The 72,089-nt window shown below is 35.0% G+C and overlaps 3 protein-coding genes across 3 annotated transcripts in view; 2 read left to right on the forward strand and 1 right to left on the reverse strand.

The window, feature by feature from the left end:
* pole (polymerase (DNA directed), epsilon) overlaps nucleotides 1-1,626 on the forward strand; it is a 63,381-nt gene extending 61,755 nt beyond the window's left edge. The window contains 1 exon segment of the mRNA NM_001128523.2: nucleotides 1,371-1,626. Coding sequence (NP_001121995.2) covers nucleotides 1,371-1,472 — 102 coding nt within the window. The 3' untranslated portion in view covers nucleotides 1,473-1,626.
* Nucleotides 1,627-6,096: 4,470 nt separating this feature from the next.
* On the reverse strand, nucleotides 6,097-26,494 carry p2rx2 (purinergic receptor P2X, ligand-gated ion channel, 2). Its single transcript, NM_198983.1, is given in 12 exon segments — nucleotides 6,097-6,281; nucleotides 8,008-8,085; nucleotides 8,361-8,426; nucleotides 8,509-8,599; nucleotides 11,620-11,750; nucleotides 13,501-13,639; nucleotides 13,745-13,825; nucleotides 13,902-13,998; nucleotides 22,519-22,594; nucleotides 22,676-22,747; nucleotides 23,429-23,564; nucleotides 26,355-26,494. Coding segments are annotated over 12 exon segments (1,203 nt in total). The 3' UTR covers nucleotides 6,097-6,185.
* Nucleotides 26,495-29,080: 2,586 nt separating this feature from the next.
* Nucleotides 29,081-55,107, forward strand: pes1 (pescadillo ribosomal biogenesis factor 1). Its single transcript, NM_131030.4, is given in 15 exon segments — nucleotides 29,081-29,236; nucleotides 29,543-29,622; nucleotides 30,342-30,495; nucleotides 31,864-31,973; nucleotides 34,631-34,802; nucleotides 36,992-37,081; nucleotides 37,627-37,743; nucleotides 40,754-40,831; nucleotides 40,913-41,002; nucleotides 43,739-43,869; nucleotides 46,607-46,732; nucleotides 47,118-47,302; nucleotides 48,891-49,036; nucleotides 51,410-51,577; nucleotides 54,490-55,107. Coding segments are annotated over 15 exon segments (1,752 nt in total). The 5' UTR covers nucleotides 29,081-29,212; the 3' UTR covers nucleotides 54,571-55,107.
* Nucleotides 55,108-72,089: the final 16,982 nt, after the last annotated feature.

Genomic DNA, 72,089 nt, shown 5'->3' on the forward strand with positions numbered 1-72,089 from the left:
TTTGGAGCTGGTTGAAGCAGTGCGAAAGCCGGGGATGCAGAAACACTGGAAGATGCTTTCACAACAACACCGTGGCGCCGCTTCAAGTGAGATTTTAGATTAGTCGTACTGCCCGCGTATTTTACAGATGCGCGGCACATTTTGCAAATTGCATCTGTCCTGTCATGTCGTCCATCCTTAAATCCATAATGTTGCTTGCCATACTTTAGATTTAAAACTCAGTGGGGAATAAAATGTTTGTTTTGCTTCTCGCACTTTCTGAGGGCGCTCCACTAGCTTCATCCGCACACCTGATACACTGAGTTGTAGTGTGTGCACATCCGCAAATCCGTTGCTAAGGCTTACTTTATGTAGGTCGATTTAATTATGCGCCAAAAACAGGTTGACAACACTTGTTAATAAATAAAAAATACATTCTATATTAAAAATATAAGCTGCATCTCGATTTGCTTCCAAAATTTCATTCATCCTCTGCTGCTCAACCGATGCACTCGCATCGTGCACGCGCATCGCGTATCGATACATATCGGTTAATCTTCCCATCCCTACTGTATATCAGTGAAATTGTACGGCTAGTTGAAGTGTACTTGTTAAAGTAAATGTGAATATGTACGTTCTTTTGCCCACTTTGTTAGTTTTACAAAAAAAAAAGAAAAGAAAAAATGAGAAGAACAATTGCTAGTAAAGTCACTTAAGTTACCCAAACTGCTTTCTGCTGTTCTTACACTATTGGGGCAATACATTTGTTTGGGGCAGAATAATAATTATTCTGCCTATTATTTGTAGTATTTTCATAGTAATTAAAACTCCCCCTTCAATAGAGGTGTCAAAATTAATTGTTTCTTCGGTGCACCGTGATGCAGACGCGGACAATTCGGTATCGGCTCAGTAATAATCATAACCGGTTATTATGTACTGACGTCATTTATCTCATCTGCGCTCTGTCACGAGGGAGGCGAGCCTGAGCCACAGTGGAATAAACCGCCAACTTATCCAGCATATGTTTTACACAGCGGGTCCCCATTTCAGCTGTAATCCAACACTGACGCCCAGCATATACAGTATATCATATATAATATTGTCACAGCATTTATGAATAATAAATAAATGAATGCAGTCTTAGTTATGTTAGTTATGTACAGGTTTAAAAAGGTCATTTATATTTCTGATTGTTTATTTCTGCACCCTCGTGGTCCTGCGCCACATGACATTTCGTTCCACTTTCTGTCCACACATAGTGAAATGACAATAAACCTTTTGAAAGCATTTTTTTTTTTAAATGTTACTGATGTATGTTTTCCAGTCTATAGAGCGTTTGTGAATGTGTTTTTTCAGAGTCTTATGTTTATTGTTGTTTGTTTGTGTTTCAGAGCTTCTCTGAGCAGGTGGAAGTTTTCAGAAACATCGCCGCTCATTATAATATGAGCTTCTTATTGGAGACCATTGACTGGATCATCAGTATGAACACATAGACGGCAGTCCATCAGGACACCCAGACAGAGGGTTTGTGCCATAAACACACAGACATCTGAATTCACTTAAATGTGGACTTTAGACCAATGGAATTGATTTGGTGCAGGACTTTTTTATTTGTGTGTTAATAAATATTTTTGTATATGAAGAAAACACTATCTTCTATCATTATTTCCTATGTAAATGAGGATTTTGGTCATTATGGTTACTCACCGAATCTGCAAATATAAAGGATATGACTGATTTTTATAGGGGTGGCTACTAATATGTCCCTCTGGTAATACTCCAATTTAAATCTCGCCTCATTTTGACAGTAATGAGATTAATTCTGTAAAAACAAATCACTCTTTTAGTTTGTAACCACCACATATAGTCTGTTTGAGGTTTGCAGCATCCAGCCGCTGCTCAGTTTAACTCAATGAGGCGTCCACTTCACTGCCTGGCTCTACGCTCTGTCTGTGCACTCTACATTTACTACGGTTTAATTTGATTTCTCATCTCTAACTTGCGCATCAATCTGCAGTCTGAAATCCAACCGTTATTGTGAATCGGCATTGCTGTGCTCAGCGCTGTCTGCCATTGCAATAGTGTCTGAGACGCTTCAAAATATTCCTCTTTTGCAGCATACGGACAGACAATGATGACTGATTTCAGGATATTGACAATTATTAATAAACATTTAATAGTTTTATATGTTTTGTTACAGTTATTTTAATAGATTTGGTTTTTTTGCAACACTTGTCATAATTGCAATGCAGAACCCAGAATTTGTATTATGCTTGCAATTGATGTTGCATAAATAAATTAATTAATTAATAAGCATTGCAGAATATTATTAATAATATTATTATTGCCTTATACATAAAATAATAAAAATAAATAAAATATATTAGTTATATTGGCAATTTAAATATATAATTCTGTAAGACATGAATTTAGGATATATCTGCAAACTTATTAATTAATTATGTTAAAAAATTAGGTTAATAAATTCATTGACTTCTAATAAATTAATAAGTTTGCAGATATATTCTACATTCATGTCTTATAGAATTATATGTTTAAATTGTCAATATAATTAATATATTTTAGAATAATATATTTTTCTAAGAAGGAATATAAACATGACATATAACTTATTTTCTTTATGGAAACAAATGACAAATTTGAAATAAATACTGCTTTTTTGATCTGTGAATTGCACAAATAATCAGTAAAAAGTGGCTGCTGTTTTCAGAAGAGATATTTTGAAGAACCAAATTAAAATAGTGAGTTTCTAAAAAAAAATTTGATGATAATGGAATTTTGTCTTTAAATTTACACTTACCAACTACATTTGACCACATATTAAAATAGTAAACAATGGACTTTTAATTTGCCAGTAACCTGGGTTAAGCGCTTCCGGCGAATGGAATGTCAATGCAAAATCCGGTGCGTTTAAGGTCTGTTTTCTTTAAAAATCAGCGATCTCCACTAGCTGAGTGATATCCGATTTAAAGTGGGTCTCAGATTGTGCAAGAAGCACTGCATTAAATTACATTCCCTCCGCCATATCTTTATAATATGAGCATTTATTTTACCCCAGTATATTCAATGGAGCTTCTGAGTTAGCCTGCCGATTCTGACGGGCGCGTGTGAGTAAAAAGCTTTTTGTCTCGTTTTACGCTTGAGCAACTAAATGAATGCTAAAGTTTATTTAACTGAATGTATTTTAATGACATTACAACATCAATGCTGTATAAGGAACCGTATAAAATGGAAAAAAGTTCACATTAACAGGTCACCGGAAGTGTATCAGCATGGGAACAGCACTAGCTCGGCATATACCCTATACTTTTTTTCCTCATAAATTTCCCATCATAAAACCCAGTAAGATTTTGTTGTTTGGATGAATTTGTAATGTGCCATAAGTATTATAAGGAATTTTATATCAAATGTTATGCTGTAGACCAGAGGACACCAATCATGGTCCTAGAGGGCCGGTGTCCCTGCAGGGTTTAGCTCCAACTTGCTTCAACACACCTGCCTGGATGTTTAAAGTATACCTAGTAAGACCTTGATTAGCTTGTTCAGGTGTGTTTGATTAGGTTTGGAGCTAAGATCTGTCGGACACCGGCCCTCCAGGAACAAGTTTGGTGACCCCTGCTGTAGACGAACAGCTACACACACACACACAAACTCACACACACACAGTCCTGTTAAGTTCATTGTCTGTCCATTTTCTTTAGCATCTGGTTTCACTCTCTTTCCTGTCTGGGGAGCTGATGAGGTTTTTACATGTACCCTTGATCATTACTTAAAAGACTGAGCCATAAACCTCAAAAGTGTGAGCTGCAGAAATCAATGCATTTCTATTAATCCCATTTGCAGGAGCGCTTCCCCTAAATCTCATTACTGTAAAGCGATATCATAGGAAGAGTTGTTATCAGGTTAGCAGTGCGAGTGCTTCTCTTTGCAAAAACCAGCATCTCGTCTTTCCTTATGCAAGATGATTTTTGATGGATGGATTGATGTTCCCAGAAGAGACGATGATTAGGAACGGACTGATCTTTTAAGTACTTAAAAAGAAAAATAACACACAGAAAAAGGGAAATTTTAACAAAAAAAAAATACAATACTTATTTTCTGGGTTTCATCTGTGCATGCTATTCACACAAAAAAAGAGCTACAGCTACTAATGTTCTGAGCAATCCTCAAAAGCTGCCCACTATACAGAGATTCAAAACTCAGCTGTGATTCACCAATCAACCTGCTACACCACTGAATAACCTGGCTCAGTCTATTCTTGTTTTTAAAAGACAGACTTTCAAACCATGCCACCAGAGCGAAGGATAGAATAGACTCAATAAAAGCACAATAAAAAAAAGAGTAAGCATAGTGGGGCCAATGTGAAAACGTGATGGTTTCCTGAGACAAAAAAAGGTGCTGATGCCCCTTCTACACACAGCTTCACAGTTTGCCTCAAAATGTATATAATCTAAATATTTTTACTGTTAAAATAAAAATAATCTAAAAAAAAATAAAATATTCTGATCAAAATCAAGGGCTGCTTAAAGTCCAGAGTTATTACAGTTAATCTAAACTATAAAATCTTAAACTATTTTATTTGTATGTTAAGTGAATGTTAGCTGAAATTAAATAAAACTTGTTTAATCATTTTTTTTTCAGCTAGTTGCAAAGAAAAAATTCTCGTTTTTAATTAGATTAGCCTAACTAAAACTACATTACTTATATCAAGTGACGTGTGAATGAAAGCTCAAATATTGATTATTAGTATTCTTTTTTAAATATACAGTGGTGGAAATAAGTATAAACATGTGATGTTTTTTTCCTGGGAATATTTCTAAAGGAGCTGTTGACATAGAATTGAACCAGATTTTGGTAAAAACAAAAACAATACAAATATTCACCACGGCGAATGAAGCTCTTCACAAAACTTTTGGCCAGCGGAGAAATTAAAATGGTCGTGCCCAACTGAGTCTGGTTCTCAAGGTTTTTTTTCTTCACTCCCACCAGGTGAAGTTTTTTTTCCCTCTCCGCAGTCGCCACTGCCTCGTATGGTTCAGGATTGGTAGAGCTACGCATCGATGAATTTGCTCTTCAGTGTTTGAACTCTCAGTAATGATTAAATCACACTGAACTGAGCTAAACTGAACTGAACTGAACTTAAACACTAAAACCTGAACCACACTGTTCCAGTTACTATGACCATTTATGTGAAGCTGCTTTGACACAATCTACATTGTAAAAGCGCTATACAAATAAAGCTGAATTGAATTGAATTAAAATAAAACAAAACTTTGAAAAAGTACTTATGCATAATAACATTAGAATGACACAAGGAGAAAGTACTGAACTACTGAAATGTATACTTTATATAACAGGGCTTTTTGGTTATGGCAGCTTAAAGACGCGCCTCAGATGGAGAATGAAGCCACATGCATAGCTCAGGTGTGAGTTTTTCCTTCAACAAAGTGTAAAAATCTTGACGGTTCTGTGGGTCTCGTCTATCAAATCTGAGCTTTAATTAGAATTTTCTATTGGATTCACATCAGGTGATTGGCTGGGCCATTCTTCAGCTTGATTTTCTTTCTCTGAAAGCATTTGAGAGTTTCCTCTGCTGTGTTTTGGATCATTGTCAAGCTGAAATGTCCACCCTGGTTTCATCTTCATCATCCTTATAATGTAGACGTTGGACTGAAGCAGCTAAAATTTATGTGCAATGAGGAAAGGCAGAGGGTTGCAGAAGAACTACTGAGCGATTTCAGCTGCTGTCTGGGCTTTCACTGCATTTCGTTTTATTTTATTACACAAAAATTCCTTTATAAGCTAATCAGTTTTTTTTCTTTGTATATATACATTTATTTTGTTGTTATCAACATCTGAGGAACATTTCAAGTCAGCAGCACCTTTAGAAATATGTTTTCTGAGAAAAATGGTGACGTGTTCAATACTTATTTTCCCCACTGTTTATATGTAATATTGCAATTTCTTAATTGTTCATCCAAGCCCTTCATGTAGTAGAATTAAACACCAAGCAAGTACACCATTGATCAAGATTTAATATTTACTGAAGCAAAGTATAACAGATATGTGGTTTTGCATGTTTTCAAAGCTTTTCTAGATTCAAATATGACATTTTATGATGCATTATCCAGCGCTTCATGTCGAAATACTGTACTCTGTACATTTGGAGCAGTGTTAATGCATGTTTATAAGGGTACGCCATCTGACAGGTCTGAGTGAGTGGATCCATAGCTTGTGAGCGTAAAGTCTGTTGTTATTGGCTGACTGGGCTGCTTGGAGACCTGAAAAAAACAAATAGAAAAAAACAAACTGATGAATGAATGAAAGAAATCGAAAACATGTCAACATTAATTTCAGACGCAGCCAATAATTAGAAAGGCTGTGCATTTGACATTATGAAGCCAAAAATACTTGAAATGAAATACAAGAAATTTGATTGTCACAAAATGCATAGTTTATCTGTGTTAAAAGGTCAACAGCCAATGATATAGCTGTATTTGATTACAAGTGTCTATATACAGTGCATCAGGAAAGTTTTGATATCGCTTCACTTTTTCCACATTTTTTTGTTATAGCCTTATTCCGAAATGGATTAAATTAATGTATTACCTTAAAATTCTACACTCACTACCCCATAATGACAATGTGAAAAAAGATTTCTTTAAATTTTTGCAAATTTATTACAAATAAAAAAACGGAAATATCACATGTACATAAATATTTAACAGCTAATAATATCAACATTGAAATGGGTTTTAAAAAATGTTAAATGCTTTAAAACTGAAAAAGTTTACAAAGTTTTAAAACTGATTTTATTCTAGCCTAAATAAAACAAATGAGACTTTCTTCAGTAGAAAAAATATTATAGGAAATACTGTTAAAAATTTCTTAATTAGGGATGAACAATAACAATATTTTTGTTTTTAATCCGATGCCAAGTATTTCATCGATATCAATATCAATACTTAAATGAAAAATTTTATAGTGTTTTTTAAAAATTATTTTTAACACCTTTACTATGATTATGGTTATTATTCATAAATAAAACACAAGACTCCTTTTTACATGATTCCTTTTTACAATTATTAAAATTACAGAACTATAATTGGGTAAATAGCACCATATATAACAAAAAATAATGCACTGCATTATTGAATTATGCCTTGTTAAATTAAAAAATAATAATTTTTAAAAGTAAAATATAATAAAACAAATAGTTGCCTAGCAAAAAATATATCCTTGACAAAAGACTGAAATGGGCAAAAAAAAAAAAATCAGTCTTTGGGGCTAGAATTTCTACACCTTGTTTAAAGGTCAAAGCAGCAGAACTTCGGATTGAATCTTAAATTTCAGTTGCAATATTTATTTGTGCTTTCTGATTTTAGTCAGGTTTTTGTGAAGGAACAACCGAATGTTAATGTTTTTCCTCTTTAGATGATTTCTTCTTTGACTGATCAACTCTCCTGCTTTGGAAAAAAAAATCTCAGAAGGGGCAGATGATGCAGTGACCATAAGATTTTTTTTTTCCAGTTTGCTACGAGCAGGAAATGTTTGCTTATGATTTCTCCACCAAATGAATGGGTCTCGGTTTCGGGAAACTACTATCTCCTCAGTGTGGTGTCTACTACTGTGCCATGACCCAACGCTGACCTATTAGTGGAGATACAGTGGAAGAATATTATAGTTCCCATTCGTGTTTCTATTTAAGTAAATATTTCTATAATATGTGGTGCTATAATTATTGTGTTATTTGAAAATCTCAGATCACTCAATAAGATAAAAACCCCAAAAAGGATTGAAACTTTTACTTAAGGATCGATCCTTTTGATACATTCCCAGCATCGTAAATATTGATACTTCAAGATCAATCTGACTATCCTTAATCCGTTAAATATCACTTGAGAAATACTTGAAGAAGAATAAACATTGCACAGTAGCGCTAATAATTTCGCTCTCAACTGTATATAACATGTCAATGTGACTTCACCTTAATCTTACTTGACTTACATCATCAAACTTCTTTTCGCTGAAGACTTCGTTCTTGTCGATGAACGTCAGCATGATCCAGTCGCAGATGATTGAGCACTAAAACATTAGAAGCATTCCCAAATATTAGGATTGAGCATCAGGACAAAACCCTGACTGAAAGAGAAGCCGTGTGTGTTCATAAATGCCTCTTTCCATTAGGTTGTCTCCAGACTAAGCACTATGAGCGAAGCCCAAGAATCATTCCCATAATGCAATTTGTGAAATGTTGATGCTGCCATCAGAGTCATTCAGGCATCGTCATCAACATCTCACACATCGTCCTAAAATAACCATGCGTTTTATATGTATTCGGCACAAAAATAAATACATACAATTCCTACTGAAGTCATGGCCGTGACCGTGTTGATGATGGTTGGGATTAGACTGAATCGTCCTGCCTGAAAGGGAAATGTGTACTAGATTAGTAGGTGTCATGTGTGCATTCGGCATGTCACTAATGGACTTCCTGTATGATCTCACATGTCCATGAACGATGACATCCAGGCGAATCCCATAAGCTTTTATCAGGCTTCTGTACTCCACACCATCCTTATGGTAATATTTAGCAAACCTCAAACATGATAGAAAAAAATGTAAAGACAATATTATTATTGAAAGAGTGAGCATTTATACATTTGAAAACAAATTCTATATCTGAAATTGTCCTCTATACCCTTAAAGTCGGCATGAAATCAAAATTTACTTCCATTTTAATATGTATATAGTAGTTCTTGTTATTAAGGTTGTATCGGTGCATTTCATTATTTTGTAAAAAAATAAATAAACTAATTTGCCCTCATGAACTTTAATCAACAAGCCTATTGAAAATATCTTTTTCACCTCCTGGTCAACCGGAATTCTTGTAGGCCGGGGCCATCGGTGCTTGAGGGTAGAGGTCTGCATTGACCGGACCACATTTCTTGTGGCGTGGAAATAAATTTCAGAATAAAACGCGGTAGCGATCGGGAACTCTGGTGTAGTTTGAACATGAGCAGGCAAAGGCACATTTTTCTGAGGCCCAATATGTACCTGCTATGTGTTTAGAAATAACGCTGATATGATCAATGAAACAATCTGTAGTTGGCAAATATATTGAGTGGGTATCAGGGCTCAACAATAAGGACTGTCCGATGGCCCGGGGCCAGAGTGAGAGATGCTCGGGGCAGTAGACAGAATGGTGACTGGCCCGATCGGACCCGTGCTGCATTGTCATTCATTTTAATTTGCGTGAAACTATTTGTCAATTGCATGCAAATACAGTCTTAGAATCGAAAAATAATTTGTTCTTTTAAGTCTTTGAAAGCTACCTTTTCGGTGAAGTCGTAAACACCACATTGCTTTTCGGTTCCTCTTATCTGATTGGATGTTGTAAGCACGTTATTTTTTTTACATAACCTGGTAAAAACCAGTACAGTGAAGAGACGACAACATGACGGCCACAACAAATTATGAGGCTAAAAGAAAACATCTGTTTTTTTATTAATTGCTATCAATCGCATTAAAAAGACTGAAACGTGTAATTTTGGCTATTCGAATGTAAAATTTATGTAAACGCAAGACAAAAAACTATTTACATTCAAAATGTAATTGTTTATTAGAATTTTTGTTTAACTTGTAACACAGATTTCTTCATGTAAACAACATACCTACAATAAACCATCAAGATCCTGGCTTGACAGCCATATTTATTACAGAAATAAAAGCACAGGCATGTTAATGCCATTTGAATTTCAAAACAATCAATGCCAATAAAGAAAACATTGATTTCCATGTTGGATTCTAAGTGGGCTGCAAAAAAATGTCAAAATACAGGTGTTACAGATATGGAAAATGGAAAAATTTAATAATAAAAATAAAGTATTGAATACAAACAATTGTACTTAACAGGAAAAAAACCTGCAACTTCGTTAATTGCGTTATTTTTTAATGCGGTAAATATTTCAAATTAATCGCATGCGTTAACGCACTAATTTTGACAGCACCAATCTGTTTCTAACATTGTGGAAACAGACATTTACATAAGTACAACACCATGAAAAAATGTTGTGATGTTTTGCATAGTTTGCCGTTACTTTTAAGTCAGCCACCTTTTGTTTTGCAATAAAATACCTGCACATTTTCTATACTGCTATATTTTACAGCTAAATATTTTAACATTTTCACCATATTTAAATTCTAGATTCACAGATATTATTTTTGACACATTATTTAAAATATGTGGCCAAGAAATATCTACAATAAATTTATTACATTTTTATTTTAGTGCGGGGCCTGTGGAAATGTTGGCAGGGCTAGTAAAAATCTGAACCACTGGTCCAATCGGGCCATAAACCCTGGGTATGTTTGTAAATCTGACTTTGGAAGAGTCAGTGCCTTACCAGCCTCAAACCTCACCGCATGTCAAGCGGTAACGGTTGGGTAGAAAACGGGGCGGGCAGTGGGTAAAAGAGGCTTAATATACGGCGGTAGCGGTTGGTTGCGATACAATACCTGGCGTGAGCGAGGTTAAATTTTCAGTCCCGCATAGATCTCTACTTTAGGGTGGGCTATTAGGACTTGACTTTTTTTCTGCTCTGCTCTCATCCATTCATCAATCTTCCTCAATTTTATTAGCTAGCCCGTCATTCAACAAATCCAATTGGTTCCCAAAGTATGAAATCATCCATCGCCCTCTATTTTTTTTTCATTATAGGAGCAAGTGGATGTAGGTCACCATAGCAAAAAAAAAAGACAATCTCACACCATGTCCTAACGACTCACATGATAAAAGGTATCTTTTCCATGTTAAAAGGATTTTTTGTCCTAACCTTTGGCCATTGCTATTTCCGCTACCTTGTGGCAGAACAACAGCATATACTATGACAATGATAACCTCGGCTACTGATTATGGGCTTCATTCAGTGTTAAAGGCTACCAATGTGGGTTTAATTACCATTTTACGTGACATTTTTTGCCATACCACTGAAAGCAGAAGCAGATACTGTACCTCTGATCTTGAAAATAAAATAGCAGATGGTTTGAAAATGAAAGCCAGAACTGTGAATCAGTCACTCAGTAGCCTATGAATAATGTTAGAGGTTCAATATGTATTAATTAGATTTAAAAGCTTTTACCATTTTGTTGGGAGTACAGTGGTTGGTACTTAAATGTTTCTGTCATGTTGCATTGCTTTTGGTGTAAACAGCCAAATTGCTTGTCGCTGGAATCATGTCATGTAAACTTTTTTCATGGGACATATAATAGTACACTATTTGAGAGAGCAGCCATTTCTAGTCGTGTCCGAAACCATAGTGGACGTTCTGAAGTGCACTCAATCCCACAATGCACAGCAAAAACGAGTCTACAACACGTGTATACCCATGCACTTGAGAGTTTGCGCACTGATTAAATTTGGATGTTTGTTAGCGGTATTTAGCTGAAAATATCATTTTAATATCTTTTAACATTAAAAACCAAGATCTTTGAGAGTATATCAGGATGTTGAATCACATTCATCGCAAGTTGCTTTCTGTAGTTCATTTAATGGCCTCCGGTGTCGCTAATAACTAGGGTTTCAGAATTCTACTTGGTTCTTGTTAGTTGTAGCAGTACCTGTAGTAGTATCCAGAACTGGGCAGGTTTTTTCTCATGTCCAGCCTTCTGAATGAATATGTGGGAATACACGCAGACGGATCCACGTCAAAATCGCACTTCCAGTTAATGAACACTCCAATTATTCCACCCTGAATGTGTAGTAAAATGTTAACACTTATGTTAAACCTACATATCAAAATTGTATCATTGCTTAAAGTGCAAAAATAACCAACACAGGCTCATTGGAAATTAAATTTCAGTGAAACCGCAAAAAACATACTTCTACGTACTTTTGACTGCAGTTTTCAAGGTAAAATTAATGCAAAGGGGCAGTATGATGCGAACTACTTTTGTTTCTTTTCACACTAATGATATATCAAGTTCCCACCTTGATATGCTTAGTGAAATAGCAGGCTTGGCATGCTGTCCTGGGAGAAAACCCTGAGCTCAGAGATATTTTGCCCAAAGCTCCCGCCCGGTCAATAAGTATATAAGGGGGACCGAGATCAGGTTGGTCTCGAGAGCTCCTCTTAGAAAAGGGAGGAAAAGGAGGAGATGGGGTGGAAGGGGGTTACAAAACGAAGATAGAGCAGCAGGGCGAAACAATTCATTTATTGTAAGCTTGGATCACACTGATTGGATTATTACTGATTATAGATGAGCATCCTGTCATGCTTAATCATATCACGTGCTCCTTTATAAACTAGTTTATGAAACTTCCCTTAGAGCGACATATTATTGATGAAATTCTGTTAAATTGCATGAAACGTACTTCAACTTATGTTTGACTGCAGTTTCTAGGTAAAATGATCACTAGGGGGCAGTATGATGTCAACTACTTTTGATCCTTTTTACACTAATGATATTTATAGAGACATATTATCGACGAATAAAGGACTATTTATCTTGCAGTTCTTTGGAAAACAGAGTAAATTCCACAAAACAAGTAAATAGTGCCTAAGATTTGTAATCAAATAAATTTTCTTTTCATATCTCTTCATAATAACAACTTATTTTGTGGTTAGTTTGGTTTCGACAGCTCCTGGGTTTCCACAAAGAGCACGGTTCCACAAATCATATAAAAGCACGGTAATATCATGGTAAAATTACATGGTCACAGTGGACTTTTCTCTATTGCTTTTTTTTTTAAACACTATTGGTTGGGTTTAGATAAGCGGTTTCCTAGGTGATCTGTACGGCAAATCCTGCCTCATGGATGTGTACGCTCATAAAAAATCATTTAGGCCTACCAAATAAGATGTATTATGTATTCATATTGATTGCATATCAAATTTCCATCCATTTGGATTACATATGAATTAAAATGTGCAACAAAACATACAATAATTAATAGATATCATAGTTTGCAAAAATGTAGACAGTGCCCTCTAGTGGATTTGTCATCTGAAACGTGCATCGAAATGTACAATAACTAATGTATTTCCGATTAGCAAAAATGTAGACAGCGCCCTCTAGTGAATATGTCATCTGAAACGTACACCGAAATGTACAATAACTCATGTATTTCAGATTCGCAGAAATGTAGACAGCGCCCTCTAGTGGATTTGTCATCTGAAACGTACAACAAAAAATGTAGACGTACACCGAAAAATGTAGACAGCGCCCCCTAGTGAATATGTCATCTGAAACGTACGACGAAATGTACAATAACTTGTGTATTTTAGATTCGCAGAAATGTAGACAGCGCCCTCTAGTGGATTTGTCATCTGAAATATACAACGAAATGTCCAATAACTAATGCATTTCAGTTTCTCAAAAATGTAGACCGTGCCCTCTAGTGGATTTGTCATCTAAAACATGCAACAAAACGTAGGCTGAGGCACATATTTCCAATGATCCTGAGGAATGAGAACAGTTAACGATAGATTGTGTACATGCCGTTCTGCAGAGTTCGCTGAATTTCTCTCTGGCCTGTGCTGCGATAAAGCCCAGGCTGAACACGGGACAGTAAGGGTTGGTTTCTGGATGATAATGGCATCGCAACAACTTCTTCGGCTTGTTGGGTTTAATATTGCCCCTGCAGTTAAAACCATCACTTAGATGTACTTATAGGACAAGGAGAAACATCAATTGATATCAAGTGTGTCTGATTTCTGAAATATTGTGAAACTCATTAACATACCTGAGAACTTTAAACTTTGGGAAATGGATGGCATTCTTTATGAACACTGTGAAATTAATGGCCTGTTCCAAAGCCGGCTCTCTGTGCAGAAAGAAAATACATTTTCCTGACTTTTTCTTTTTGACTTTAAACAGATCAGTCAATAAAAGCTCAGTACCTGACAACAGCATATTCCTCAATAGGACACCAGGATTTGATCTCACAGGTCTTGAATGTGTAGTTGTAGTATCGTATACACCGTCCTGTTCTTTGACCTATCCAAAAACAAGTGTATGATTTAATATTCACTCAAAAATGACATTTGCTGTTTGTGCAAACGTATTTAAAATGAGCTGAAATAACAAATTTCTTGAGTTTTCTTGGGACAACTTGATTGTTTTATGTTCAATCCACTTAAATTTGTAAAAACTAATAAGTTAGCTTAATTCCTTCATCCACTTTTGCTATTTTAAGGATAGAAAAATACACTTTGTGCCCCAGTGCATGGTCTAACAGGGTTGTGCTTATTCTCTTAATGAGTTACGTGTGTGTTTTGAACAGAACGTGCATTAAACCAATCAGAGTCTCATCTCCCATTCACTTTCAGAGTCAGTTGTGTCGCACGAGGATAAAGAATGAGCCTCCTCCATTCGGCCTCTTTACTTTCTCTTTACATTACTTCTTTACTTTCGTGGAATGAGAAAACGGTGGAAACTCACTCCACTGAAGACATCCATTAGTCCACATATTTAATTTCGTTTGTTAAGCACAAAGATTTGTTTCAAAACTATTTCTTTATTCAGTTCTTATTTCCAAAAAACGAATAAATGAACAATAATAACAAAGTGTGGTCAAACAACTAATAATAACAAAGTGTGGTCAAACAACTGAGTTATATCCAAACACACGTCCTATTTTTTTGCCTCATATGGTGAAGCATACAAATCCAAAACCCGACAGATGGACAAATCTAAATTTGTTTGACTTCCGGTTATGTCGCCTTTGGTATGGACGTGAGTGCGATCAGCTCCCTTTAACTTTTTATTTCTTCTTTACAAACCTCGTTGGTTTAGAACTTTATGGCAACCTACATTTATTTACTTTTCTCTCTTAGAGTACGTAGTATTAAATTTTCACTTAACATGTCGAAAGGAAAGGGCAAACAGGTGGAAAAAGACCGTGAAGCGCCGTCCTCGCCTAGCTCTGGTGTCACGCTAGCCGAAATTAGCGCCCTGCACGAGGAGCTCAGAGCCTCTCTGGCCGCGGATTTTAAAGCCTCTTTTGAAAGCTTGGACAGTAAGTTGGAGAATATTAACTCCACAGTCGCGGCTCACGACCAGCGCATCAGTTGCCTTGAATCGGGACTCGCGGAGGTGACCCAGCACCTTGAACACCTGGAGACCGCGTGCGCCGGCCTCACTAAAGAAAATGAGTGGCTGCGGTCTAAAATGTCAGACCTAGAGGGGCGCAGCCGGCGGCAGAATATTCGCATCGTGGGGCTCCCCGAGTCAATCGAGGGACCGCGACCAACTAACTTTTTCTCCGAAATGCTTGCTGAGGTATTTGGCGATTAGATTTTGGCGTCACCGCCTGAACTGGACAGAGCGCACCGAATTCCCGCTCCCAAACCTGCCCCAGGTCAGAGACCGCGCCCTGTGGTTTTGCGGTTTCACCGTTACCAGGTGAAGGATTTGGTGGTTCGTGAGTCCCGTAAAAAAGGAATTTTGACCTTTCGTAATCACAAGATTCGGATATTTGAAGATTACAGCCCAGATGTCCTAAAGCTGCGCAGTGAATTCAAAGATGCCATGGCGGAGCTATACAAGCGCGGACTCAGACCTGCTCTTCTCTTTCCAGCTAAACTACGCATCACTCTACCGAACGGTGAGAAACTATGGCTGCTGACAGCTAACGAAGCCAACAACTACATTCGGAACTTAGACGTATAGTAGTTCACCTCTATGCTTTGGACGATGACATGACGTGACATAAACCCATCTCTTGTCATAAACAGCTTGGCGCTTTTTTTTCCCTTTTTTCCGTAACACTCATGCCACTTCAAGGAGTTACTACTGGGTGACTAACGTTATTCGATGTACTCTCACAGAAGTTTGTTCGTCGAGATGCAATGTGAATTTTTTTTTTTCTTTTTTTGACAATTCTATTATTGCTTTTTGATGAAAATGGTGACTCGTTCTTTTCACCTTTAATATTTTTCATGGACGATGATATATCATCGTGTTCGGGGATAAAGACTTGTTAAACTGTATACAATGTTTGATACCAACATACGATTACGTCATACTTCAAAATATGTTGAATTAATCTATTTTTAAGTCAGTTATTCATACGGTTGTATGTAGTAGTGGTACAAATACAACTATGAGGTTGTGTGGTAAAATATGGGGAGGGATTGTATAAAGGAAGAAGGAAGCTTGCAACAGTGTTGGTTGGAGATATGTTTGATGTAGATGTTCTTGCCTACATCACTTGTTGGAGTTGTGTGTGTGGGTTAGGAGGGTGGGGGCGGGTTGGTGTTTGTAGTTGTGTGTTTCTTTTTTTTTTTCTTTCCCTTTTCTGTTCTTTTTCTTCTTATGTTTTTTTTTTTTTTTTTTTGCGGGGACCAGAGAAAATTTGTGACAACTAGTTTTTAATGTCTCCTGTGTTCAGTGGGACACCTACTGGTGTACTTACATTCTCCAGCTGGAATGTCAAAGGGCTTAACTCACCTATAAAACGTAACAAAGTTCTCAACCACTTGAAGCAGTTAAACACTAAAATAGCTTTTATCCAAGAAACTCATCTTACAAGTGCTGATCACTTAAAAATTAAAAAGGACTGGGTAGGTCAGCTGTATCATTCCTCGTTTTCCAGTAAGTCACGAGGAGTGGCTATACTTATACATAGATTAATTCCATTTTCTGTATCTAAAGTAATTTCTGATCCAAATGGACGTTTTATCATTATTACTGGCCACATTAATGGTATTCATCTGGTATTAGCAAATATATATGGACCAAATTGGGACAATGAAGTTTTTTTCAAGAATCTTTTATTTTCCCTTCCTGATTTAAACACTAGCCAACTTATTTTAGGAGGAGATCTTAACTGCTGCCTGAATCCTACTCTAGATTGTTCTTCATCAAAACCCAGAGCTATTTCAAAATCAGCAAAAACTATTGAATCGTTTATGGAACAATATGCAGTTTCTGATGCCTGGCGTTTTCTAAACCCTAACGCAAAACAGTTTTCTTTTTTTTCACCTGTCCACCAAAGCTTTTCTCGGATTGATTATTTTCTCCTTGATAATAAATTAATTCCATGTATCAAGAATTGCTTCTATAGTCCTATTGTGATATCTGATCATGCTGTGCTTACATTGGATCTATCATTTCCTTGTGGGACAACTCCTAGGTCTTTCTGGCGCCTAAATACTCTATTACTTAATGACCCAGATTTTGTGCAAATTATCAACGATCGGATTGACCTTTTTATTTCTACAAATGTCACCCCTAGCATTTCAGCTAGTATTTTATGGGAAGCTTGTAAAGCCTTTCTGAGGGGAGAAATCATATCTTATTCAGCACATCAGAGAAAAAGGGCATCTGAACAGAAGTCCTCTTTAATTAAATATCTAGCGAAGCTTCAGTCCAAAATGGAAACCTCACCAACTCCAGATTTGTCTAAAGAAATACTTACAACAAAAACTGAATTTGACCTGCTGACAACGAATGAGGCCACTGAAGCTCTTCATAAAAGCCGTTATAATTACTATGAATTTGGCGATAAACCTAGTAAACTACTAGCACACCAGCTACGCCAGTCCTCTGCTCTAAACCATATAACTCAAATTTCAACTTCTTCTGGACCCACAACTGACCCACTTCTCATTAACAACCAATTTAGAAATTTCTACAGCTCCTTGTACACCTCAGAAAGCCTGAACGAAGAATCACACCTTGATAGTTTTTTTCATAATCTTGATATTCCCCTTATAGATCCTGACTTGGCCTTAAAATTGGATGATCCCATCACTCTCGATGAAGTTAAGACAACACTGAGCCTTTTGCAAAGTGGAAAGAGCCCAGGTCCTGATGGTTTTCCAGCTGATTTTTTTAGAACATTTTCAGAGAAATTATCACCTCTTATGCTGAACATGTTTAATGAATCTTTTAAATCTGGTATACTTCCACAAACTTTACGCCAAGCCTCCATCTCCTTAATTCTTAAAAAAGATAAGGACCCCCTTCAGTGTAATAATTATCGTCCTATTTCTCTACTGTGTGCAGATGTAAAAGTACTTGCTAAGATACTAGCATGTCGCTTGGAACCACTACTACCAGCTATAATCTCCCCAGATCAGACTGGTTTCATTAAAAATAGGCAGTCTTTTCACAACATCAGACGTCTCTTAAATATTCTTTACACTAGCCCACATAAAAAGACTCCAGAGTTAATTATATCCATGGACGCTGAAAAGGCTTTCGACAGAGTTGAGTGGGATTTTTTATTTTACACTCTTAAAAAATTTGGAGTGGGTGATTATTTTATATCTTGGATAAAGCTTTTGTATACTTCCCCTTTAGCCTGCGTACGCACAAATAATTACTACTCATAATACTTCCCTCTTGGGAGAGGAACAAGGCAAGGATGCCCACTCTCCCCTCTTCTGTTCGCTCTGGCTATCGAACCTTTGGCCATTGCCCTTAGAGGCAGTTCAATGTTGGGCATCACTAGGGGGGGAGTTGACCATAAATTATCCTTGTATGCAGACGACCTTTTGCTGTTCATTGCTGACCCGGCCGGCTCTATCCCAGCGGTGCTTGCATTGCTAACAGAATTCGGCAAAATTTCAGGCTACAAATTAAATCTGACTAAAAGTGAAGCAATGCCTATTAATAATGCTGCCTCTGAATACCCTTTATCTTCCTTGCCATTTAAGGCCACTTTACACAGCTTCAAATACTTGGGTGTACAGGTGACAAAAAAATTTGAAGAGCTGTTCGACCAAAATTTTTCTCCATTGCTTAGTCGTCTCACACATGATTTTCGCCGCTGGTCTCTTCTCCCATTATCAATGGCAGGCAGAATCAGCTGCGTAAAGATGAATGTACTCCCTAAATTCTTATACCTTTTTCAGTGTATTCCAATTTTTATCCCAAAATCTTTTTTTGCTACATTAGATAGTTCTATCTCTCAATTTTTGTGGAATGGTAAGACCCCGAAGATTCGAAAGGACATTCTACAGAAACCTAAGGGCTTGGGTGGGATGGCCCTCCCTAATTTTTTGTCTTATTATTGGGCTGCGAACATACGATCCTTATTATATTGGAAAAATAAAAAAAATCTAGACGGTCCCCCAGCATGGTTAAATATTGAGAACGCCTCATGTAGATCTTCGGACTTAAAAGCTCTCCTCTGCTTTCCCATCACGCTATCTCCACTTAAATACACTGATAATATAATTGTGAAAAGCAGTCTTAAAATTGGGATTCAGTTTTTACGTAACTTTGGCTTTCAATCTACCCCTTTAACCGCCCCAATACATCTAAACCCATTGTTTTCTCCATCTATATTGGATGGAGCATATGCCCCTTGGAAGAATCAAGGGATACTCTCAGTAGCAGATCTTTATATCGAAGGTGTTTTTGCCTCATTTGACCAACTGAATGCATTGTATAACATTCCGAGAAATCATTTTTTTAGATATTTACAAGTACGTGACTATGTTCGTAAACATTTCCCTGGTTTTCCCAATGTCCCTCAACTATCGAAGATCGACAATATTTTATGTCTTGAAGCAAGCAGTAAAGGCCTAATCTCTAAACTAATCAGTATTTTTGCAAATTTACAGTCTTTTCCAGGTGACAGTCTCCGCACCAGCTGGTCTGCGGACCTTAATATTGAAATAGATCAAGATACATGGGAGGCAGTTCTGGACAGGGTTCATTCTTCATCTATATGCGCACGTCACTGCCTCATTCAGTGTAAAGTGGTTCACAAAGTACACTGGTCGAAATGTAGGCTCGCACGGATCGACCCAACTATTGATCCAGAATGTGATAGGTGTCGTTTGGGTTTAGGTACTTTAACCCATATGTTTTGGACATGCCCAGCTCTTTCCTCATTTTGGGGCTCAGTATTTCAGTCTCTTTCAGCCATTACTTCTATAGATATAACACCATCACCCATTATTGGCCTGTTTGGCGTGATGCCGGATAATTATGCATTACCCACTTACCTTTTAAACTTCGTGGCCTTTCTTACTTTGCTTGCTAGGCGTGTCATTTTATTATACTGGAAGAACCCTCAACCACCCTCGCATGTACGGTGGCTGAAAGATGTTTTGTATTTTGTAAAACTAGAGAAGATTAGATATTCCCTTCAAAGACCTAACAGAACATTTGCCAAAATTTGGGATGCCCTTTCTTTATATGTTAAAACTCTCCAGCTGGATCTAGACTGATCACCTCAACTTTTGATCACAATAGTACATCAGTTTGTAATCTTTCATCACTCGAAATGTAACATTTGAGATTACTGTATAAATGTAGACATCTGCCTCGCATTAATTGTTTATTTTATTTTATTATTATCTTCTTTTTTATTTTAATTTATTTATTCACTTTTTTTATCAATATGTTATTTGTATTTATATTTATACATTTTTTTCTATTATTATTTATGTAAGGGTTGTTTGATATGTTTGTAAAATGGAAAAATGTTAAATAAATCATAAAAAAAATAAATAAAATCTAAACTTGTTTTTAGTAAAACAAATATAAGTATGCATATAATAAATAATACTGCCAATAATAATAACATTATACATATGCAAATTGTCATGAATAAACATGAATAAAAAGGTGTTCATCCTAGATGAAGAAGGCATAGAGGCAGTGATTTTTATATTAAGGTGGAAAATAATAATTTTTGCAACATTTTTATCCTTTATTTTTTCATATGTAAAGATATTTATGTATTCCTGTACATCATGTGTGTATTAAACAATGTTTAAGTGTTTAGACCTGCATGGGCTCATAACTAAAGCACTCTGTACTGGTCTTTTGACCAGCTTTTAGTTGGTCAATGGTGTGTTTCAGTTCTACAAAATAGCAACACACCAACACTGCGCCTTAACACACCTCCTTTTCAGAACAGGACACTTATGAGTCCACAGATTGGTGCAAATAGATTTGCTATTTAAGCAATGTGGTGGAAAATGTGAAAATTACAGTTGCGCTGGTCTGAAAACAGTAACAAACCACGCCAACCACGATTTGCACCTTTTTGTGCCGGGTGTATGATAGGGCCTCTATATTTTTAAATTAATTGATTATTTAGAATGTCTTAATTGTTCCCAAGCAATAGCCAGCAGTTAACAGCAACATGTCACACTCGACAACATTAAAGTAACAGTAAACAAAATTAATCATAATCAAGTAAAGTAAAACAGAACATACAACCCAATTGCAGTTGGAACAGATGAATGCAAATATCTGTGGGTCCTTGCTGTCTAAAATAGGTATACCTTCTGCCTGATGGCAGGAGGCAAAACTTTGAAAAGCGGTTGGTTCTCATCTGCTAAAATGAACATAGCCCTCTTTATGACTCTCACCTCATACAAATGTCCAACACTGTTAAGATTTGCGCTCATAATCTTTTGAGATAGATGAACAATTTTTTAAAATCTGTTTAACTTGTCACCCTAAAATGACCATACCAGCATATTACTGCAAAAGTTTAAAGAGACTAATTAAAGGAATAAAATGTCCAAAGAAGAGGCTTTTCCATATTAATTTATGTAGCTTTAATTAATTATGTAGGATTAGATGTTAAAAATGAATTTGTTCTGAAATAATACTTCTTTTGTTTAGTTTTCTAGTGAACAATGTTATTTTTTCATAAACATTCTTAAATGTATTTTAGTGTAAATTCTGTGTTTATTTCTTTTTTTATTCAGAATTTTCATTAAAATGTGTATAGAAAAAAAACTTTTGTGTATTTGTGTGTGTCTTTAATGTTTCATATGACAAAATTAAATATCAAAATATGTGTAATTATATTTTATTCTGTATAATAGATGTATTTATGCAAAAATTAAATTACATTCTTGGTGGTATTTATTAAAATATTTATATAACCCTCTTGCCTCTTCAGACCTAGTGGCTAAAATTCATATAGCTTTAGTTCAATATGTAGGATTGGATGTTTTAAAAACAACTAACTAGTCCTAAATAATACTCGTTTTGTTTGTTTGTTTTTAGTGAAAGATGTTATTTTTTAATGAACATTTCTAAATGTATTTAATGTATATTCTATATGTATGTGTTCATTCAGAAAATATTTAATTTCTATTAATAATTTTCATATAAATATGAGTATAACATGTTCTTACATTACATTTCAAGTGTTTTTTATTGTTTCAGATGACAAAATAGGATATGGAAAGTGTAATAATGTTTTATTGTTGTTATAACAGATATATTTACATAAAAATGAAACCACTTTCTTAGTTGTATTTGTTAAAATGTGTAAAACCCTCTTTCTAAAAGCTAGAGCTTCGGGGAATAGTGACAATGTATATTTATGACAATTGATTAATTTGTTGGGGCTGTACTGTGATCAATAATTAAGCTCTTGTCATGAAATAATACTTTTTTTGGATGCCTGATAGGCTTTTATTGGTATGTAAACTCTTCACAAGTGATATCACACTTCATTAGGTGTCTTCTGTAAATAACTGTACTAATGTATTATTTTGGACTTTAAATGATTGTGAATGTAAATCTCACCATGACCGTCAAAATCACTTTCTCCTTGGATGCAGTCTGAATCTCTTGTGCAGTTGGCATTGGCAACACTGTAATGCTGCAAAACAAACATTTTCATAAACACTGACCAATCCCAGCTTCCCAAATCTCTCGACAGTAGCCCATGTCTTGCTCTCACCTCGGCACAAGTGCCCTGCGTCTGATCATGTGTCACTTCTTTCCTGAGAATCGTACTGATGACATCACCACCCTGAGCATGAAGAAAATCAATTCATTAATCAGACAAACAAGACAATTCCTCATGATGCTTTGTGTGAATTATAGGAGTTGTAAACTATAAACAACCAGTGATTTTTAAAAACAAACTGTATAAAAGGACGTCATCATTCGCCACAAAATGGATCCATCCAAAGGAACCTTTTTAGAATGAACCAATTTCATTCAGTCATTCACTTTCATTTGGCTTAGTCCCTTATTTATCAGGGGTCGCCACAGTGGAATGAACCGCCAACTATTTTATCATATGTTTTACCCTGCAGATGCCCTTCCAACCACAACCCAGTACTGGAAAACACCCATACATACTATCATTCACACACACACACACACACATACACTACGGCCAATTTAGTTAATCCAATTCACCTATAGCGCATGTCTTTGGACTGCAGGTGAAACCGTAGCACCCGGTGGAAACTCAAACCAACATGGGGAGAACATGCAAACTCCACACAGAAATGCCAACTGACCTAGCTGGGACTCAAACCAGCGACCTTCTTGCTGTGAGGCGACAGTGCTAACCACTGAGCCACTGTCACCCCATTAGTAATTAGCAATTGATTGTGTTTCTCATTTCAAGCGGATTTACATCACAATAGTGGAAAAACTAGTCTGCCTTTGTCACTAATAGTTAATGTTAAGGTTTGATCACCTCAGATGGTCTGACGTATTCGGTGGTGTCCTGAACGGCGTCTCCCAGCAGAGCGACTCCTCTCATCTCAGTGTAGACAGAGCTTTCAGGACGCGTCTCCGTCTCCTGATAGGCTTTCTGACTGATAAACACATACCTGCACACAGCAAACCCCACTTACTGTACATTCATCCATTACCCAGATACATGCCAAACAATAAAACCTTCACAATATTAGAAATAATGTAGGCTACACATATATATATATATATATATATATATATATATATATATATATATATATATATATATATATATATGTATATATATATATATATATATATATATATATATATATATATATATAGCTGTACTTTTTAAAATATTTCCTAAATAATGTTTAACAGAGTAAGGAATTTTTGACAGTTTTTCCTATAATATTTTTTCTTCTAGAGAAAGTCTTTTTTGTTTTATTTCGGCTAGAATAAAAGCAGTTTTTAATTAAAAAAATGCTAAATATTACTAGTGCCCTTAAGCAATATTTGTTTACGTTTATTTACAGAACAAACCATCGTTATACAATAACTTGCCTAATTACGCTAACCTGCCTAATTAACCTAATTAACCTTAAGTCTTAAAATTCCCCTTTAAGCTGTATAGAAGTGTCTTGAACAATATTTACTAAACTATTATATCCACTGTCATCGCAGCAAAGATAACAGAAATCAGTTATTAGAAATGAGTTATAAAACTATTATGTGCTGAAATGTGTTGAAAAAAACAGATTTCCATCATCAGCTAAAATGGTGTAATTGGATATGAACGATTTGTTGTATCACCAGTTTACTTCTACTGCCATTTACACTGCATTTTGTCAGCATATATTTAATAATCTTCTAGAGGCAGAAAGAAATCCATCTATTCTATTGTAACTTTGCTTTTTTTGGTGTCATTACATTAACATTAAGTTAACATTATTTAAGCTAAAAAAAAACGTGCTAATAAAATTACTAATAGACCAAGATGATTTGTAATGGATGGTGGTTCTCAGAAAATAGATAACCATTGGGAAAAGATTCACCTTTTATCATTAAAATTACCACGTAAGTTTTGAGAAACCTGCATGTCATCATGGCATAGATAAACGAAATCAGTTATTAGAAATTACTTCATAAAACTATTTTGTTTTGACATCTTCATCTCCAATAAACAGAAATTGGGGGAAAAATATACGGAGGGCTAATAATTCAGGAGGGCTAATAATTCTGACTTTAACTATATCTACAGTTGAAGTCAGAATTATTAACCCCGCTTAGAATTATTTTTCTTTTTTTAATATTTCCCAAATGATGTTTAACAGAGGAAGGACATTTTCACAGTATGTCTGATCATATTTTTTCTTCTGGGGAAAATCTTTTTTGTTTGATTTCTGCAAGAAGCATTTTAAGGTCAATATTTTTAGCCCCTTTAAGCTATACTTTTTCTCGATAGTCTACAGAACAAACCATCGTTATACAATAACTTGCCTAATTACCCAAACCTGCCTAGTTTACCTAGTTAAGCCTTTAAATGTCACTTTAAGCTGTATAGAAGTGTCTTGAAAAATATCTAGCAAAATATTATATGCTGTCATCATGGCAAAGATCAAATAAATCAGTTATTAGAGATGAGTTATTAAAACTGTTATGTTTAGAAATGTGTTGAAAAAAATATCTCCGTGAAGTTAGGGAAAAAAATAAACAGGGGAGCTAATAATTCAGGGGGCAAAGACTTTAACTGTTTACTAAACTAAGAAATGTAGAAAATGTATCATGAAGATGTTAATAAAGCCAAAATATTTAAGATGATATTAGTAACTTACCTTTGCCTCACAGATTATATAATCAACTTTTCCATTAGATTTCCATCATCAGCTAAAGTGGTATAATAGGATACGAAAGTGTTTTGTATTAGTTTATTTCTACTGCCATTTTCATTGCTATTGCCAGCATATATTTAATGTTCTTCAAGAGGCAGGAAGAAATTCCTCTATTTTATTTTAGCTTTGCATTTTTTTCATGTTATTATTCATTTTCAAGGCAAAAGTACATTAAAGTAAATGGGTTCAACATGATTTGTTAAGCTTAAAAACATGCATATTGTAAAATTACTAATAAAACAAACTTGTAATAAATGATAATAGATAACCATTGGGAAAAAAGATTCACCTTTTATAGAAACTGTATAATTAAAATTACCAAGTAAGTTTTGAGAAAACTACATGAAATCCATAATGCTCATATTGTATCAATATGTAAATTTGCATTCAACAATCATGACAAATCTGTATCAAACGTACAAATGTTCAATTAATTTATTCTTTTATTGAAGATTACCAATTACATAACTAAAGGTGCAGAAATAAAATTCCTCTGTATGCAGAATCTTTGGATTTCTTAGATTTTATTCATTATTAAGTACTTGAAATCAACATGAGAGCAGTTTAGCATTCCCATGTTGTGCGACGTTCTATCTGAGAAACAAATATAATAAAGGCTATAATAATTTATCATCATCTTTATTGTCTCCCTGTACAGAGACACTTATCTTGCCCAGTCAAGAAAGCAGATTAAATCAGGAAAACACAATACATTTTAGTGACAAACAATTATTATTAATATATAAACAAATACACAAAAACATTCCACAAAACACCTACACCTTCCCCAGAAAGAATAAGAACGATGATAATTATATTATTATTTCCTAATATTTAATAATGAAATTGATCATGGAATTAATGACCATTTAAGCCTATTTAACTTAAAGTTTGATACCCCATACCTCTCATCTGCAGATAATGGCTTGGACCACTGATTATTTCAAGTGTCTTTTTACAAAATATCCTGACGGGAATCAATTTTGTGAATTACAAAAAGCATAAACACAGTGGAAAACAGCTTCTTACCAAATGAAATACGTGATGACCAGGAACTGCACAGCTCTGTAAATGACTCCTAGCTTTTTGTCCTTCACCACCATTACTTTTGGAGTCTCATAGTCCCAGAAGCCCAGGAAAAAGTCTTTGAGGAACTCCAGACAACCCATTTTGTAAAAGTCTTATATAATAACAAATAAAGCTCCTGTGAAGTGAATGTCCCAATGTTCACTGAGGCTGTGTGGAGACACTCATCTACTGATTACAGCCTACTGTCCTCTCTCTCTCTCTCTCTCTCTTTCTCTCTCTCTCTCTCTCTCTCTTTCTCTCTCCATCTCTCTCTCTCTCTCTCACCCCTGAAGTGGCACCTTTGTTCTTTTTTTCATGGCTTTATGTCGTATTGTTTCTGCCTCTATGGATAAACGTGTTTTTATTACAGTTTATTCCTTAGATTTCTACATTAAATGTTAAAATATTCATTCATTCAATTTCTTGTCGGCTTTGTCCCTTTATTAATCCGGGGTCGCCACAGCGGAATGAACCGCCAACTTATCTAGCAAGTTTTTACGCAGCGAATGCCCTTCCAGCTGCAACCCATCTCTGGGAAACATCCACACGCACATTCACACACACTCATACACTACAGATAATTTAGCCTACCCAATTCACCTGTACCGCATGTCTTTGGACTGTGGGGGAAACCGGAGCACCCGGAGGAAACCCACGCGAAGGCAGGCAACATGCAAACTCCACACAGAAACGCCAACTGAGCTGAGGTTCGACCCAGCGACCTTCTTGCTGTGAGGCGACAGCACTACCTACTGCGCCACCGCCTCACCCTCTGTTAAAATCTTATGTATCTATATTTTATAACAAGTATGAATATAATTTATCTTGTATAAACACATAGAAAAAAGGATAGCACCCAAAAAAATGATTTTTGCTGCTTATTTAAACCACTTATTTAAAGGTGTGGTCCAGAATGTAATTTTAAGGCTTGAATGTAATTTCTTGGTTGTATTAATAAGATACAAAGCTTATGTTTCACTTAAAGGAAATCACTTTTTTTTCCATAAATCTCACTTTGATTATATATATATATATATATGTTTAACCCTGGCATCCTGGCCATATTACCCACTGGGCTCTGTCCTTCATGGCCTCCCAAACCTCCCCATATCATAATTGGCTTTAACACACTTCTGTCTTCTCTCTCTGTGGTGTGCGGTCTGGTGCTGTCGCGTCATACAGGTGGATGCTACACTGGTGGTAGATGGGGAGATTGCTACCCAATAAATATCAAACTAGCTAAATTTAATAACAATATTTCCCTAAATGCTTATTTTGTACTCAATATGATGAAACACTAAATCATTTATTTATTTACTTTCTTACTGTAAAGTGTTTTGGGTTGACTTTTCCAGTTTCATTAAAAAAATTATTATTTCCAAACTTCTGTATTTCCCCTAAAATTGTATTCTTTGTTTACTTTCTGAGTGTAGACCCTTCTCATTGTAAATTTATTATTGATTTATTGCTTTTTTACAAAATTTTATATCCATAAATGTGAATTTTCAAAGAAACACCCTTACTTTTTTATTTTCAGAAAGAACTTTGAAATTTATGTGAACTCTTTAAAAGACTAACAATTACACTGGATGTAAAACACTTTCTTGGTGTAAATCATTTAAACTTGTTTAATTAGCTGGAATTCTATTTCTGTAACCCTCTTTGTGTCTTTGTTCATATTATATCTTTGTAATGTTCTTTCTTGCATAAAAAAAGTAAATGAGGAGATTCCCCCTATGTGTAAAGCGCTTAGAGTGCCAAGAAAAGCGCTATATAAATGTAAGGAATTTTTATTGTTATAATAAAGCGCTGTTCTATCATCATGATTTAGCCAGACTAAAATGAAAATCGCATTATTTCGATTAGTTTACTCTACAGCAAACACTCCACTCACTGACAAACAGCCCCTTTCATAAAGATTTATTCCACAATCAGAGATGCTGTTTATGTTCACACAGCTACATTACAAATCAACTAAAGTTTAGAATATGATAACATAGTGGACCACCCTATTAAAATGAGCTAAATCAACACAATTCACAACACAGTTTTTTTAGGAGGCAACTTAATTGTTTATGTTCAATCTACTTACATTTGCAAAAACAGAAGTTCAACAAAAGTTCTCTCACAAAATGAAGGAATTGTGTGCAGCCCAGAATTTTTTTCTACAAAACAGATGGACAGACAGACAGACCGACAGACAGACAGACAGACAGACAGACAGACAGACAGACAGACAGACAGACAGACAGACAGACAGACAGACAGACAGACAGATAGATAGATAGATAGATAGATAGATAGATAGATAGATAGATAGATAGATAGATAGATAGATAGATAGATAGATAGAATAGCTGCTATATATTGCAAGCTAATGCCTATTAACTGTAATTTTACCACATATCGTATGTTACAGTAACTTTATATATATATATATATATATATATATATATATATATATATATATATATATATATATATATATATATATATATATATATATATATATAGTTGAGGTTTATATTACCATATAGCAATGTTTTAACAATGTTTTTTATGTATGTACACGTATATAATGTAATATGTAAAGCAAAAAGATAAAATTATTGACATACGCCAGCGATTCTCATGAATTTCTACGCAGGCATTCGCTTGGGTGAGCAAAATCCCAGGGTCCTACTCTCTCGGCTCTCTGGCGTCACACAAAACACGTGTGTTCTGGAGACGCACGTTAGCGCTGAAGTATATTTGCTGTGTTTATTTACAGTAGTTTTTATATAAGTTTTGCCGAGTGACAAAACGCAGATACCGCTGCCATGGGCGGATTACAAAAGAAGAAGGTAAGACCGAGATTCAGAACAAAACTATTGTAAACAAAACGTGATATCTTGTTGAGCGCAGGGCCCTTTTGCAGGCTTCTGAACACAGTCGTTATTGTAGTGTTTACTTATAGCCAAATGGCATACGATATGTTTAATTGGTTTATTTTGACGTGGACCCTTAACTGTAATGTCTAGTTTCAGTTAATTGCAGCTTTGACTGACAGCGTATCATGAGTAAAACATATCTGTGTGTGAAAAAAATGTGTCGTGCATTTACAGCATGCACTAACGTTATGTGTTAACTTGACGTTTCTTCTTGTTTAGTATGAGAGTGGGTCAGCCACTAACTACATCACCAGGAATAAAGCTCGTAAGAAGCTGAGTCTGAGTCTGGCTGATTTCAGGTTGGTTTACACATCTGTCACACTCGCTTCTAGGGCTTCACGATGTTGGAAAAATCTGACATTGCGATGTTTTTTTTTCCTGCTGTAAATATGTTGACATGAATACAGTTTCCCAAGATGGTTTGAATAACTCTATTTGCTGGTTTTCTGGTGAGCCTACCAGTATTCAGCTGCAGAAATTGAATAATCACAATGCAAGAAAGCATGTATTTCATGCTTTGTCTCGTTTTTGTGCAAATTTCTTGTAGATTAAGTAAAAATTATAGGTGGGCATAGATAATTTTCTTTTATCTAGAATAATCTCAGAATTAAAATGCCTTCGGCAGAATTCAAATGAGCCATTCAGAATATGTGTGCTACCTAAATAAGTCTCAAAGAACAGGTTTCTCAAGCCAGGTGGCGCATTAGACCAGGGGCTCATCTCCTGTTTCCAAAATGCATCACAAACTGCTTGAAAAACTGTTCTACAATGATAATTGGTGATAAAATTAAAAGATTTTCAATAAGATGCATTTGTGTTTACTGTTTGTTCAGTTAAACATGAATTTTGAACTGTAGGCCTACATAAGCTCAAAACAGAAATCATGGTGAAAATGTATGTCAATCATAATTGTTTCGCATAATTTTTACACCGCAGATGTATTATAACTCTTACTTTGTGTTTTATGTTTGTGCATGTAATTAAACTTGTGTATTAATGTATGCATCTGATGTTGTAGGCGGTTATGCATATTAAAAGGAATTTATCCTCATGAGCCCAAACACAAAAAGAAGGTCAACAAGGGCTCGACGGCTGCTAGAACTTACTATCTGCTGAAAGACATCCGCTTCCTGCTGCATGAACCCATCGTTGGCAAATTCAGAGAGTATAAGGTAAAACTGTGCCTTCGGTAAAGCTGCATGCTGGTCTTTGTCCCTAATTAGTTTGATCAATTTTGTACATTTGGGTTTTTGAGTTAAATGACAGTAGAGCTAATATACTGGTTGGTTGGTAATTCCCTTCTAAAAGTAACTAGAAAGATGCACCAATTTAGGTCTGAAGTCCTTGCTGTTTTATTTAACTATTTATTTATTTGTTTTTTTTTTTGCTTTATTTTATAACTCTTATCTGTTTTCCTTCAATATCTTGGCTTATATTTAAAGCTGATTTCATATGGTATCTAATTCCACTTTGGTCGTCTACAATTAGTAAATAATATAGTTGAACTATAATGTCTCTGATTATAGGGTGGTAATGATTCTGATAATGACTGAATTGTCTACTAGTCTAACTATGACACTCAAATATATTTTTGTTTTTAATTAATTAGCATTTCACAGCTGATGGCATTGTCACTATAATTTTTGCTACACATTAAAATGTAAAATGAGAAATTTTACTTTATTATTAGAAATATTTTGGCTATTTGCAGGCTGTTTTATCTAAAAATACGTGTTGTTCCTATGCTGAATTTAGTAGTTTGTTCTTGGATGTATACGGTGCATGCCATTGTATCACTACTCTATTCCAGTCCTTATGTGTAATCTCACAACATTTATACCGTTGTATTGATCAAATAAATTATGCATAAAATCCAGATTATAAAATATCGGCTTGATTTTGGCATGATCTGTTTGAATGCATTGTGTTTCGATTATTGATGTTGATAAGATTATGTAGGTCTTTAAAGATAGCAAGTTATGATTGGTCTGGAAACAGTTGTGCTTGGACATGTGCTGTCCATGACTCAACAAGAATAATTTTTTATTTGACAAGAATTTATGGACTTGTCTGACTTTCTGACTATCATAATAGTAGGGCTGTGCAATTAATCAAAAATACGGTTTCGATTTGGCGTCTAACGATTATGAAAAACCATCAATCAATATTCCATCATATACCGTCCCCTTTCCAGTTGTACACATTTGTTGCTCTGCAAAGCTCAGTTCCACATGAAAATGACTAAAAGCATGTGCTGTAATGTAACGTTTGCAGCATGGGATGCGCATCATTCATTAATGTATGTTCGAATCATTCATGTTTTTTAAAAGCTTGAAAAAGCGCATGTTGGTGTGTGTGCGTGTGTGCCGCATTTAGCCTTAAAGCTAAAGATGCTTAAAGCAGTTTAAACATAACAGATTTAATAACTCATTTCTTTTATCTTTGCTATGATGACAGTACATTATATTTTACTAGATATTTTTCAAGATATTTTTTGTGATATATTTTCACATCCTGAAATCTTTCTTCCCTGATTATAGATCTTTGTCCGGAAGCTGCGGAAAGCGTATGGGAAGGCTGAGTGGAGCGCAGTGGAGAGACTGAAAGAAAACAAGCCTGGCTACAAACTGGACCACATCATCAAGGAGAGGTGAGGGTGAACGCAGTGCTTTCTGTGAACTGCAGATGGCAAACTTGAGCTCTCAGATCCCTCATAACGGCCTGTTAATTTTTCCATGCGGTGTTATGTGATAAGCACCTATTTGTGTCCAAACACTGTTGTGAGAACGAGCCTTGGTTCATGTCCACAAACAGATCAGTTATGAGAAATCCAAAAAGTCATATGAAACTATGAATATGATACTTTAATTATCATGGCTGGGCCATCTGTCTCATAGACTGTCTGTCTCCCATTCATCTGCCACCATGCACAACTGTCACATCAGCAGCTTTTGGGATTTGGGATGTTTTTCCAACATTGTTTTTTTCAATGTGGAACACAAATGTTTAAAGGTTTACTGTCACCCTCTTCAAATTCTCACTGAGGCAGAATTATTTATATATATATATATATATATATATATATATATATATATATATATATATATATATATATATATATATAGTTTTATTTATATTTATTTATTTATTTTAGATAAGTTCCTGTTTTTGCTATGGTAATGATTAATCTAATGTATATGCACAAGTATATTATTGTAAAGCATACTGTAGAAAATATAATTTTAAAAGAGGAGTCTGTATCTGAATATCTGTGAGGGTATATAGGTGCATATTGATTCATATATATAAAATCGTTAATTATATCGAGTTCTAATCATTTGTATTGTTTTCAACTTTTCTATGTTTTCTGTTTTTAATATTTTTAATGTAGTTTTAGGGGTGTACGGATCACAACCCTGCGGATTAATAACTTTTTTAAAAACAGGTTTTAAACAGTTACAGAGAGATCGACTCCCACGTTATTCAAATCACGTGTATGAAAGCATTTTTGCTTCCCTGTAAGATATAATGATGATGGAAAAAGTTGGTGTGGAACCTGCCTAAATACTTTCTTAAGTTATTAATTAAAGGTGTTTTCTGTCACTGTTTGTTTAGCCTAATGCATTCAGTGTAAAGCTGCACACTTAAACTTTAAAAGATCATGATCTCACTTCAAACAGACAAAAAATGAATGAAAATTAAATTTGCATATGTTTATTAATCCTTCGAAGAGCAGCATTCATATCTGTGTTTAATCGAGAAAGATTCAGTTTTTACACTTTTGCAGTTAGTTACAAACACAGATACTGGGAGAACAGTTAATAGTTCAGATATAAACACTAATGTTTATGGTAAAGATTAAAATCACAGTGTAATGGAACTTGACGCTTATCAATGTTGTAGCAATTACATTGTTTAACCACTGGGTGGCGACTAACAACCATCAAATATGACACTGAATAGGTTTTTAAAAATGATCCACCTACAATGAAACAAAGTTTTATGTGTGAATTGGTGAATCATTAATTGAAAATAAATATTATATGTTGTACAAGATGTTAGATTTCTATATTTGGCGTTATCAGCAACAGTAGCAAAGATAATTTTTCGTATTGAATATTTTTCTTTTTTTCAGCTGGTTCTTCCCTGATTTTTATTTTTATTAAAAATACAGGTTCTGAGTTCTGTTTATGAAAACCAGTGGTTTTTGCAGTAATGTTTCATATGAATGGAAAGCAAATGACATTTGAGTCTCCCTTTTTTGCTGATCTAAAAAATGGTTCGATCCTTGACTCAAAAACTGTAGTGTGATCTAAACCGTGAGATTTGTGATGCGTTCACCTCTAGTAGTTTTAAAAGTTGTCCCTTTTTTGGTAAAGTAGAATTTGTGTGATCATTAATGCATGATTTTCAGTAATCCTGCAGATTTTCTCCTCAAGAATCATTTGTTAATGATTTATTACTTTTTTGTGTGGAAAACATATGTTGGGCTGCCCCTGACCAAATATTTTTCCATGTTTGTGTTATAACATTCATTTGCTATCCTGTTACTTGTTTTGTAAATAAAGCTTTTTAACTTGTATTCAGCTAAATCTAAATATAAAAAAGTAGTAATCTGGTCAGGAACTTTTATTAATATTATTAATAAGTTAATTGATATAATCTGTTATAGATCATCTGTGCATCAATGACTATATGTAATTACTCTTATTTATATTTTTTAATTAAATTATTTACATGGGGCTTTAGTGTTAAGGCTTTTGGGAGGGCGTGTCTAAAGTTGAGGCGCAATCATCATCACAGCATCAGCCAATGAAATTAGTTCGCAATCAGCTACTGCGTGAGCCTGAGTATTTGCATAAAACGATCTGATTTGCTGGCGCTGTTGGTGCTTGAAAAGTTAAAAAATTCCAAACTTTTGCGTAGACGGATCCACAATTCAGTTTGGCAACCCTTGACATCACCCATTCAAGGTGAATGGGAAGTGTTGAATCGGGCATTAGAGGGCAACGTTAACGTTAGATTTTATTTTATTACTATCTTTTTTTAATTAAACAAACAGCATTTCTCTTAAATATCACCACTTTCACTTTTGATCAATTGAATGCCTCCCCAAAGAATGATTATTCTGGGTATTTTAGTCTGGTAAAATATTAAAATGTTAATAATAAACTTTCTTTTCAGCATTTACAAATTTAGCTTAATTAATTCACATTCCTTTGAAGTGTTTTGAGCCGCCAAATGATTAATGTCCTTCCTGTCGTGTTGTCTTTGTATACAGTCTCTAAAATAAGTTCGTTTTCCCAGGTATCCCACGTTTATTGATGCTCTCCGAGATGTGGACGATGCCCTTTCTATGTGTTTTCTGTTCTCTACATTCGCTCGTACTGGAAAATGCCACGTCCAGACAATTCAGCTGTGTCGGAGACTCAGTGTTGAGTGGATGAACTACATCATCTCCTCACGCTCCCTAAGAAAGGTACATTTAAATGGTTTGAATTATAATAATTGTTTTTAAATGGTCAGTCTCTTTAATCTTCATCTGGAGAGCCAGCTGTTGGAGTGTTTCAGTCACTTCAGGCTTTTTGCACTGGTGTGCTTTCAGTTTAAAAATGTTACTTTAGAATAAAAATCCTCAAGTAGAGTAAAAGCTCCCTGTTTAGGCTGGTGTTTTTACTACATTTGAGAATGTCAGGATTCAAGCTCATTGAGTGTCTGCATATTTTACCAGCATTCATTCTTGCCATCTACTGTACTAATCAGGGAATGATATACAGCTTATGGTCATACCACTGTTACCGTGCCTGATCTTGTCTGATTTTAGAAGATGAATATACACAGGACATCCAGCGGCTATTGTTTTTTTAGTCGGTCTACCAAAATCTATCTACACCGTGCCCACCGGGCTACCTATGAGCAGCACCAGACAATGTTGTAGATTAATTTTGGTAGCCTGGCTGAAAAAAACAATAGACGGGATGTTGGGCCACCAAATTTTGCGAGCCCTGCCCTGACACGATAGTCCAGAAGATATGTCAGAGTGCATTTCTGGATAGCGTTTACAAACTAAAAATGAGTCTTCATCATTTTCAAGAAGCTCCATTTTCATAGATTGAACAAAAGAAATCAAAACTAAAAATCCGGATACTGGATTTTTGGTACCAATCGATACTAACATTTTAAAAACGCCCATTTCCTGCTAACATTTAAACGCTGTTGAAAGCGTTCAACAGAAATTACTTATTGGCCCTGAAGGTCATCAGTTCTGTGTGATATGCGAACTGTACTGAGTGTAAGCACAGGTATAGGGACACTGGAGCGTTTCAAAGTTCCGTCAATCAGCTGATTTGTCTGTAAGCTGACATTCGAGTGGTCCGCTGATAATTCTTTAGGTTTTTAACGGCTTTAAGAACATGGTCAACAGTGCTAAAATGTTGGAAATTGACATTTTTAAAACTTGTTTCGTTTAGTACCAAATTCCTAAATGTTTTAGATGATTAGGGTTGTCAAAATTCTGAAAGTAAAGCAGCGTTTCTATCCATTGAATCAAAGACAACAAAATCATTATCACTTTCTGATAAACTGGGGCCAAATATAAAAACTGAGGTAAAAGAAGCCACTTTGGGCCTTTTTTCTTGCATAATAAATTAATCTAAATTCCTCAAAAGATGAATTGTAATTAATGCACATTTGCTTTTGGAGGCATGACATGTTCTTTGGGAGCACAGACAATCAAGACAGTTCTGGAAGTTATAATACTGAAGCATTTTGATCACCGACTTTGGCTAAGGGATTTTAGACTAAATAAAAAAACAATATTTCAGATTTTTTACAATATGGTCGGCTCGCTGGTTTATCTGTTAAATCAAAATCACATACGTTATTTGATGTGCATGTTTGAATTTATTTGGCATTTTTGTTTGTTGGATTTTTTTGCAGTGTTCCAAAACGCACATAAAAATATATGGATGGAAACATAGCTAGTGAAAACTGTAAATGGGGTTTGTCAGATAATGAAGTAAATTACCACCACCCTTTTTGCTCATTCACTGTGAAGGATCTGGGTTTTATTGTGGACGGTAGCCTAAAGCTAAATAAACAAATCAATTCTGTCGTTAGTTCCAGTTTTTTTTTTTTTTTTTTTTGGACCTTCGAAGACTAAAAACCCTCTCTAAGCAGAATTAGTTTTGAGATTGTAATTCATTCTTTTATACAGTAGTCAATGTGATTTAAAACAAATTTGTCCTAAAACTTTTAGAGGTCCAGTGAAATTAAAATAATATTTTTCAGATGTTAGAATCAGTAATGTTTTTAGGATATCTATAACTTCACGGGACCTTTAATCAACACCTATTTTTGTCTGAAGAACAATAAAAAATTTGATCCACCTCAAATATTGACTACTATGTCATGACAGATTGATTGCTACAATTTGTTGTGTTGTGAGCTGCCTCATAATCTGATCATAGCCTCAGACTTCAGCTGGTGACATTTGCTGGTCAAATTAGAGTGCCAGAGGTATAAAATCGTTCGAGAAATTCAGCAACGATTCTGAGATTTTTAAAATGCATCGCCTTGAATAGATTCTGAGCTCAGCTTTAGCAGCAGATGGTGTGTTTTAACCTTTTTCTATCACCTTTGATTGATACTGTTTTCTTTTTTTTGTAGGTTTTTCTTTCCATTAAGGGTATTTACTATCAGGCAGAGGTTTTGGGACAGACCATCACATGGATCGTACCATATCAGTTTGCCCATAATGTAAGTATAACATATTTTTGAAAACATTTTTGTGGATTCTTCAGTATTCATTCAGTCAATGACCTATGGGTCAGACTTTCGTTCACCGTTTATCAACGAAACCTGGAAAACTGAGAAGGTAAATATGGTCATTTTTCCACAGGAGTAGCTGAAAATTGATGCTGCTTTGTAGCATTCCAAGAATACAGGCTATTATTCTGTTATTAGTACTTGCTTGGGTGGCTCAGGTTTTGTGTATTTCTGTCTTTTTATATATTTACATATTCACTATCATGTTGAGGACATGTTCTCTTTCTGTGGATTGTTTAGGTACCAGTTATGGGAAAAGCTCAATAAAAAATAAATTAAACCAAACAATACACACCCTACACATCTGCTGTTAACTAACTCATGGTAACATGTACAGCACCTCTTATGACTATTGTTATTTAATCACTGGTCATGGATCATTATCAATATTTCAGATGCTGTTGTCCTTCTGCAGATTATTTTATGATGACTATTACATTGAACGTACTCATCGTGTTCCTGTTTCTTCTTCTCAGCATCCTACAGATGTGGACTACAGAGTTATGGCCACATTCACAGAGCTCTACACAACACTGCTCGGCTTCGTTAACTTCCGCCTTTATCAGACTCTCAACCTTGTCTACCCGCCCAAGGTATCGCTCACGAAATGTGTGAATGTGTTTCCATTTTATGGGGTCATAAACTGAAAAGTCAAAATTCACTTGATCATTCGACATATGAGAGATTTTAGTACTATTTAAACATCCTGTAAGTTTCAGACCTCAAAACGATCTCAATTGTCTAAAAACAGCTCATAATAAAGCAAATCTCCCTAAAAATGACAGCTTGAGGATTGTTGCACTTTGTTATATAAGTTAGTCTAAAGCAGGGGCGTTGCGAGGGGGGGGCTTTGGGGGCTTAAGCCCCTGATGTATTGTCAAAAGCCCCTTATCTTTTGGAATATGTTGCACTTAAATAAAAATAGGTTGTATAACATTTATTTTAGGGGGGCGTTGGGGTCTTTGGGGCTAGCAACGCCCCTGGTCTAAAGTATGCCTCAACAGAAGAATAATCAAAATTATTTAGCAAATATGACTGAGCAATGCTGCGATTGTCATGCACATCTTATCAGGGAAGCACGGTTCTGTGACAAGTAGTAAGTCTCCATATGAATGCTTAAGGAAGCTCTCCATTAAATCCCCATAGATTTGCATTATAAACAGACTGTTTAACTGCTTTCATTGATTAAATGTGACTAATGAAACAAGACTGTATAATTATCTCATAGACGTATTTATAACTAAAGTTATGAACTGTGCTTTCATTGTGTTATTTCCACATGCTTTCAGATGTTGCAGCATTGGCTACACTAAGCCGTAGTTTACTGGAAAGCCATGCAACAGCTGTTATCATCAGAGAACAAGTATATCAATATTGTCTGATTAAGTTAAATTTGATCTTGAACACAATTTTGCTAAGCTTTTCAGTGAACTACGGCTCTGTTTATTTAATACTAGTTTACTAGAGCTGGTTTTACTGACAAATTGCGCATGAAAATTGCCTTTGATTAATCACCCAAGCCATCGATGCATGCATTGTCTGTTTAGCTCAGCCCACTGATTTATACTGTAGTCTTGAAAAGAGAGGGTTAAACAGAGATCTATCCAGGAATCAAAATAATAAAGACACGAAACAAGTCATTGTGTAGTGCAAGTTGTGGTAAAAACAGTCATTACATTGTCTTCTGATACCAACATTAGGAAAGAGTGGATAACATTTATTTTTATTTAAGTAACCAGGCATTTTACCGTAGATTCATTTCAAAACAAACAACAATTTACTGCTGGATGTGCTGAAAGGTTAAGCTAAAAAGGCCATGCTGTGCCATGTATGTTGCATCCAACATTTAAAGGTAAGGGCGTAGGTTTGCACTTGACATTCGTGGGGATGGACGAATCAACCTTGAGTATATGTATATACATAATATAGCCAAGACGAGTTCTTTTTGGATTATTATTATTATTGATTTTTTTCCTAATATTCAAATGTCCAAATTCTGACGAGAAAATCTTAATGTACTGACCAGTTTGTTATTTGCCTGTAGGCTTCAGTGCTTAATTTAAAACTAGTTTTAACAGATTTTTAAAACTATGTAATGATAGAGAATAAATTTTTATTTTAAAAATAAGAAAATAAGAATCTTTTCATATTTTTTATTCAAAATTGTCATTATTTATAAAGCTTACAGTTTAAATGCACATTTGTAAATAAACACTTAGTATAGTAAAATACTAGGGTAAGCAATTTGACAAAATGGTTGGAAATATTTTTTGTATATCAAAAAGTGTGGTTATGATAACGATCCGACAAGATACTCTAGCAAAAATTTGTTTTTAATATGTCACCAAAATAAATAAGCAGTAGTCATATCTCATAATTAAATAGAATCAGGCGAATAACTGTAAAAAAGGTTAAATTTTCCAGAAAACAAATAGCCACTCTTTTATTAAGCTGCTACAGGCGTGACAGTGTAATGTTAGAATAATGTTTAATAACTGATAAAGAGAGAGTTTAATAAAGAATTCAGTTTATTTTAGCCATAGTGCAAGTATAATATGTCTAATAAATATAATAAGAACTGACAGGAATCATACTTTAGCTGTTCACTCTGCAGTTAGTTTTCAGAACATATTATTTACAGACTAGCCTATATCAACCTGCTATAACATCAGACTGTGACTCACACTTTTGTTAAAAAAAAGCTCCTTATGTCCACCTTTAGCTGCTGTCATGCTTACCTGTGAGTGTCACCCAACCGCACACAACACACATTATTCTTGCATGGGGAAAAAAACTATCCACTGCATTTGGCGCTGCTTATCTGAACGCAGCCACAGCCTCTCGCATGATAGCAGGGAAAGGCACATCCAATTTAAAATGTCCATGTTTATTTTGGGGGCGGGAGGTCTCAAGGAGAGAACATGATTGAACCCTTTCTGTGTGCCTAGGTCAGTGTTGACAGCACGATTTATTTATTTATTTTTTAAAGTGGATTAAATTATTTGTGGAAACATTTAAATGGTCGGTGGATATTGATGTGGTCGCGTCCCTTCCGTCCACCTTAAATCTACGCCCCGTTTAAGGAATAGTTCACCCAAAAATGAAAGTACTAAGTATTTTCTTTCCCTCTCGTGGTTCCAAGCATTTATAAGTTTCCTTTTTCCTGTGGAACACTAAAGAAGATATTTTAAAGAAGATAGCCTAAAATGTGCAACCATTGACTTCCATAGTAGAAAAAAACAAATATGATGGAAGTCAATACCTAATGGTTTCCAGCTTTCTTCAAAATATCGTCTATTGTAGTCGACAGATGAAATTAAATCGAACAGGTTTGGAACAAGTAAAGGCTGAGTAAATGATGACAGAAGTTTCTTTTTTGGGTGAACAATCCCTTTAATGTTACAGTAACTGTTGTTTTTATAGATCATATGATATGTTAGCAGGTTTAAATTATGACTATTAAACAGCCTATTACTTCTGCATCAAGATGCTTTTTTAATCCCTAAAAGCATTATAAGTAGGCCTCAGAGAACACTACAAAATAAACCAAAAAAAATCAAACTAGGAACTGAATTTCTTCTTTTATTCCCTGTTGTGTGTCAGCTTGATGGACAAGGAGAGATCAGTCTCAAAGCAGAGTTTGAAGAAGATTACGCCCTGGAATCTGAAAGCTACACTGAGGTAAAGGTTGATTTCTTTTCAATAACCCATGTCAGATGTAACTGTGTAGTGAATGACATGTCTATTGGCATGTGTTTGCAGAAACTGTCAGCATTGAGTGCCAGTCTGGCTCGTATGGTGGCGTCAGTGGAGGAGGAGGAGGCAGAGCTGGACCACTTCCCTACTGAAGGGGTGAGCGAGCAAGTGACTGACAACTGTGTTTATCATCAACACCCACACTGATTCACTAAAATTCACCTGTGGGAAATTGGCATTGGCTGATTCTGACAATATAATACCCTTGGATAAAAAGTTAATTTTACATGAAGTAAAGCCACTGCACTGTTTAGGTCCAAAGCTTGCTCAGATGTTGGTGTATATATATATGTATATATATATGTATATATATATATATATATATATATATATATATATATATATATATATATATATATATATATATGTATGTATAATTTTTTTTTATGTCTGGTGAGTCGTGGACTGACCAGTAGCTCTTGATGTGTATGGTCCTTTGCTGCTGAAAATACTGTTAGATAGTTGGTAAAATGGTCTTTGACAACACATTTAAAAACAAAAAAAAAAAAGCATACATATACCACATGAATAGTATTACAGAAATATTTTGAGGTTTTATAACAGTGACGTTTCCAAACCGCAGAAAACTTTGAAACTGGTTATCATCCCATGCCTAGTGGAGAATGCAGGAAATAACTGTAAGACATTCTGTCAGGGTGTCCGCGAGGTCTTAAAGTCTTTAAGTGTCTTACATTTCAAAAACTAAATTAAAAAAAGTCTTACATACACTGAAATATTGGGTTGAAGGTCTTCAATAATTTTAAATTTCTTATGTTCAGGGAAAGCTACCCTATTGGGCCAACACATAATCACCAATAATCTGTCTCAGAACTTTTATTTATATTTTTCTTTCTTTATTGCAAAGAGATACAATTAACAGTAGTTGTTAGACATTTTACAGCAAATTCTTCAAATTAAACTCCCTAATCAGGGAAAGAAAACTAAAGCAACACATGATCTTTCATTAATACAAAAACTATTTACAGAAGAAAATACAGAAAAAACTCATTAGAAAAAATCCTTGATGTTTAGCTTTGCATAAGTCTAAAATGTCTTTCACAATGGTCTTAAAAGTGTCTTAAAGTTTTAAGTTTGACTTGAAGAAACCTGCAGAAAGCCTGCCTGTGGTTAATGCCAGGTAAATGGCTGCTAAAAATTAATATTAATCATAGTAATAATAATTCATTTACTTGGTTCAAATACAGTAGTTTTAACCATGGTTGTTTGGGCATGGTTACAGAATTGTTGTTTGACTTAATGATGACTTGGCCAAATAACCACGGTAATGCAATGGAATGATATATTAATAATATTAATAACAAAGTTTTTTTTTAGACATGAACAAAAAATGTATAATGATAAATTATAATAAAGATGATTATTATGATTATTATTGTTAATCAAATTACCTTACTTGCTATTATTATTATTATTATTTATTTCTACTACTGTGCTTATTCGGAAATAGAATGTATCAGTAATACAGTTTACAATGTGATATTAATATGAATTCATATTTAAATCATTATTATTTATTACCATGTTTACTAGGACTATAATAACTTGATTCTACTACTGCTACTGCTTAAACAAATATTTTAATCCTCATGTATTTTTGCTATGGTTATTTTCTTAATAATAATTATTATTAATAATTACTAATAATATAATTAAAATGAATTGTTTCAGTCAAATTACCATTGTTAATTATTTTAATTATTATTATTATTAATAATAATAGTATATTTTTACTGCTTAAAATAACATGTAATGTTCATGTATTGTTATTATGGTTATTATAACAGTTATTATTACTATTAATTCATTCATAAAGATAATAATAATAATGTTTTGCTTTGTCTTGTAATAATACTGTTGTACACCTTAAACTATGAAAATACCATAGCATCTGAATATGGTGTATATGACAGTTAATATTAAATATTGAACAATAAAAAGATACTTTCAGAAAAAATGGGAGACAAGAAAACGTCTTGAAAGTCTGAAAATCGCAGAAAGTCTGATGTGTGTCAGGTAAAAAGGGATAGTTCACCTTAAAATGAGTTTGAGTTTCTTACTTCTGTCAAACACATAAGAAGATATTTTGAAGAATGTTGGAAACCTGCAACCATTGACTTCCGTAGTATTTGATTTTCTCCAAAGAATTTTCTTTTGTGTTCAACAGAAGAAACTCAAACTGATTTTTTGGTGAACTATTCCTTTAACCTAACAATCTTTATACTGTTTTCATGTCTCCCATTACTGTTTTCATGTCTCCCATTACTAAAGGAAGACTGATTAAATGATGACAAAATAGGTGAACTATCCCTTTAATAACTGAAACAGTTACATTAATAATCTAGATATCGGTTTTCCTCAAATACCCCTCAAAGTGGTTGACGGGATCTCTCCTTGCTAAAGAACTTAATCTCCATAATTAATGCAGGCATGTGACTTCACAATAACTCTTCAAGCGTTGTCAAGTTTACCCAAGGAAAGTGTCGCAAGGTGGCTGTTATTGAGGTGTGAGTCGCTGAAGCATTTAACCTGAGGTTTGATTAATTGTTGTTTTGGATGGACCTCACATCCTGGTGTTTCTTTTCACTGAGGGAGCCTGTAACTGTGGCGACGGGGCAAAGGTGTTAAAAAAACAGACTGATGAAACCTCTGCGACTGTAACCGACCTTTGTCTTTGTTTAATGCTGCTTTTATAGAGCTTTATTTGTGTGTGTGTGTGTGTGTGTGTGTGTGTGTGTGTGTGTGTGTGTGTGTGTGTGTGTGTGTGTGTGTGTGTGTGTGTGTGTGTGTGTGTGTGTGTGTGTGCACGTGCAGGAGGACCAGGAGAAAATGGAGGTGAGGGAGAAGATGGAGCAGCAGCAGAGCAAACAGAAGAAACTCTTCGAAGGCCTCAAGTTTTTCCTAAACAGAGAAGTTCCCAGGGAATCGTTGGCGTTCGTGATCAGGTGAAGGAGTGTGACGTACAAGCTCGTTTTAATTACATGTCATTTCATTTTAATAACACTTTCCTTAAATAGGGTGCGAACAGGTGCTCTGTTTTTGCTTAGTTTTTTTTTTTAAGACATTGAAGGCCAAATTACATGTACTTTAGAAGCCGATAGTTTTGTGTCAAATATTAATTTAACGTGAAATGTATTGATTTGTCACTAAAATAAATCATTTATTTTAGCTAAACAATTAACACTATTCTACACCATTAGCCCTTATTTTTCTTTAATAAAAACTAACATCATTCTCTAAAACTGTGATGTGCAGAAAGTAATACAATTTCATTTATTAACATTTTATTAACAAAATAAAAAAATATACATACAGGTCAGTGTTACTGATATCACTGATATATTTGTATACATTTTTAAATATTAACACAATTGTATTCAAAAACGTATATATAGATGCAAATGTTTTGCAACATAACACAATTTACGATTTGTTTGCAGGAAATAAATTCACATGCTGTTTGCCAGCTCAAAACACGTTGTAAAAATAATGCAACATCACCAATGACTCATTTTAGTGCAAAACAAATGCACTCTCAACACATTTATTTCATTAATAATGCATCATTAGCATTATTACAGGGCTAATTTTACTGCTAAATAAATGCAGTCAACACTTTGATCACTGAATGTTCTAGTAAGAATGTAACAATAACATTTTAGTGCAGAAATAATGCATACAACATCAGAACACAGATTCATGTGATGTTATTCATAAAATAATGCACGAAAGACAAAGGCTATAACGTTAAGCCATATTACACTGTCAGAGTCCTGCTCAGACACATATTTTACCAATTTGTGGTGGATGTTAGAAAGCTGCTAAAAATCCTGCTCAAGACGGTCGTTTTTCACGGTTCCTGCTTATCTTGGTTATCAGAAGTCTTCTCGTTGCACATCTACACTGCGTTCACCGGAGATGATGTTTACACACACTATGAAGTGAAGTCACACCTTCCTGGCTTAGCACTTCTCAGTTTCTGCGCGCTTCATTCATTCATTTGTTCATTCACAAAATATGTCCGCGTCTACTTCCCAGAGGACAACAGCCAATTACATTAGTTTTCCAGGGTTGCGTAAACGTGATTGGGTAGCATATGCTCAAGGGTATTTGCATGGAGTAATCTAGCTGGCATCTGTTTGACCATTTATAGTTCACTCAAAGTTCACGTGAATTTTTGACGCTGACATAAGAAAGATACCATTTTAAGAATTCATTTAAATAATCCGAGGGCAGTTTCATCCAGTTAGCCACCTGTGTGTAAAGCTGACATATAGTTCAGGTCCAAAACCGCATGATCAGCAGAGCGTGACTAGTCGACATCAATCAAAAAGCATCACGGCAGAGCATTACAGTCGATTAGTTGACTAGTTGGTGCAACCCCTTGTGTGTGTGTATTCTGTTACATGGTTGCTTTTAAATTAAATAAATGAATAAAATCGAATTTAATAAAACTAAACTTTATATTAACAATAGGGATACAACGAATACAGATTTTAGTTGTATGATTGCAGTCTGAGGAATAATCACGATTATTATGCATTCATTCATTTTAAACTCTTCTAGTTTAGAAAATCACATGAAAACTCCTTTTGTTTTAAAGTGTTATGTATTGCTATTCAGTAACCAATGAATACAGCACAACATAATAATAAAAACAAACAAACAATAGTCCATTTTACTTTGGACTTAAAAAGAAGTTTTTGGCATTTAAACAGAAGTCATAATTTTACACTGAAAATCAATGACAGAACAATAATAAATTAATGAATATAAATAAGAATACATTTTAAAAAGTTGTATTTTTCTAATGTCTAATAAATATAAACCACATATTAGCTAAGCATTTCCCTTTTAAAGAGATCCAATGTAGGCAAAGGCTGCTGAACCTCTGTCTGAAAGGCACTTTTGATCAACTATATTTTTATATTATATATATTTTTCTCTTTGGAGTAGGAATGTATGGTATAGTCCATACAGAGTATGAAGCTGACCGTTTAGTTCTTGTCATGTGACTCGCAGTGCTTTCTTTCAACTAGGTGCACCTGGAAAGCATGAGCACGTTGCACTGCCTGTACCTCCATAGTAAATAACAAACTTGCGACAAGATATGTGAACAGCCTTTAGCTGCCTTTAGGTTTTAGCTTCTGCCATAGGTAAAGTCAGCCTTTAATCCAGTGTGTACACGTGTATTGTGTACAAGCTCAGAACTTTAAACTAGCACACAGTAAGCATAACTTTTAGGTGCAGCAGTTTCCCTGCAGAAACATGGTGTTGAGAAGGCTTTACGATTAATTAACTGTGACGAATTAAAGCGCAGTTAATAGTGAAATTGGTTAATCGTTGCATCTGTAATCAACAAAAAAGTCAGTGTTAGTTTAATATCATTAATATACGATTATATTTTTGGTCAGTTTTATTCTTTTATATATATTTTAATTGGGTTAATATTTTAGCATTTTTGTTGAATGTTTCTGTTATTTTTTATGTCAGTATACTGTTTATTTAGTTTTAGCTGTTTTACAAGACAAAGTTCTGGCAATTATTCGAAACAGATTTTAATATACATTTCATTTTAGTTGATTTTAATCCAAAAAAATTTCAAGAAATGTAAAAAAAAAAAAAAAACACTATGAACCTGCACTTTTGTCAGTTTATATAAACTTGTCATATGTTGTACAGGTGTTTTGGTGGAGAGGTGTCTTGGGATAAATCCCTGTGCATTGGCAGCACGTATGAAGCCACAGACGAAACAATCACGCATCACATCGTGGACAGACCCAGCATGGACAAACAGTATATCAACAGGTCTGAAACCAACTCTCTGATCATATACAGTAGCTGTGTTACTGTAGTTTCTGTGTTTACTGTAGTCAGTTTATGCTTGAGTTTTATTTGTATAGCGCTTTTCTGTAATTATAATTTCAAAGCTTTGCAAAAGGTACATATTTTTGCATTACAATCAAATTTGTAAAGATTAAGATTATTAGTTACCATAAAGTTATTTGTTACTAATAACATTAATTAACTAGTAACCAACAGTTTTTAACAGTTAAAGTTAGTATATATAAACAGTTAACCTGTAGTTCTAAAGTTAATAGATTATGTCTTTGTGTATGTGTTCAATGAAGTGTTTTATGTTTGTGTATTAAGTGTATATTCTTGTGCTTTATGAATTTTTTCAATGGTGCAGATACTACATTCAGCCCCAGTGGGTGTATGACTCTGTCAATGCTAAGATACAGTTACCTGTGGAGGAGTATTTTCTGGGAGTCACACTGCCGCCTCATCTGTCACCGTTTGTGGAGGAGACTGAAGGAGATTATGTGCCGCCAGAGAAACTCAAGCTCATGGCCCTGCAGAGAGGAGAGAAACCACGTGAGGGTTTTACTTACTGCTGTGTAGAGATGCACTGATTTTCTTTGCTAATTACTATTTTCAAATTTTTATTATTAATATTTTTTGGCAGGGCTGTGACCTGTCTATATGTACGTATGGTCATTTTACAGCTCCGTTGGGTTAAGTTTTACCATTTTTGAATCCATCAAGTCTATCTCCGGGTCTGGCGGGAGTACTTTTAGCTCAGCTTAGCATAAATCATTGAATTGGATTAGACAATTAGCATCTGACTATTAAAAGTAAAATTAATTCCTTTTCAGATTTTTTGTGATGATTGTAGTTGCAAGCTGCTAATATAGTATCACTTTCACACACTAGCTATGTTTCCATCCAAAAATGTGAATTAGATTTATGTGCAGCACTGAAATATTAAATAAAACATTTGTGAATAAAGCAGCACTTCCATTCTAAGGCAAAAAGAACAAAATCACTTCCTGATAACCTGGCACTAAAGTAATGTTATAATACTGAACCACCTTGACGACAGACTTTGGCTGAGGGATTTTACAATGACCAAAGCAAAAAATTAATAAATCTGTTAAAACAATCACATAACTTTTTTTTTTTTTTTTGATGCACATGCTGGATTTTATTCTGTAAATGTTGTTCCATCATAGTTTTGTATTATATGATGAAAGGTTAAACCCAGGGGTGCCCAAACCTTTTACTATAAAAGGTCAAAAAGCAATCTTTATTGAGGGCTGTGAGCCGAATATATACCAAACCATATACATTACATTTGCCATGGGTAATTTCCTAATTTATTTGGTAATATTAAAAAATAGAAAAAACTAGAAAACATTGCTTTAAATCATATTGACTAATGCAGTATAATTTTTAACATTTTATAATAAACTTAATACAGTAAAATCCCATCCATAAGTCCTATGCTGAATACACTAGTCAAGATTACTTTGATTTGCTCACAGATTTCTTGTGCATCTGTCAAGTTACAGTATTTATTAGTATTTACAATATTTACATTTTAAAAGTCGGATGCATATACAGTATTTAATTGAATCATTCATTTTTTAGTTTAGTTTTAGTAGCTCAGTAAAAAAACAAAGAAGCAAAAGGTTTTGTTGAATTGGAAATGACGATCACTGTCAAAGGCATTCGCCCCAACCCCCTCCCCATCATTCTCCCTCTTTTTTTAGACGGGATGGTGGGCCAAATCGAAGATTACATAGGGCCAACTTTAGCCCGCAGGTCATACTTTGGGCTTCTCTGGTTTAATCTATTCAGTTGTGCTCACATTTTTTATTGCACATTTTCAAAATTATGTGCATCTTTGTGTTTCTATTAAGCAATTTTAGGAAATTTTTCAAATAAACAAATTATGGGTGGATGGCAACTACAGAAAAAGTTTGACGGCACTGTGATGTCACAATCTGCACTGTGGCTAACAACAGATCAGTTGGAATCAGCTTTAAGACCGGCTGGTTACTGGTTTGATCAATCAAGCAAGGAAACTGATTCTAGTCCCTGGCCAGTCGATCGTGCATCTCTACTGTTTTGATTTTTGAGTGTCGAACGATTGTTAACTTTACCATCAATCTCTTAACAGAAGCAGAAGAAGACGAGGAAGAGGAGGGAGAAGAAGAAGAGGATGATGAAGAAGACGAAGAGGACGATGAGCAGAGTGAGGATGAAGAGGAAGCAGAAGAAGAAGCAAATCTAGCTGAAATGGAGGAGAAAAGATCTCAGGGAAAGGTTAGTAGAAACTGTAAAAAAAAAATATGGACTTAGTATCGATTACGTCACCCATAGGTTTTGAAGCGCGCAAATGAAGCTATAAGTGGGCATGGCCAACTGGTGCCATGTTTTTTGCATGTCATCGCACTGACCGGGGGTAACCAAAAATGGGCAAAAAGGCGGAGTTACAAATGTGTCTAAACCTTTGCTATGATAGGTTTTTTTTGGGGAGAAACGCTTAGGACTTTATTACCTGCGATTCGTTTGTGTTCTGACCACGTGCTTGGTTGTATACTATATCAATAAAGTGTTTAGTCTTTTAAAAACACTGTTGTATTACATTGAGCCGCTAAGTATTGTTCTTATGATGTTTTTCTACAGGAGGAAAATGTAAATTACTTACAAATACGTCAAATATAGTCTGTGTTAGTAAATGCAAGGCTATTTATGAAATCCAGGCAGAACACTGTTTGACAATGTTTCAGATGACTGTTCTACAGCATACAGCTAATCAATCTGTCAGGTTCAAGAGTGCTTTACAATTCTAAAGAAAATTATGAATGATAAATAAATCTTAAATAAAATAAATACATTTATAGATATGAAATACATGTAAACAATTTCACTAACAAGGGAAATGGAGGCCACTTGAATAGCATTTGACTTTGTAAAGCCACATAAAACAAAACGAGTTCAGCAGCTAATCAGCTGGAATCAGCTGAGGTGAAGTGACTGCGACCAGCGATACCTATCTGTCACTCAAGTGGCCACACCCTTAATTATGCAGACTTAATATAACGCAAAATAAAAAAAAAATAAATAAAAAAGGATGAGTTATAAAAAAAAATCACCCCCCTTACAGTTGTCATGAACAGTGATATTATTAGCTATATACACCAAAATTGTTTTTTGTACCAGGCTTTAAACTTTTTTTTTTTTTTTTTTTATTTGCTGTAAAGTTGGCCATTCTAAAATTGGGCTCAGTCGAAATTAGCTCTTTTGGAGCCAGGCCTAGTGAATTTTTGATGAATAGCAGTTTCAGTTACTTACGTGTTTACTTGAGGAGGGAGAGCGGGAGATTGCCCCTTGGTTTTGGATGCTCTTGATTGTGCACGTAGAATATTTTTGCAGTTCTGCTTGTTGACTTCAGTTTTACAGAAATTGCACACAGTAAAATATTTAAGGCTGTTGCATCACATCTGTTAAAAGTGAATGCTTATTTATTCGCCTTCAGGCCATCCAAGAGGTGACTTATTCTTAAGTAGATCAATTAAAGAAGATTTATATCTCGATGGTCATTTGCAAAATGTAAATTAGCAGTTACCAGCACTTGTATACCTTTACACATAAAGATGGCAGAAACAGCCAAAACAGGGTTTTAACAGTGATGCCACAATAGAACCATATCCAGTTGCTAAAAAAACTGTAGTTTAAAAATCAATTACTTAATCTAAAGCCTTTTTGATTGTCCAGTACCTGTTTGTGGAATCAGAAAGTTCCTGGAGATTAAAGGATTAAAGGTTCTTTGTGGAGCCATCAACACTAATGGATTATATGCACAGCTAGTGTTTTTCAGCCAATGATAAACTTCTGGTGAAGGCTTAATGTGACTTTTTATTTTATTTCATATGGTTCCTTTTACAGCATCAATGTTGTAATGTGATTACAACACTCAGTTAAATAAACTTAAGCATTCATTTAGTTGCTCAAGCAAAAAACAAAATGCAAGACTGTGTAACCGATAGCGCCGTTAGGATCAGCAGGGGAGAGCAGAAACACAGTTGAAAGAACTGGGATAAAATAAATGTTCATATCTTAAAGACATTGCGGGGGAAATGGAATTTTATGCAGTGCTTCTTTTCCGTTCTGAGACCCACTTTGTATTGTATATCTATCAGGTAGTGAAGATCACTGATTTTTGAAGAAAACAAACCCTAAACGTGACAATTTTATTATGCAAGGACAGTTCACCGGAAGTGCACAGGCTGGCTGGCTGAAATTAAAAGTCTGTGTGTATAAACTCCATTAAGAACCTTTAAGTGTGTAGAGTAAAACATGTCAAATCTGAATTAATTGCCTTTCATTTTCTTAAAAATCATTTTGTGAATATATAGTGTAAAGAATTATTTTTATAAATCTTTAAAAATGTACCTTTTTTAAAGCTGCTTTTCACAATAATCATTGTGAAAAGCGCTATTCAAATGAACTTGAATTATTTAAAACAATAAGTATGAACACATGTAAAATGAGTACTGTTCAGATTAAATATGTATTTTTGTTTATACATTTACGCTGAATGATGGACTAAACCTTAATTCACCCTTATTTTTTTACACAAAATTTCATAATTTGATTTTTAAAAATTCCTAATTCGTTGTGGTTGTCCCTCAGAGCCTCTCTGTAAAGGTGACTCCTGGTAAAGCCAAAGCTGAGAACCGTGCGAGAGCAGCAGAGGAGGAGAAAGCAGAGGAGAAGAGACTGGCCATTATGATGATGAAGAAGAAAGAGAAATATCTCTATGACAAGATCATGTTCGGCAAGAAGAGAAAAGTCAGAGAGGTAAGACTGATTAGAAATAGATGCATCAGCTATGTTATACACATCACATTTTATAAAACAATACTAGAGGTGTGGAATATTGACAAACAAAATGTATCTTGAACTATTTTGGAGTTTATTTGTAATGATTAGTTTTATGCTGGTAACTTGGCAGATGTAGGCCCTTCCTGGATAAATAAAGGGTCTGTTTTAATGAGTGATTCTTTGAGATATTCATTCAATTGGTTTACTCATAAAATCTTGGATAATGGAATGATTATAATTTCCTAATGTCAGCACATGAGCTCCATCACAAATGTGGTTATTGATATTAAGTAGAGCATTTGTGTCTCATAGCAACATTGTGATGTTCTGTCTCTGAACAAAATGTGTGAGTCATTGATTTAGTGGTTTATTCGTACAGCTAGTTAGTTACTTTGTTTGTAAATCAATTGGGTGTTTTGAACAAATCATTTAAATCAGTAATTTGATTAATCACTCAATAAGGCCAGAACTTGCTGCCACCTTTTGGCAGATTTAATGTCATTTATCCATGAAGGGCCTAAAGGCTGGGACACACAATACGTCAGTTAATGTCAATGTTTATTTTGTTTTTGGCTTCTCCTACACGTTGCTCCTCGTGAGCTCATGTTGGAGGAAGTTTACCTGTATGCAGAATCAGATTCAGCTTTCAGTGAAAGAGAGCGCTCTGATTGGCTGTTCATCTATAAGTCGCAATGCGAGAACAAAAACTGAATTGACAAAACTAAATGACGCAAGTCAAGAGGGATCAAATATAAGCTAGCTGTCATTTTGTTGCACTTTTTAAATATCTGCAAACGATATGGATTATAAAACATATCTGCATAAGTAAATCGCTCTGTGGTGAGTGAGAAGTACTGTGAAAATTAGGAATGCAGGGTATTGAGCCAAAAGAGAAAAACGCATAAAAAATTAGCCGACAAATGGCTATGCTGTGCCACACTGCCCAGCAGTGTTCAGTACGCTGGATTCATTCTCCCTTCAACCATAATCAGTCACTGGGCAGTTTGAAGTAGCTTTTACACTGGGCACAGAAAGCACTGCATTATGAAATGCATTCATTTTATTGCGCCTTGCATAGGCCAGTTTGATCAAAACGCAAGAGCAGCACACTGTCAACAATAGCTATGTTTCCATCCAAAGATGCAAACTAAATTTATGCACAAAACTGGAATATCACATAAAAACATTTGCACATGAAGCAGCGTTTCCATCCAACAAGAGAACTAAATCTTCACTTCCTGATAAACTGCAGTTAAATATCAAAAGAAAAATGAAAGTTGCTGTGTTAGGAGAAGACTTTTTTTCGTATGTAATAACTTACTTCCATCTTAGAACACATACACAGCACAGTGTGCACAGTCATGTCATCTTTCTTTTAGAATCATCTCCGCTCATACCTAGAAGATTTGCATGTTCTGTCGATGCTTTCCAATAAGGATAGAAAACTATAAAAATATTCGGACCTCAACGTACCTGTCACTTTCGTCATTTTTTATTATCACATGTTCTATTGAAACAAAATCTCATGACTTTTTTTGATGCGCGGGCTGGAATTTATTCGATAAATGCGTTTCCATTGGAATTTATGCACATTTTTTCTTATTGGGTAAAAATTTGTGCTCCTTATATTTTTATGCACATTTTCAAAATTTATGCTCCTCTTTCCAATTCAATCCAGGGTATTTGTAAGCGATATTTCAAAATACCCATATAAATATGTGGCTTGTAACACAGTTACTCCTGCATGTGATCAAAGTTCACAATAGCTCAATATTTTGCTGTGGATATCTCTCTTACGTACACACATACTTCTCTATGAGCCACACATGCTCACAGGAAAAACTAACTCTGACATTTCTTTGTAGTAATTATTCCTGCTGCTTGCAAAAGTGCTACTAAGCTGTCATGGCGACACATAAAACTGCCTCTTGACTCCTGATTCATCATCATAAACATGTATCCGTGTTAAATCAGTGTAATAGAAAGAGAAATTTTAGTTGTGGTCTGGAATTTTCATATCGGAGCATCACCTAGTTAAAGTGGTCCATGAACTCTGCTTTGTTTACGGTTTGTATGTGTGCAGCACTAGTTCTGGTTTCCCTTTGGGAAATGACTAGACAAATACTGCCACCTGCAGGTGTAGAACGGTACATCCTCTTACAGAACCTCAAAATATACATTAGACCAAGGGTGCGCATAGTTGCATAGTTTAGTTCCAGCTTCCTTCAACACACCTACTTGGAGGTTTGTAGTATACTTAGAGCTTGCTTTGCTGGTTCAGGTGTGTGTAATTGGGGTTGGAACTAAACTTTACAGGACACTGGCCCTCAAGGACTGAGTTTGGGGACCCCTGCATTAGACATTCATCATACATAAGACATCAACATTTGAAGTGCATCAAAAAATTTCCTTAAAGTTGTCCTAAAACTAATGAACCACACCCATTCTTGTCTGAGGACAATTTTGAAACGCGTTAATGATCCACTTCATATGTTGACTACTGTATATTCTTGTTTCAGCTGGCAGTCGTCTGTTTGTGTGTTGTTTTTGTTTTGTTTTTTGTCGATGCAACTCACAAAAGCCAACAACACAGTCTGTTTTAATCACTGCTAGTTCTTTTGACGTCAGCTTGGTGTGTCCCAGGTGTAAACTAGCACAAAATATTAATTAAATATGGCTAATGGCATTAAGATGGCAATATTGCTCACCACTTGTTGCAAAGTGAGTACTTTGGTTAATGGGTAAATGATGCGGTGCTAATGTACAACCAGCACAGTGACTGCCAAAGCACTTTAAAAGGTGCTTGACCTACATTTGGCTCATTATTTAAGCTCCAGTGACCTTCATAGTCTTCATTGTTCATGAATCTACTGAACACCTTCCAACAGGCTAACAAACTGGCTGCCAAGAGGAAAGCTCACGATGACGCCAGCAAAGCAGACAAGAAGAAGAAGAAGAAGAAGTGCTAAAGAACTTATTTTTATATCTAATAAATGTGCTTTTTCTCACTGTCAAGAGACTTTGAGGAGTGTTTCTTCTCATTTCAGCTCACTGCATCATTTAAAAGGACAGTTCACAAAAAAAAATCACATTTCCTCATTTACTTGAACTACTGGTTCTAACATTTTATGAGTTTCATTTCTCTGTTGAACACAAAAGAAGATATTCTGAAGAATGTTGGAAAAAAGCAGCCATTGACATCTATAGGAACATACAATACTGTGGAAGTCAATGGCTGCTGCTTTGCTAACATTCTTCACATTATCTTCTTTTGTGTTCAACAGAAGGAAGAAACTGAACAGGTGAAAGGTGAGTGAATGATGAAAGAATTTATTTTTGAGTGACTGTCTGTTTAATGGAGATTATCGATGATTCACTGAACTGAATCGATTTAGTTTTGCTAAACTGGTTTTCAGTGGATTTCATGCTGTATTTCTTGCCTGTTATCGTGTCTGTCTTATCGTTGACACATTTCTAATAAACAAAAGATGATTATTGTTAATGGGTTTGAGTTGCTTTTATTGTAAAAGTTTTGCAATTGCATTTAGAGTCAACTTGATTAAGCTCAAGCACTGCAAATATTTGTTAACAGAACTACTGGAGCAAGATACTATTCTGCTTTTTAAAATCCTTTAATAAGAAGGTCATAAATTATCAAATGTTATCTACTATATTGAACTACTAATAAAGCCATTGCTATCATGGCTTCTATAAAAAAAATTAAGCAGTGTGCTTGTTTACAACATTAATAATGATAAAGCCCTATTCAGACGCCAGTTGTTTCTCATGGAAATGTCTGTAAGAGAAAATCTCCATAGCTCCTCAATCATTAAATACAGCGGGGGAAATAAGTATTGAACACGTCACCATTTTTCTCAGAAAACATATTTTTAAAGGTGTTGTTGACTTGAAATAACGACCGAAGAAATCCATAGATGCGAAAAAACAAAACTTTAGTTTACAAATGAAGTTATGTGTAATAGAATGCAACGACATAGGGAAACACATGAAGAACGGGAGGAGTAGAAAGCCAGTGAAATCCCTCAGTAATCTCTCAGTAGTTCTTCAGCAACCCTCTGCCCTTCGTCATTGTAATTGAATATTGGCTGCTTCAGTCAAATCAAATCACTTTTATTGTCACGTCATCGGCAGCATGTGTGGTATGATGAGTGAAAAGCTTAGGTGCTGGCTCGAGACAGTGCAAATACAACAACAATGCAAAATACAGACAGTGCAAATATAATGATCGTGCAAAATACTGAAAGTGCAAATACAACGACAATGCAAAATACAGATAGTGCAAAATACAACAGCATACTCCCAAAAAACAGGACAATGTAAAATTGACAGCTTCAGTCCAACATCTTCATTATTAGGGTGATGAAAATGAAATCAGGGTGGACATTTCAGCAAGATAATGATCCAAAACAAAGCCAAGGAAACTCTAATGCTTTCAGAGAAATCAAGCTGTAGAATGGCCCAGCCAATCACCTCACATTAATCCAATAGAAAATACAAGTTAAAGCTGAAATTTTATAGACTAGACTCACAGAACCATCAAGTTTTTTACACTCTGCTGAAGTCTTGAAAAAACTCATACCTGAGTAATGCAATTTTTTTTTCAGATTATTTTGTTTTTTGTTTTGTGCTGTTTGGATTTTTACCAAAATCTGGTTTAATTCCTTGTCAGCATCTCCTTTAAAATAATTATTCCCTGGAAAATCATGATGTGTTCAATACCTATTTTCCCTGTACTTATTAATCTTACGAACCTGGAAATGCGTGTCTCATTCCCTGGGAAATGATTACCATCCAAATAGGGCTTTATATTGATTTCTGAAAGGATCATGTGACACTGAAAACTGTAATGAAGCATTGCCCATATGGGTAATTTGGGTATTATAATAAATACTGTACAGATTACTTGTTTTTGTCACTTTTACATAATTATTACCAATAATCTTTGCCCAGTACTAATTAATGGTTATGTAAAATGTCAAATAGATTATAATAGAAACTTTTTTTTTTTTTGCTAGTTTTTACTGTATGAAGTAAACGGAGCCTTTCTGAACAAAGGAAAAGATCAAATGGCATGTTTTGATATTGAGATGTACCTTTAAGGATGCTTTGTTCTGTTATCAGATTGTTCAAATTTGCGTATACTTGATATGTGGTGTGTCAAAACGTGAATAGCCTGACACTTTTTATATCACTGAAAGAAAGACCCTTTTTTCCGGTTTTATCTATTCGTTTCTGTTGTAAATGGGACTTAATACCCAAGGGCTCTCTGGTGTATTATGTACTGTTGATTCATAATACAAAAACATTCATTGACACTCCCTTTCCTGAGGACCTTAATGTAGGACATCTCAAGGCTTTGTAGATTAATTTCTGCTTAATTTACTTCTGGTGTCTTGTCTTATACACTCACCGGCCACTTTATTAGGTACTCCTTACTAGTACCATGTTGGAACCCATTTTTGCCTTTAGGACTGCCTTAATCCTTCGTGGCATAGATTTAACAAGGTACAAGGTACTTCCTCAGAGATTTTGCTCCATAATGACATGATAGCATCACACAGTTGCTGCACATCAATGATGTGAATCTCCTGTTCCACCACATCCCAAAAGTGCTTCATTGGATTGAGATCTGGTGACTGTGGAGGACATTTGAGTACAGCGAACTCATTTTCATGTTCTAGACACCAGTCTGTGATAATTCGCGCTTTATAACATGGCGTGTTATCCTGCTGGAAGTAGCCATCAGAAGATGAGTACACTGTGGTCATAAAGGGATGGACATAGTCAGCAACAATACTCGGGTAGACTGTAGCGTTGACACGATGCTCAATTGGTATAATTGGGATCAAAGTGTGCCTAGAAAATATACCCCACACCATTACACCAGCAGCCTGAACCGTTAATAAATGGCAGGATGAATTCATGCTTTTATGTTGATGCCAAAGTCTGACCCAACCGTTCGAATGTCGCTGCAGAAATCGAGACTCATCTGACCAGGCAACATTTTTCCAGCCATGCCATGTTCAAAGTCACTTAAATCCCCTTGATTCCCCATTCTGATGCTCGGTTTGATCTGCAGCAGATCGTCTTGACCATGTCTACATGCATAAATGAATTTAGTTGCTGCCATGTGATTGGCTGATTAGAAATTTGAGTTAATGAGCAGTTGGACTGGTGTACCTATTTAAGTGGCCGGTGAATGTGAATACCACAATGTTAATAGGCTGATGACATGAGGTGTGAACTTTGCCTCATGGATTTTGTTGATTTTATAGTCTTTGTATGGTTAAAACATCTTGCAAGTTATAGCTTCCATCGCTCATTATAAACCAAACATTTATGCAAGCACTGAAAACAGTTCATTTGGATTTAAAGTGGCATGTGATGTAACAAGGCCGTGTTTGCATAAACTCCTCCTCCAGTATCTGCACAAGTGCCTCCTTCACCATGACACCAAAGGCCCCGCCCACTGACATTCAGTCACTTAAAGATACTTGCCTATTGTGGGTTTGAGTGTTTTTTCAAACATAATTCAACCTATTCTAATGCTGTGTTTACACCAGACGCGGCAATAGATATGAATTTGCGGCACTTCTGTTTGCCTGGTGACTCTAGCTTCGTTGCTAAATGGCTAACATGGATTTTATTGAAAAAAAAGCTTTGTTTATGTGCTTTAGGAAGGCTGAAAAACAGCGTAGATACGTTCGGCATTTAGTCCACTAGATCCTTTCAGAGGTGCACCCATCTCTGAAAGTTGATTAACTCCTCCAGAAAATATACCTGGATGATGGAAGCTTTCAGCGGTGCCTCAGACTGAGCCAAGCCCAGTTTGATGATCTGCTGTCTGGTGTTGACAGGAGGATTCTCTGCTCAAGACACCAACAACAGGCGCTATGTCAAAATCACACCCCTTCAAGAGCAAGCTCCTGATTGGTTAACGCTTCATGAAGTTTAGATTTTCCAACACGAGCTATTTGTGTCAAGAGCACAACATGCTCAACACGCGCCACTTCCTTATTTGCATGAATAGTGCCGCAGGATGTTTATTTGCGTCTTTGCATTGACTTAACATGTAAATCACTCGCACTTAACATTTCATCCCCGTCTGGTGTAAATGCAGTATAATAATGCTTTTGATGGCAGGTTGTTTTATAAATGAGGTATGGTATAAATGCAGAGATCACCAAAAATTATTTATAAGATGAAGCAGCTCTATTGCATATTGGTGCAATGGGAAGGGAGCGTTGATGCTATTAGCCAATTACAACAATGACAATTTACTTAAAGGTTTTTTAATAAGGAGGTCATAAATTATCAAATGTCATCTACTATATTGTACTACTAATCAAACAGTCGCTATCATGGTTTCCACAAAAACATTAAGCAGTGAACCTGTTTTCAACATAACTAATAATAAAGCCCTAATCAGACGCCAATTAGTCTAAGTTTGACCAGCCGGTTAATTAGCCAGAAGTTAATAATTCTATATTTTCAGATTTCATTTAGGGAGGACTTGTAAAACTACGGCCAGTAATGGGAATAAAAGGACTTTCTTTTAAGACTGATCAAAGTAGTGCATGCAGCTATAGCCCGTTTGGTTCCTATGCAGATTGTTGTTAAAGTCCTTGAAAGTCCCTCTGAGAGTTGAGCTTTTTCCATTGGCGTGCTAACCATTAAACTGTGTAACCTTGTGGGAAAGTGAGGTGTGGAGAATGTCACTCTATTAGCATTCCTTTGTTTCTCATAGGTCTTCATAAAAACTGCTGCTTTGAGATATTATAGAAGTACAACCCCAAATCACAAAAGGTTGTGACAGTATGGAAACGCAAATAAAAAAGAAATGAGTGATTTCCAAATTTACTTTGACTTGTATTTCATTGCAGACAATGTGAACACAAAGTAGGTCAATGTTTTGTCTGGTCAACTTCATTTCATTTGTAAATATACATCCTTTCCTGTCATTCAGACCTGCAACACACTAATAAAAAAAAGTTGGGATTGGAGCAGTTTAGGGCTAGTGATCAGGTGAATTGGTTAAATTTTATTTGAAACGGGCGATGTTAACAGGTGATCATAATTGTGATTTGGTACAAAAGCAACATCCAAGAAGTCCTAGTCCTTTAGGAGCAAAGATGGGCTGAGGATTGCCAGTTTGCCAGCAAATACGTGAGAAAGTTATTGAAAGTTTTAAAAACAATGTTCCTCAAAGAAAAATAGGAAGACATTTGGATATTTCAACTACAACAGTGCATAACATCATTAAAAGATTCAAGAAATCTGGAGGAATTTCAGTGCGTTAAGGACAAGAGAGTAAGCTTAAACTGAACATTCGTGATCTCCGTTCCCTCTGGCAGCACTGCATCCAGAATCGTCATTCATCTATAAGTGATATCACCACAAGGGCTCAGGACTACTATTGGCAAACCTTTGTCAAGTACCATTATACGTAGTTACATCCACTATTGTCAGTTAAAACTGTACTGTGCCAAAAAGAAGCCCTATGTTAACAGTGTCCAGAAGCGCCATCAGCTTTCTGGGATCAGAGGCCTTTGGGATGGATCATAACACAATGTAAACATACAGTGGTCAGATGAATCAGTATTTCAGGTCTTTTTTGGGGGGGAGAAATGGACACTGTGTGCTATAGACCAGAGAAGATTAGGATCATCTAGACCAGGGGTGCTCAAACCTGGAGATCTACCTTCCTGCAGATTTCAGTTGCTACCCATATCAAACACACCTGCCTGTAATTATCAAGTGGTGTTCAGGTCCTAATTAATTGGTTCAGGTGTGTTTGATATGGCAACTGAAATCTGCAGGAGGGTAGATCTCCAGGAACAGGATTGAGCAGCCCTGATCTAGACCGTTAACAGCAACAAGTCCAAAGCCAGGGTCTGTCATGATATGTGGTTGTGTCAGTGCCCTTGACAAAAATTGCTTGCACTTCTGCGATGGACTATTAATGCTGAAATACTCTTACTGTTGTCTACTTTAAGACGTGTTTACAGGTAGAATGGGACAAAATTACACCTGAAACACTTGTGTCTTCAGTCCCTTAATGTCTTAAGTGTTGTGAAAAGGAATGGCAACATTACAAAGTGGTAAATGCTTTACTGTTTAATTTTTTTTTAATGTGTTTTTGCAACCAAAATTGGAACCTGTGTTTACAAACACAATATCAATGAAGTACAAGTCAAGTTAGAAATCACTACATTCTATTTTTTTATTTGGGTTTTCCATACTGTCCCAGCTTTTTCTGATTGATTTGGGGTTGTACTTCCTATAGTTCTTGAAATTATTCCTGCAATTTGATGATTAATTTACATTATCTAGACCATTTCATGACTGAATGAAATGAATCTTTATTTCTATAGAACTTTTACAATGGAGATTGTGTCAAAGCAGCTTAACATAGACGTTCTAGTAAATTGAAACAGTGTCAGTCCAGTTTTCAGAGTTCAGTTTAGTTCAGCTCAGTGTTGTTTAATTTTCACTGCTGAAAGTCCAAACACTGAAAAGAAAATCCATCAATGTGCAGCTCTACAAGTCCCCAGCCAAGCATGCCAGTGGCGAGGAACAAGCTTCACCAATTAACAAAAATGAAGGAAAAAACTTTGAGAAACCAGGCTCAGTTGGGCACAACCATTTATTTTTATTATTGATGTTTTGTTTTTTTTTTGTTTTTTTTTATTTGAAAATATTTTTTGAGGCTGAAGTTCTTAAAAAAAATACAATACATTTTTATTTTGTTTTTACATTTATTTATTATAATTTTTTTGGAATTTTGTTATTTTCTATAACAACTATAATAAATTCTAAAATCTATTATAAGTTATGCAACAACTATACTGTAAAAAAAAAAAAAAAAGCCGGGTTCCATGCAATTCCTCCATGTCCATTTTTTTCCTTGCAATTTTAAGTTGATTGAACACAATTAAGTTGTCCCAAAGTAAACTCAAGAATTGTGTTGTTTCAGCTCATTTTAAATAAGTAGATTGAACAAGCAGCAAAATAAATTTTTTTAGTGTATATTGATTGTTTTATAAATGGAATCACAATAAAACCAAACTCAAGGACATTTGACAACATTTTAAACCTTACCTAATATTAAACAACTTAACTCTTTTATAAAAAGACTCGCGTATTGATCATGTAGTTTGAGTTTTAAAGATCTGCTCCTACAGAGGATGATGGTTGCAATGTGAAAATACATTGAATTTCTTATTGTCATCATTACGGAGTCAAATTATCCTGGTTTAGGATGGCAAGCTGAATTATTTAGCCCTGAAAGCTTCTCCAGTGTCCATTTCAGTCCTTAGTGGCAGAATTTGAATATACTAGGTGTTTATATAGAGAGAGAGTATAATAGTATACTTTTATGTGTAGGCTTAGTATAAATCTGAATTTGTTTGAAGAGTTCAAAACTAATCCGTTCTCTATTATATGAGCATGTCTATAATACAGTCTGTTCTTTTATCACACCCAGAGAGCCATTCAGTTATTGTTTCTTTAGTTTTGTTTTTAAGTGAAGCTTTATACCATTGGCACTATTTTTATTTGGGCTGTAACTAACTCACAGAAACACTTGGATTTGCTCAAACCTCAATGTGGGCAAAATTAACAAGCTGTAATAAATGACCTATTGTGTAGGTTTGAGATAAAACTTCACAAATACATTCAGTGGACGCCAATGATTTATTTTATATATTATAAAAGGGGTCAAATATGTCATATTTAAGTTATTTGTTCCAGTGTTGGACAAAGTACATAAAGTTCTAAAAATAGATATACAGTACTGTAGGTCAAATATTACACCAGTGCTCCTGTTACACTTTCACTTGAGTAAAGGTAAAAGTAGCCTGTTCCAATGTAGGGGAGTGCTGAGCACAAAGTAACTCAGGGTAAAATGTAAGTTTTAAGGTATTTGCTCAGGGTTAGCCATGGCATGCTTCCAGTGTTTTCACCACAGTGTTGGCAGGCGTCTTTCTGCCAATTATTGAAAAAGTTTGGCAAAATTTGGATGAGAAACAGGAGAAACCACGAGGGGGTAAATAGTATAATTGTTAACTTATTCCTGGTACTTTTGGCAGTACTGCACAGAAACCACAGGTCTGGCCATCACACTATCAGGGCTCATTTGTAGGAGAGGCTTGTGTGTTGTTGGTAAAAAATATGGTTTGTCCAGGGTGTAGATTTGCTCTTGACATTGGTGGGGACTTAGAGTGCTCCCTAGAGTGCATACATTGAACATCACAAATTCTGTTTCGCACTTTTAAAAACAGAAATAAAGTACTTAATAATGTAAAATAAACACTTAATAATACAAATAACAATCACGTCTCATTCTGCAAAAGTCAATTTACATTTTATTGCAGTTGGGCTTTGAGAAGCTATGAATGTAGAGAAATTTAGTGAGGTGTGTGACGCAATTAAACTGTTTCATCCCGATTATTGTTTTTCATGATCATAAAGGCTAAAATCGACTCTGAATTTTGATTAATGGCACAGCCTTGGTTAATAGTGTTACGCTGAACTCGTAGCGAGCTTGACTTTGTGCATGTGTAGGTTACTAAAGGTTGACAGAGCATTATTTTATTTTAAATCTTGATTAAAGTATTGGTAGGGACATTTCATTAATTGGTATACATTGGTGGGGACACGTCTCCTCCATCCATGACCATTCTACGCCCTTGTGGTTTGTCTTACCTCATTACTTCGTTCATTATTTGGCCAAATCCAAAAAGTGTTACTTTGTGCCCTACTCTACCCTACTTCACCGAAAAGGCTAATATAATATCCCAGTTTCTTGCTTAATTCCCAATATGTGAAAACCTTGAAGCTAATCAATTAGAACCAAATGAAATAACATGATTTCAGAGCAAACCGTTTCAATTTAAGGTAGGCTTTATATTTTTAGGCCTAATGTATTTGCAAGACTAAGTAAAAAAACAAACAAACTTGTATTTACAAAGCTTCACATGAGTTTTCCTTTACTATATTACATCAGACAAAATCCTAATGACTTGCATAAAATTTTGCAGAGAAGGCCAGAGTTAGAGACAAGAGTTTCATCAATCATTTGTGAAGACTCTGTGGCACTCTCAAAATGGTAACGTTGTACTGACGTTGAACCAAGCAGTGACCAAAACAATTGAAAACAGCACGTTCTTATTCTTGACTGGTGCAAGTTTGTCCGGTCATGTTTTAATCCACTCGTATAAATAAAACTGAATTACAGGTTTTGCCAAATGTATTTAAGTAAAAAAGTAAGGTATTTGACTTTTAACATAGTGAAGTTAAAGTACAGTCTCCTCAAATGGAATTACTGCAGTAAAGATAATTGAAAAGACTACTTGCAGTACATTTACTTCGTTACGGTCCACCACACATTTATTTATTTATTTTTTTTTTTGAAGTATCTGTACTTTATCAAGGTACTTTTTACATTTGGAAACTTTTACTTCGCTACATTCCAAAACAAAAGGGGCTACAAGAAGCTCAAAACTGAATTAACACCCATACAACCCATTTTGCCTGCTCAAAATCTTTGCTCGTAACAAGTCATTTTGCTTGCTCAGAATATTTTATTTATTTTAATTTTATTTGTTTATTTTCCAGCAACAGCGTACATTAATTAGCAGTGTTGGAGGTTACATGTTACTATCCATAATAATATTATTTTTCTAAGTAAAGCAACGGTCACTTTTCAAAATTAAGTAATAATATTTGATTTACTTTTTTGAAAATGTAATGTGAATCACATTTTAGTTGAATTAATTAGCTTTTAAAAATTAAATTGCTGAATTAAAGTTAGTCACAATGAATCGCGCAGTCCATGGGAGAATGTGTTTATTATTTTGAATGCATCAAAGAAAAAGAAACATTGCTTTAAACTTTCATTAATCTGTATAAATAAAGGTGTAGGTACAGTGAGTTTATAAATGCAGAGCTCCTCTATCAAAACAAGAAAAAAAAAAAACAAGTTCTGCAAGAGATCAAGCCTCATACAGATAATAAAAAGTGACTCAAAAGTAACGTAACACATTACTAGGGCCAGACATATTCTGCGGACATTTTTTGCTATTTCTGCAGATAATTTTGTTAAAACAATTAGCAGACTTATGCGGAATGATTTTGGGAGAATCATAACTGAAAACCTAATATATAAAATAAAAATAATACCCTCTTAACCTTAATTTAATGTTTACAATGCAAATCAAATTACATTTACATTATTTGATAAACAAAGCAAGTCTCTCATATAATATCTCTACTAAAAGACCGAAAATATTACTGCACAAACTGCATTGAAAATGAATCATATAAACATGGTCATATTAGTCAGTAATATTACTGAAATTAATTAAAAAGCTAAAGAAATTTACCTTTTCACACTCAACGGTGGGCTAAAAATTTCTGCGCAGGCAGATTCTGTGTGAGCCTACACATTACTTACCATGAAAATTAACTGAGTAACACTAGTTACTTTTTGGGCGAGTAACACAATAATGTAAAGCATTACTTTTAAGATTAACTTAAGCCAACACTGTTATTTAGCATTGCTGCAAATGCACTAGAATTAGTCAAAAAGCTGTTATTCAATTGTTCCTGGACGGATGTTAAAACTGTCACCCTAAAAACAATGCAAAAATAGTTTGCACTAAAATGGACATACAGGAGTTAACTAAATCTAATGCATATAAACAAAAACACCAAAATAATGTAAACACATTATGTAACAACATGATTTTTTGTGCACAGAATTGTGTACGTTATAGAATAGGGACGTTGGTGTTTTCCATATGGCTGTGTAACCCCTGTGGGCTTCAGGCCAGGCGACTTATGGCCTTTTTATTACTCATTCATGTTGATGCACACAAGCATGCAGTGTTACCCACGTTACCCATCTGCATTTCTGCCATGTGCTCTTACACGGCCAGGCACTGACATGACATTCTGTGTGTCTGTGTGCGTGTGTGTCTGCGGACAAAGAGCCGAGTGTTTAAGAGCAGTCTAAAGGAGACTGGGATGGACCGGATAATCTTGTGCTGGACAGTAGGAGACATTGAGAAGTGGACAAAATAAAGAGAACAGACTGAGTGATGTCACTCAAGAGGAATGCAAGTCTAAAAGAAAATAATTAGTTAAATATTAAAGTCGTTACTGATATACACTACCTGACAAAAGTCTTGTCGCCTATTCAAGTTTTAGGAACAACAAATCTTAACTTCTGGTTGATCAGTTGGTATCAGAAGTGGATTATATGAAAGGCAAAGGCCTCTAGATTACGCTTATTTCACCAAAATAAAGTATGATCATGCCTTGATTTTTAATTATTTCATTAGGACAGTAAGTTCTGATTTTGCTCAGACAAAAGTCTTGTGATTTAACAGAAATAATACACAGTATAGAATATAAAGTCATGCTGCAGTGGAAAAAGCATTAATATTGTGCATTGTGACTCCCATGAGCTTGGAGGACTGCATCCATACATCTCTGCAATGACTCAAATCACTTATTGATAAAGTCATCTGGAATGGCAAAGAAAGCGTTCTTGCAGGACTCCCAGAGATCATTAAGATTCTCAGGATTCCTCTCCAATGCCTCCTTCTTCATCACCCCAGACAGGCTCAATAATGTCCATTCTGGTGACAGGGCTGGACAATCCTGAAGCACCTTGTTTGATTTCAGGAACTCTAATGTGGAGGCTAAAGTATGAGAAGGAGCGCTATCCTGCTGAAGAATTTGCCCTCTCCTGTGGTTTGTAATGTAATAAGCAGCACAAATGTCTTGATACCTCAGGCTGATGATGTTGCCATCCACTCTGCAGATCTCTTGCACACCCCTATACTGAATCTAACCCCTAACCATGATTTTTCTTTCAACAAACTTGACTGATTTCTGTGAGAATCTTGGCTCCATGTGGGTTCCAATAAGTCAAGTTATTTGTTGCTCTTACAACTGGGATCGACGATTGGACTTTTGCCAGGTAAATGTTCATTCAAATGATCAGTTTTCACCCTAATTTTAAAGTCTTTGGTAATGTTATTGTAGTTTTGACATTTCTAGTAGTTTTTTTCATTTTTAAATGTCCATATTTGTATTGCTGGTGTTGGAATATCTAGCCAATTCCATCCATGTTCAAGAGAAAAGGTCAGGAGAGGTTTTTCTTCAATGTCAAAAATCGTAACAATTTATTGGATACAAATAAATAATTCGATGACAGAGCTCTGGGTTACGTTACCCCAATGCAATACAAGAATTACATTCAAGAGGTTCGCAACTAACAATCATTTCCTGACTCATATATACACATGACAGCATATATACACAACTGATCTTAACAGGTGGAGTTTTCGGTGTAACGTCACTTGTCAGTCATTGTTCAGTCCTCCATTGGCCGCACCTTTGACATACTTCCTCTTTCTGCAACCCTTCTCTGCATACCAGAACTGAACAATTACGTGCATCTTTAATATATTTCACACTTCTACAAGCATCATGACAACTTGTGACATGTCTAGACAGCAGTCTGGCACAAACCTAAATTTATTGTTATTTTGCTTTTTCCACTAGTCGGCAGTTCTTCTAAAAAGTATGCAGCACAGTAAAAAAGAGGAAGTTTGTCTGGTCAAGATGTTTTATAATACAAAAGAGAAAGATTGATTAATCTGTTGTTAGTCTAAACATTTTTCTAATAAAAACAATACAAAAGTAATAAAAAATAAATTCCTTTTCTCCAACACTGGTTAATTCTGGTTTAGTTTATTTTAAATGTCCTCTGTAGAATGTATTTTAAAAGGTATTTTATTTTATTTTATATTTGTTTATTTTTCATTTATATTTTGAAAAAATGTATTTTTAAAATGTAATTTATTTATAGAATTTAAGTACATCAGGTACTTACAATAAAATAAATTAATTTTCATTTCATTAGTAAATCAAATTAAATAAAAACAAGTCTTGACAAATAAAACTGAAAATAAATACATTTTAGTTAAACTTTACATTATTATTTTCTTTCAATGAACAAAAATAGTTTTAGTTTAATTACATATAAGAACTACTAATCTAATCATGTAATTTATTTAACAGAGGTTTTCTCGGTTATTATAAAAAATGTCAGATATTTGGGCTGTTAAAATAAGATTTAATAGTTTTTTAATGAGTTAATACTATGATTGAACAAGGATGTAAATACATTAACTTATACACAATGAAAGATTTGACTTGCAAAAGATCTAGTATTATCAAAAGATCAATAAACATTAAATATTTACATATGAGGATCACTGCATTTCTAACATGCTGATGTAGATACCTGAATTTTCTCAGTTAAACTACAGTTACGTTTTTGAGAATATTAGTTAAAAGTTTTATGTTTCAAGTAAAGTACTTTTTTTGTTCTGGTTGTACTTTTTAAGAATGCTTCTTATTATCAATCATGTTGTAAGAGCAGTTACAGTCATTTGTAGGTTTATTATTCCTGGAATATGTTATCCACTTTCATTTAATTGAATAAAAACAGCTTGTTATGCTATGTGATATTGCATTACTTACAGTAAATCTTAATGTATTGTTTCAATCATGAACACACTGGCTTTCAGCACAAACAGTTTTACCTTGCTTTCTAGCTATTTCTCAATAAAGTGGTGCAGTATTGATGTTAGTATCATATATTGTGGTTTAGCTCTTATATAGGGAATTATTCATACATTTTCCTTTGTCTTAGTCTCTGTTTCAGAGGTCACCTCAGTGGAATGAACTTGCAACTATTCCAGCATGTTTTACACAGCGGTTATACACTCACCGGCCACTTGCCTTCAGAACAGCCTTAATCCTTCAAGAAATTGATTCAAAAAGGTACTGGAAATATTCCTCAGAGATTTTGGTTCATATTGACATGATGGCATCACGCAGCTGCTGCAGATTTGTCGGCTGAACATCCATAATGCAAATCTCCCGTTCCACCATATCCCAAACATGCTCTATTCGATTGAGATCTGGTGAATGCATTGAGTTGCTGCCATGTGAGTGGCTGATTATAAATTTGTGTTAACAAGCAGTTGAACAGGTGTACCTAATAAAGTGGCCGGTATTGTGTGTGGGGTATTACTGTAAAAAAAAACAAAAAAACGTTAATGCGTGAAACACTAATATTTGGAATGATACAATTTTCTCTCTTGGTCATGTTAAATACTGACAAAAGTCAGGTAAAGTCACTTTGCTCAACTATAGTTACATGTTCAACCTCAAAAGTTGATCTGAGATCAAGGCCCCATCTAAAAATGTAAAAAAGTGGAAAACGGGAATCATAAATTATGGGAAACTATTAATTAATATACATTGTTTAACATGCTAATATTGTTTACTCTCACTGTCAGCACGCCAGGTCAGTTTCAGCACATCATGCCATTAAGTTTGCTTTTAAACAAGCATTCCTATTATCAAAAGTCTCTGAAAATGTGAATATTGGGAACCAAACACTAAATGTTAAGTTAATGATTATTGTTTTATTCCCCCTTATATATGTAATGCTGTGAGAAGATCAATCTTTAATATTAAACCAAAGCGCAATCAAGCAGAAGAACAGACTGTCAACAAGAACTGAAACACCCACACAAGCTAAACAAAGGACACTAGATTGGACACAAGTCCAAACTGGGAATCAGTCTAAGTAAACTACGACACAGATAAAAAGCGAGAGCACAATTAAGAGGAACGAAGTAAACCAGAACAGGGAACACCAATGTGATACCAACTAAAGAGGTATGATAAAAAAGCCAAAACCTTTAAATTGTGAGAAACATTTTTGAACTTGCTAGATAACGTATAAAGTGATCTATGTTGCCTGATGCTCATAAATCCACAGATGGAAACTCATTCACTGAAGCAAACATTGACATAAGAGGGGATTCTTCCACTGCTCACTAAAGTAAACATCCAGAAATGAAAATGAGAGTTAAACATCATCATATCTATTTTCAGGGTTCCCATTGTTAGCCAGATGTCAGATTTTATGACTTTGACTAAATAAAATGTTGAATTTTCATCAACTCTGAGCAGACAAAAAGGAAGATATGAATCAGTTCCATATCATGCATCTGTTTGCTATGACCTCTTATTTATTTGCTAGAATTGCCTTATGTAATTCAGTGACCTTGTTAATCTTTATTATTTAGCCCATACAACATTGATTAATACATTAAGTGATGATTTGGAAAAGAAAAATGCATTCAGTCTGGATCATCTTTAAAATTGTTTCAACAAGTTGCAACACACTCATAAAAACAAGGTTTAGAAGTGTAAAAGACACGACACAGCAGACCCGGATTGGCTAATCGCGCAGACCGGGAGAATTCCTGGTGGGCTGGTCCATTTTTTTTTTGGCCGCGAGGGCCGGTGTCCCTAGCTGCTTGCACTCTCAGCAGTCACACTTTTTTTTTCGTTTATTTATCTATTTGACCATAGCCTCACTCTTTTTTCATTATTTTGCAGCAGCTCTGCTCTTCTTATTTATTTTCTCGCAGCCCCGTGAGCAAAATGCAGCCTGCAGGTTAATGATGATGTAACTATCATTCAACCCCAAATAGCGGCACCTTGATGAAAATAAGAAATTGAACAATTAATATTAATGAATATTACACCTGCTGAATGAAAATCAGATGATTCACTACATTAATAAATCTGACATAACTTGATCAGAAATCTAAAAAGGGAAGAAAAAGATTAAGCCATCAATAGAAAGTAATACTGTGGTTAAAAGTCTTGCAGGTCATGGTACAATATTTATTTTTTATTCCGGCCAAATGAGAGTTGCAGTGCCATTGTGGTCCAGTGGTCAGCACATTGCGTTATGACACCACCGACCTGTGTTCGAGCCTCACATGAGTAGTTATTATTCTTTTTTTATTTTATTTGTTAAGACATATAATACTGTGAGGGAAGTTGAACATTTGAAGTTCTAAAGCAGCTGTTTGCTTGAAAAAGATGTGATAGTGTCATTAGAAACTACATTGGAAATGGCCTTATTTTAATATAGTCAGTCATGAACTGAGGTGGGCCGATCGAAGGCTTGAAACTCTAGGGCTGAAAAGGAGACCCACTCCGGCCCTGGGACACATTGCTTCATGTTTGGTGTGTGATGGGCTTTAGGGAGCAGTTCTCAGCCAGCTGTCTATTCACAGCACATTAGAATACAAAATGAAGCATATACAGATTTTAAAATGATTCAGTGCCACCCTGAGGAAGCATAAGATCCATTTAATTGTATGGTTTGTTAGTTTAATGTGTATATTGTGAAATTTGCTGAACATAGGTGCATCCCAAATCGCATTCTATGCACTATTCTACGCTTCTTCTTTTTTTGTTGAGTATAAATAGTGTAAAATTGTTGAGTATAGTGTAAGCAGTGCATTCACACTGAACTGTTTTCAGTTTTATTTCAGTATTTTTTGGTAGTTTTGTCAAATGTCATCTGGGAAAAACACATTAGTGTTCAATTTTGGACGACACTACATTTATATATTATGCTGTTGAGTGTGTAAATGCATAAGTACATTGTGTATATTGTGCCATTTTGGACGCTGTATATGTTTGTAATGAGGCAATAAACATGTAGACTGCTGAGTATGTGTTTAATGCATGATTATGCATTGCGTCATATCTCTTAGCTCTTACTGGGACTTTCTGTGGTGAAAGAATGCCTATACACTTAATAAAACTCATCTGTTTATGCAGAGGTTGATAGTCATGCCTGTGTTTTCATAGACGTTAAAAAGCTTAAAGCAAACATTGATTTAATGCACTATGCAGCCCTTTTAACTATTGGAAGCTTATTATAAAGCATGACCAAATGAGCTTTACACTAACAGAAGCTTAGAACTGTTCACTTTTATTTGTTTGTGGAACCAAAATGTATTCAATTATGCATGTTGTTATTGGGCAACAAACACATGTGGACTGCTGAGTGTTTAATGGACGTTCATGCATTGTATCATATTGCTCTTACTGTGACGTTTTGGGGTGAAAGAATTAATAAAGCTCATCTTTTTATGCAGATGTTGATGGCCCTGCCTTTGTTTTCATTTACAGTTGAAGTCAGAATTATTAGCATCCCTTTGATTTTTTTTCTTTTTTAAATATTTCCCAAATGATGTTTAACAGAGAAAGGAAATTTTCACAGTATGTCTGATCATATTTTTTCTTCTGGGGAAAGTCTTATTTGTTTTATTATGGCCAGAATAACTGCAGTTATAATTTTTTTAAAACAATTTAAGGATAAAATTATTTAAGCTAACTTTTTTTCAATAGTCTACAGAACAAATCATCGTTATACAATAACTTGCCTAATTACCCTAACCTGCCTAGTTAACCTAATAAACCTAGTTAAGCTTTTAAATGTCACTGTAAGCTGTATAAAAGTGTCTTGAAAAATATCTAGTCAAATATTTTTTACTGTCATCAT

The sequence above is a fragment of the Danio rerio genome, chromosome 5 (assembly GCF_052040795.2).
Source record: "Danio rerio strain M-AB ecotype USA chromosome 5, GRCz13ab, whole genome shotgun sequence".
In the NCBI taxonomy this organism is placed as follows: domain Eukaryota; kingdom Metazoa; phylum Chordata; class Actinopteri; order Cypriniformes; family Danionidae; genus Danio; species Danio rerio.